The sequence below is a fragment of the Melitaea cinxia genome, chromosome Z (genome assembly GCF_905220565.1).
Source record: "Melitaea cinxia chromosome Z, ilMelCinx1.1, whole genome shotgun sequence".
Classification (NCBI taxonomy): Eukaryota; Metazoa; Arthropoda; class Insecta; order Lepidoptera; family Nymphalidae; genus Melitaea; species Melitaea cinxia.
The window spans coordinates 15,663,069-15,727,859 of NC_059424.1; the positions used below are offsets into that span (position 1 = coordinate 15,663,069).

A 64,791-nucleotide genomic window follows, 5' to 3' on the forward strand; every position below is an offset into this window, starting at 1 on the left:
ATTTTTTCCCTTATTATAAATAATTTTTTAAGTAGTTTAACTTTAATTTTTAAGTTTAAGTTTTGTACATTATTAATCTTGTTAATGTGCATTTGACACTTTTGAGAAATGTTGCTAAGAATAAAATATGAGGCGTCAAAGTAATTTTTAAAAATAACATGTTTATTAACAGATTTCAAATTGGAGGTTGTAGTTTCAGTTGGTATTTTTTTTTCGTATGTACACCGTTATATCCACGTTCACCTTAATCTTCTAGCTTTTCGTGGATTTCTTTCAGCCCATCATTCTGCAACTAGAGGATAGAACTGCCTGGATCGTGTAATTATTCGATCTAAAAATTTGGCAATAGCACTTATTCTAAACTGAATATAATGTCGTCATAACATAGGCTAGGCGTCATAGGCTTAATAAAATTTAAACCCCATGTTCAAACGTAGAGTTCCTTGAAGGTTAATTTTAAAATGTTAGAATACAACTATGGATAACCTAGATCTGTCCTACATTCTATCCATTTCATATCAAAATAAGGCTATTGATAATCTTATTTATTCTTTAAGATGTGCGCAAACTAAAAATTCAAACGTTACGAATGTACCGAATAGAAAGAGAATCATAAAGCCTTGAATTGCCCTGGGCTTATTGAGGTGTATGCGGAACAAATGCTTATTGTATGCTAAAACTAGATATGTCGGGGGTCCGAAAATACACACCATACACAAACACAAACGCCTAGACAATGACAACCATCTCTATGGCCAATACAAATATCTGTCGTGACCGGGGATCGAACCCGCGAGCGCCAGCGCAACAGCCAGTGCTGTGACTACCGCGCTAATGCGTATATATATTGCAAATCGAAATGTACCTTTTTGACAAGTGGTATCAATTACAAAACTTACGTATGTAAAGGGTTTAATTTACATAAAATAAAATTGAGTTCAGACTGAACATCCTATATAGATTATTAGTATAATCTATGTTAAGGATGATCAGCTAATCTTCCGCATGCTACAATTTATAATTTTGGCATAAAATCTATACGAAAGGGTAAGCACACAAAACCAATCAAGCATATGAGATGCTGTGTATGAAATTGAGTATATATGAGTCAACTTGTGTGTTTGTGTGTAAATATAAGTATATATATATTGGCGGATATATTTCCTACTATGAGTAACGATCGCTATCATGGGTGCATAGTAACAACCGGGACCGAGAGCTTAACGTGGTCTCTGAGGCACGGTGGGGACACCCACGGTAACTAACAATCAAACCGGAAAAAATATTTGTATTAATACAAATAGCCCCTACGAGCGGGAATCGAACCCACCACTGTTGGTGCTTAGACGCCGCCGACACGACACATGCAATATTACACCAGAGCGGTCATCAAATGGTGTTGCATTTAATAAATAAAAAAATAAAAAGGTTTATTACTCGGACGACAAAGGTTCCATAATTGTTAGTAAAGATAAAAGCTTAATAACTAGAGTTAGTATTTAATGTAGATAAAAAATTTGTATCAAGTTTTGATTATATTGTTCACAAATAATATGTAGGTGATATGTTTATGCAAATTTTCTTTTATCTGTACTATAAGATGTACTTTGTGACAAATTTCAAGATTCTAAGTTCACGGGAAGTACCTTGTAGGTTTTGATTTCCTTGCGAGTGGCGAAAATTTGAAGTGTAAACGGCTGTATCTTTTGATTGCGTTGGTTTGGAAGTTTCATTTTTCACACCTTCAATGGACAGTAGACTTGACTATTTAATATGAATTTCAGCTTGTTACCTCCGCACATTCCTGGTAAGAAGGTTCTTGATAGACAGATGGACAACAAAGTGATCCTATAAGGGTTCTGTTTTTTCTTTATGAGTCACGGAACCCAAAAATGAAAAATTTCACCCGGAAAGTGAAACGTACGATCTAGGTAAAGCCATTTGCCATAACGTTAGATTGGTCGAGTGAAGGTGAAGGAGAACCTGACAACGTTAGCCTTGAAGCTTTTCTCCGAAAGAACTTTAGATCTAAATAAATAAATAAATAACAAGATGCAAAAATCTTCTCAATGGATGCAAAATTTATCAAGCTGAACTTAAAACTTTTAAGATATTTATCACCTCTACCAGCCAACGTTTCCAGATAATTAATATTTTGTATAATCATTTATTAATGTACTATTAAATAATAGTAAAAAAAAACATCTTTATAAATCCTGAAATCCGCTGTCACATTCGTGTATGTCCACCTCGCAAAATTCGCATTCCCAGTCAAAATTTTTGCATCCGCAATAACCCTAGATTATATGTATATAACCTTGGTCACAACTATTTTACGGTCTGACTAATATAAATATATTTGACACTCATACTTCAATTCATTTAAAGCTTTGTGACTCAAAAATCCCCTTTTGAATGCGTAGGCAACGCAATGTAGCTCTCCGAACGTTCTGCGCCGTTTTATTCATACTCGGGGAATTCATTCGGCAATTTATAGCGTTTGACCTGATATTGACTCTTAATGAAAACTTTAACTGTTTAAAAAAAATGAAAGATTGTACAAATATGTATTCATAAGATTAGCTGTGGCTTTTAGAATCTATTTCTTTAATCTAAAATATTGTTTAAGTAGTGTGTTATTCTCTAAACAAAATATGAAGTCAAAACCCATGTTAGATTTGAAAAATAATCCCTACTTAATATCTTGGCTTACTTAGTGTAGCTTTTGGTTGGTGGTGTAGCTTTAGTCCCAAAATTTTAGTGCTATCTAATCCACCAAAGAGCACGTCCCTTTGACGACCACCATAACGTTTCTAAAATCGCACCCTTCGTCGTAGGACTAATCATCACACGCTCATTTTTCCGCGTCTTTGTTAACTGTGAAATGTCTTTTATCATGAGGTTTTGAAATTATTTTAAGATATAAACAAAAATGGAGGTAAAGCTCTCGTTATCACCTTCTTTATTAAAAAAATGCTGCTGTGTGGTTACGACAGTTACTTTTTGAGCAGGATTTCATATTAAACAGAATTAGTATTTAGAATGCATAGTAGAATTACGGAAAATAACTTATTATACAGTGTTTTCATTATTTTTTATTTGATTTTAAAATAGTGAATATTATTTAAATTAATATTTTAGTTCAATAAAAATAATTATTGAAAAATTAAATGTTTTGCAAACGACTACCCAACTATTCAAATAATATGCTTAGGATTAGACAAGGTAATGTGATGTAATGTAATATGAGTATGTTTACTTTTCAGCTTTTATATTTTCGTCACGAAGTCATAAGAATTTTTTTTAAAGAAAAACAAGGCATTTTTCATTACAAAAGCTGAATAATAATTCCCTAATTCTTAATTAGCCTGTTTTGTGAATATTATTTAAATAACGTGTAATAAAGAAAAAGGAAGGAACGTACTGTGTGGCTACGGCACTAAAGAATTTAGCCACCCCCTCTCTTCCCGTGGGTGTCGTAAGAGGCGACTAAGGGATATCACAGTTTCACTACCACCTTGGAACTTAAAAAGCCGACTGGTGGCGGGATAACCATCCAACTGCTGGCTTTGAAATACACAGGCCGAAAACGGGCAGCAGCGTCTTCGGTGCGACAAAGCCAGTACTGCGGTCACCAACCCGCCTGCCCAGCGTGGTGACTATGGGCAAAACACACGAGTTCACGTTATTTTTGGCGTAAACTTGTGGAGGCCTATGTCCAGCAGTGGACTGTATAGGCTGTAATGATGATGATGAAGAAAAAGGAATCAAGATATTATTTGAAAAAGTACTAATTCACTCATCTATGTATGTATTTTAATGAAATATTAGTATTATTTACTCTTTAACACACTACCTTTCATCCGAAATTTCGCCTGTGACTTTCGTGTGAGACTATCAAATTATTCTAAAAAATATACCACCACTAATACCGATATTAGACAACTTTTGAATTAAAATTATATGGCCAACTCTATCAAATACTTTAAAAGAATTATATAAATAACGTTTACCTGTATTTGGTGTTTCTACAAAATGATGAGATTTGTATTAGTTAATCTACCACTTCCAAACCGATTTTTATTCTCAGTGATTGGGTGTTTAATACCATTTCTTAAATAGGGAAGGATTAAGCTTTCGAAAATCTTTGCAAAAATTGAATATATACCAGTCTATAATTTTTTTTCATTCTTTTTAGAGCCAGTTTTAGAAATATATTTAATTTTATTTTCTTTCGAACGTAAAGGAAATTATCCCAAAATCAATGTTTTGTTAAAAATAATTGTAAATGGCAATATAAGCTGGTTAGGACAAAAAAGCAGCTTTAGTACAAAAAAGCAGCAGACCGTCAGGTCCAGGTCCTTTAGTTATATCTAGTATTTTGAGTTACATCAGTATTGAAAACAGAAATGATATTTAAGTTACATATTTCTTTTGGATCAACATAATTTGATCGAATTGTGTTGGTTTTGTGTTTCTGTTTTCATAAACTGGCATAAATTTATTTCTAAACAGCTTACCGATATTACGACAATTCAAAGCTTGTTCCTTGTTCAGATGCTTGCTTGATTCATATTGCTTGGTATATTTAAATTATTGTTCCTCTATTATTCAATATTCGACCAAAAGTATTTAGGATTTTTTACTGTGCAATTTTTAACTTTCTTGTTGTCTCTTAAATGATCTATTAGTAATTGTTTCAGAAGTAATTTCATCCGAAGGATTTTTATACTTTTCGTACCTGATTCTAATTTTATACCTTTCATTAAAAGTATTATTAAATCTTTAGGGTACCAGTGAAAATATTTTGTATTTTTTTTATACATAAAGAAAAAATTTAACGATAATCGATTGGAGAACTGAATAAAATTCCGATAGCATTTCATCTACACCAGAACATCTTTCTTTTGTGTCTAACCAGTTAACTTCATCTTCACATATTTCATATTACAAATCTTTTGTAATATAACGACATATTTTTTATAATCCAACACTTTGTTATAGTCAAACATCCAAAACTACCGTATTTCTAAAAACCCGCTTCATCTGAACAGTTTTATAATGTAACCATTAAAATGGTCTTAAAACAAAACAATCAAATGTCTAGTATTAAGCGATTGATATTTTATAATTACAATATTTCACGATTTTTTAGCGATGAAAAGCGGTTTTTTGTTATTTACTCAGAATTAGGAGGATCTTCCGGCTAAATCGACTTAATATTCAGATTCAGAGCATAGAAATACATAAGAAATATACTTGATCTAGTTCGAGATTTTTTTTTGTTTGCTGTTCACTTTTTACGATTTTTTCTAATTTTTAGAGGGATTTTTTGCAGTTTACTCTAAATTTAGAGGACTGGTGCGAACTCATGGGTTTTTTGGCAGACTCCGTCGAGTCTTCACTTCGAAGATTCTGCAATGCTTGAAGACAAAAGTTTTCGAGCAATGCGTCCTGCCTGTGTTAACATACGGAGCCGAGACGTGGACACTGACCAAGGGACTGGTCCACAAGTTTAAAGTCGCTCAACGTGCAATGGAACGGGCTATGCTTGGGGTCTCTCTCAAAGACAGGATTAGAAATGAGACTATCCGCGAGAGAACGAAAGTAACCGACATAGCCCACAGAATTAGCAAGTTGAAGTGGCAGTGGGCTGGTCATCTGTGTCGCAGGACCGATGGCCGTTGGAGTAGACGGGTCCTAGAGTGGAGACCGCGTCTTGGCAAACGCAGTGTGGGACGTCCTCCGGCCCGTTGGACCGACGATCTACGTAAGATTGCCGGTGTAGGCTGGATGAGGATTGCGGAAGACCGGGATGTGTGGCGCGAACTTGGGGAGGCCTATGTCCAGCAGTGGACTGCGATAGGCTGAAGTGATTAGAGGACTGTGACGACCCAAACCAAATTCGGATTTAGGTTTAGCGCAATGAAATAGATAAGAAGCAAAATTGTGCAAGTTAAAAAAATTCCTTTGCATAAATGCATTATTTTTGCGATTTTTAGCAATTTTTGGCTTTTTTAATTTACTTAAAATTACAGGGTACAGTGACTTAATGCACCCCAAATCAGATTCAGTACATCGAAATACATAACCTTAGATGGGTCTGATCAAAGGTACAGAGCAGAGCTCTTTTTTTTGACCCAGTGTTAAAATAAACAATATTATAATAGGAATGCGATATATAATGCGAATCGTATGGCCACAATATCATATTATATATCAATACTAGCTAACCTGTCGAACTTCGTACCGCCTTATTTCTTTTTCTTAAATATAATAATTACATATATCAAAATAAAATATAGCCTATCTTTCAAGTTAGATCACACTGCACACGGTATGCAAATTTGATTAAAATCAGTTAAGCAGTTTAGGAGTCCATTACGGACAAAGTGACGCGTAATTTATATATATTAAGATATCGTATAGTGCTGTATCGATATTTCGATATATCGTATCGTATTGGGCATCTTTATTCCGTCGAGTAGGCTAATTTAATTCAAATTATCACGAGTATTATTAGGATTATTTTTTAAATATGTATTTCGTAGTATAAAATGCGTAGTTAATTTACTTTTTACATACCTTAATTTAAACATTTTAATTTAATTTGATTTTTTATTTACAAAAACATCAAACACAATACTTATACAAAATAAGTACAAGTTTATGTAGGGGAAGAAAAAATAGCGTATGGGCGGTTTCGTCGCGCCACGAAGGCGGATCGAAGCTCGTTGAGTGTCAAGAGTCGGCGAGGCGCGACGGTGGCGGCGCGCGGTGGATAGAGTGCGCGGGCGCAGCGGCGTGCGCACAGTGGCAGTAGCGCGACCAGCCCCGACCGGCATACACGATGATCGCGCTCGCGCTTGCTGCCGCCTTCTTGAGCGCACTGGCTGGCCAGCTCGGCGCTGGGGCGAGCCTGCATTGTGCCTTGAGACGCGAAATTTCCCCGTGCACGTGTCGACGCGAAGACGTCGGTACCGGTGCCATTCTCGTCATTTGTCAACGAATTAACTCGTATGAAGACATCGCTCGAGCCCTCACCAACAAGTTCAGCCCTGAAACAAAAATCGGTCTTGATATCTCCTATTCTCAGCTGCCTGATTTTGCAAACCACAGCTTCCGCGAGCTGGGCCTTTCCATAACGAGGCTCAAACTCAACTTCGACAACCTAAGGCAAGTCGATATAAACCCTAGTAGGATCTGTGATAGTCTATAAACTAAAATGTGTAAGCTTTTTGTTGTGTAAAACGTTCGGACGAATAACCTATTGAAATGTAATAATAAAATATCAAAACAGTGCGTGAATTGAAAGAGAAACAACAGGTCTGTGATAAGAAAAACGACGATGGGAATCGGTTTGTTATCAGTTGCGTGGGCGGCGCCCTTTCCAGGGTTGACTACAAATCCACAATTCTGAAGCGACAGGAAGAAATTAGTGGATGTACTCTCGCATTTGCATCACAGTAAATTTCCTATCGAAATAGCTTTATTATTCAAAGCACATTTTATCTACTGATATTGTACTCTACAAGGTCGATTATCAAATACAGGGAATATTAACTAAGTATTTGTAAGAATCATATTAGTGTTACAAAATTAAGACGTCTGTGACCCATCAACCCGACCCTTATTGTACGCAATTGATCTTCTTAAAATAAAAATGTCACCGTTGTGCCATACGAAAATGTATGGCTGATATAGTAATTTCCCTGCACCTAAATCGTTTAAACTTCTGAGAAATAATGAAACATCCGAAAGTAGGTGTCCAGTGCATTTGTTCACGTGTTTTTATTTTGTTTTTCTCGTAAAGATATTTACAAGACGATAGACGAAAAATGCTTAGAAGCGAAGTGTTGTCTACGATGAGGATTAGCACAATTTAAATTATCCACACTCAATATCATAAAAATAATGTACTGTTCGTAATTAATAAAAGTATCCGTTTGAATTCCAATTACGAATGGAGATCACATCTAGGAGACGCATTGCGATAGTTCGTTGGGTTATCGCAGGTCGCTTCTAAAGCAGTAAAATTGAATGATATCGTATTGGTCGTGTCATATTCACTGTATTTACCCATTAATGGTGTACCAACAAATTACTTAGATGTTGTTTTAAATTGTTATTGTTTGTCAAATCTAGTTAAATAAATGACAAATAAACAATATACTTTATAATTCTTCTGCATCCGGAATGATATCTGTTATAAAGCCGTTATCAACAATAAATGTATTTATTTATTAAGTTATTATTTTTTTCTAATCATTATAGTTATAGAGCAGTATTTACGTAATTCTTCTTTGGTAGAGACTAATGTCTTAAAAATGTTTAACTGAGATAACAATAAGCAGGGATTACGGTTTTAACGATTGTTTTAACGTTAATATATTGATATTAAAACAGTCACGTCATGTATGTAACGTTTACGAGAATTATTGATAAATTAGGAATTATAACTAGGAAACATAATTAGGAATTAATATCGCGACATCGAACGTTTTCCATAAAGTTTTCTTATATTCTGGATAAATAAGCATTAGTAAAATATTCTATGATCACTAGCCCGTCGGTTTAGTTTGTAGTGAGCCTGCTTTCTGCTCCGAGGGTTGTGGGTTCCATTCCCACCCCGAGTATGGGTGTAATACAAATATTTATTTATATATTTATATATGTATTATTTATAAGTATGTTTAGCGAAAAAAAAATGTAGCTATACCAGTTGGCTGTTACCTAGAACACAAGCATTAAGTTGCTTACTTTAGGAACAGACGACCGTGTGTGTATTGTGAAGATATTTATTTATTTATTTATTCCATGTAAAATACATTTGCAATGTTTGCCTAAAATATGATTAAAAAATATAAATCTATAGACCTCAATAGCTTGAACGGCAAAGTCGAAGTAATAATAATAATAAAAATTTCCTCTTTATTGTACATATAAAAAGAAGCTTATAATTTATAAAACAACTAGCGACCCGCTCCGGCTTCGCACGGGTATAAAATATAATATATATAATGTCATTCACTGAAAAAATGATTAAAATCGATCCAGTAGTTTTGATTTATTCATTACTGCCCGTGGCCCGCACGCGTTAACTTAGAGTAAAAGCCGGCCGGAACCGCCACAAACGCTACGTACCGCGATTTTTAAATCTGTAATATCTTCGAAAATACTCATTTAAATCATTTGCTGTAAAGGGCCATATAGATCTATATTAAATAAAAAATATATTTAAGGTATTTAATTGGGTAAGGATTAATGCTGTATTGGTTAAAATCGCTTCGAAAATTAGCCATTATTTGTCGTAAAAAGTAAATGACAAAAAAAATGTTATTGTGGGATATCCATAAGAGATAGGTATATACCATCGCGGAGTTTTCTGTAGACCTTTTCAATGTGTACAATACTTAATACATTATTTTGATAAATCTCGTAGGGTTCAGCCTGCGTTTGCAATTTAAGCGAAAAAAAAAATAATTATTTACGACATAACATTAGAAAACTCAAAAATAACAGTATTTCTCCACTATTTAATGGATGTTATTATACATATAAACCTTCCTCTTGAATCAATCTATCTATTAAAAAGAACCGCAACAAAATCCGTTGCGTAGTTTTAAAGATTTAAGCGTACATACATGTGTAGGGACAGAAAAAGCGACTTTGTTTTATACTATGTAGTGATGATACACAAAAAGAAATGTACAACGGGCGGTCTTATCGCCAAACAGCGATCTTTTCCAGAAAATCCGCGTGGAGGAGATAATGTGAATAAAGCGAAAAGAGTGTACAGAATTAAAATGAAAGAAAACAGGAAGAAAACAAAATATACACACATACATACATAAAAACTAATCTAAACACATTTAAAAATTGATGTCTGTGTCTGTGTGTGTTGTGTGTCTGTGAGATGTCTTTGTGTACTAGAAAGACTAACATAGTTCTACTGCTGGCAACAGTAGAATAGGTTTTCAATATGGAAAAGTTCTAATAAAAGAAATGAAAAAATGGAGCTTATCCATTACACTTCTCTACTATGTCTAATTTTCAGCGGTTAGCTACCCTGTTAGAAGTTATCACGTGGTTGTGATTATAACGAAACCAACGGTTTAAATTTTCATAACTAATTAAAATAATAAAACTTATTAATGGACTGATAGGCTGTGTTTAACGTTTGCTATTCGTGTTGGTATAATAAATGCTCTTATACTATTTCACCTATATTTTCATAAACAGTAAAAGTGCTGTAAAACGACCCCCTATTATGCGTTCACACACAAAGCGTTATCGTCTGAATTTGTAAAAGTAACGTAAGTTGCTACATAATTATTAAGGTTAAATTCTTCAGAGAGAAACGCTGAGTTGATCTTAATTACTTCTAAGGTCTCGATAGAATGCATTTTCTTACTTTATTGAGTAGGTACTACATATATATGTATGTATGTGTACCTATGTATGTTCATGTTTTGAGTGAGTGAGTATATTATTTTATTTCTTTGTATTTTCTTTTTCTTTAATACGTTTATATCATTGATACACCTTCTTTCTGCTTCATTCTCTCATGTCCTTTGCCGAAAGGTTGTCTGGAAGAGATCGCTCTTTTAGGGATACCTAATATATTCGAAATTCGCCGAAATAATTAATTAATTTCCGCGTTGTAATTTGTTTTATTGTTGTGTTCCGTTACTTTTTTTATATCACTAGGTCGGCAAACAAGCGTACGGCTCACCTGATGGTAAGAGATTATCGTACCTTATAGACGCCTGCAACACCAGAAGCATCGCAAGCGCGTAGCCGACCCAATCCCCAATCCCTCCCAGGAGCTCTGGTCACCTTACTCACCAACAGGAACACAATACTGCTTGAAAATAGTATTATTTAGCTGTGATCTTCTGTAAGGTCGAGGTACTACCCCAGTCGGGCTGCTCCATATTTTGAGCAGGAAATTCCTGCTGTGCCCTACCTCAGTTAAACTTATAACTTATTCGATATCGTCAATTTCTTTGGCGAAAATTTGATTTATTCAACCACTGGACTACGATATTATGCAAATGATATTTTAATAAAATATCATTTACTTTCCATGAAAATTATATTTACATAATATCTTATCAAACGCTATTCATCCCTGATGAGAATACCATAAGAATAATATTAAAACATTAATTATATATAATGTTTGTGCTGTGTGGCTACGGCACTAAAGAATTTAGCCACCCCCTCTCTTCCCGTGGGTGTCGTAAGAGGCGACTAAGGGATAACAAGGTTCCACAACCACCTTGGAACTTAAGAAGCCGACCGATGGCGGGATAATCATCCAACTGCTGGCTTTGAAATACACAGGCCGAAGACGGGCAGCAGCGTCTTCGGTGCGACAAAGTCAGTACTGCCGGTCACCAACCCGCCTGCCCAGCGTGGTGACTATAGGCAAAACACATGAGTTCACGTTATTTTTGGCGTGAACTTGTAGAGGCCTATGTCCAGCAGTGGACTGTATAGGCTGTAATGATGAATTATAATGTTTATATATAGATAACTTTCTTTTTCGGTATTCAATTTCAGAGATCGAAATTGATCAAAATTTACAAAATATTATTGATTCACTGATGGTCCCTTTTTATTATAAACTAGCTGTTTAAATCGGTTCAGCCGTTTCAGAGATTAGCAGGAAACAGACAGACAGAAAAAATTATAAAAAATGTTATTTTGGTATATGTTTTGTGTATACATACATTGAATTTAGTAAAAAGCGGTTATTTTAATATTACAAACAGACACTCCAGTTTTATTTATTTATACATTATTATATTTATACTTTTACAATGCCTTTCACTCTAGAGCGCAGGTTCGAATTCTACCCTGACTGTGTATTTAAAACCAAAATTATGTGTGGCAGTGTACTTACTGTTCACTAAAACAAAAGTATTAACTTATTGCCTGCAAACGAAATAGATAAAAAAAAATGTTTTGATATTAATGCAACGCTACTCGTTCATAAACGTAACAAATTACGAGTATATACTCACTAAAACATTAAAATTAAGCGCTTAGACACATGTGTAAGGTAATAATACAGATTTGATATAAAGTAGTAATTAGTACTCAAGAAAATATATTGATAAAATCGTATGTAAAATTGTAAAGGCAGTCTATTTTTAGCCCAATAAACTTATGTTATTCGTCAGTAAGGCCGATTACAAAATTGTTGACGTGTATATTTTTAAAAGATAATGAAATTAATGAGCTTACTAGTTTGAATGTGTATGCTACTGCATCTTTTGTGAAACCAATATAAATACCGGTCGGAATAAATATTTTTGAATCTGTTTGTTATTTATGAAAATATTATAAAGGCTGTACTTTACATTGCTTAAAAATAATATGCGCTGTATTCAAAAGAATATTTCTTCGAATTCTGTTTTGTCTTCAAAGCGCTTTTTAGTTATTTTATAATGAAATATAAATACTTCATCTTTTTAAGAACCAACGTTATTTTAAACTTATTAATATGTCACGTATTACTTCAGTGTCTAACGAAGTCAGGGATTTAGCAAAAATAGTTATGTCTATATAGTAGCAGTAGACGTCTCTCCGTGTTTCACTTACGTCATATACTCACTTTTACTTATAAAAAGACGACAAATGAAACAAATAGCACTCATTACCTGATTATATATGGTTACTGCTGCCCATGAATATCTGCAACGTTAGAGGCAATGCCTAAACATTGCTGGCACACATCCGCTATTATGACTGATAGTGTGTTTTATTGGCTTTGTTGATTCTAGACAATTTAGGTGCTCATGATATTCCGAGGCTCGAGTGCACCGACGCTACTTTGGGCAGACTCCCTACATAACGTAGGAGGGCCGAGCGTTCCGGCGTTTCTATACTGGTATCGTACGAAGCATGGCCTTGTATGGTGTCCCCGTATTAGCGGACGCTCTCACCGCTAAGGATCCTCCTAAAGAAACTGCAAAGGGGCATAGCGGTGAAAGTTATACGCGGGTACTGTACGGTGTCGTGGATGGCGGCGACACTTCTCGCGAGAGATCCGCACTGGGAACTCTGTGCGTGCGTACTCGGGGAAGCGTACCGACATCGGTTGAGCCTCCAAGCGCGAGACAAATTCAGAGTGCGGGCTAGATACGTAGGATCAGGGCTCAGGTGTATGGAGAATCTGGAGTCCCCAGTGACAGGCTCATTGACGGTGATCAACATACGTCACCACTTTCGTCGCTGAGTTAAGAGGCGTCACGGGGTGCTGACTGACACAGGTGCTTACCATGATTAGCTGCTTCGATGAGTACCTGTATAAGGTTGCGGGTAGAGAAGCCACCCCTGCCTGTTATGAATGTGGCGAGTCGATAGATGCGATATGCCACACTCTCGATGATTATGCCGCTTGGGGGCCACAGCGCTGCCCCCTGGTGGCTATAATAGATGAAAACCTGTCGTTGTCAAGCGTAGTCCGAAGCATGCTTATCAGCGAGAGGTGCTGGCCGACAGTGGTCTCCTTCTGCGAGGAAATCATGTCTCAAAAGGAGGCCACGGAGGGATCTGCTTCGCAGGTGACAACCAGAGAAAAGGAGGCGCCGTTTGACCTTTCAGAATAGAGTGGGAGAAGGAGACCTCTCTCACTCACCAACGGGGTGCGAAGGTAGCGTGCGAAAATTATTCCATTGAGACCTACTATGACGATAAGGGCACTGCTAGGTTTTTGTGGAAATTCTGGCTCTTTCTGTTCGTGCCGGGAGCTCACATTCTTCTCTCCTCATCGGCGGAGTGAAAGAGAGAGAGAGAGAAATATGTAAAGCTTTTAAAACTTTGTAAGAGCATCGTATGCACTTGTAAGTAAGCAACTGATATTAGTAATGAGGTGGCAGCTCAGTATTGTGATCTAATTACAATTGATTGGTAATCAAGCATATATCTTCACTCTATCCATCCGTCATCTCTGAAATAGGTACCAATTTGAAATTTTCGTAATACACTCATATGTACCTACTTTAAGGTCAATTATAAAAAAATTGTATAAATATGTTTTAGCACGATTTTATCAAATACAAGATGTACCCTGCGCGCGTTCCTAAGCTTTTTTTATTTTTTGGTCGTACAAGCTCAGAAACTATTGTGCACAACGCTTTGCTGAAGATGACATGATCAAATGCATGGTTTACGGTTATTTTTATACATATAGATTAAATATTAAATATTAGGTAAAATATGAAGGAGACATATTCCTGTGTCTATCACTTGTCCAGTTGTATTATTTATAGGTACTCGTAAATATAAATAATATAAAGAAAATAGCCTATAGACTTCCTAGGTAAACGAGCAAACATAAAAAAATAATTTCGAACCAGTAGTTCCAGAGATTACCGCCTTGAATCAACAAACAAACTTTTCAGCTTTATAATATTAGTATAGATTGGTTTGATATTGGGTTTTGATTAATTTCGTTTTATTATATTATGTGTTAAGTATTATTTATATTTGTTATTTATAGGTAGGTATTATAACACCTTGTTTCTCATTTAATTTAGCGAATTGGGTTTTATTTATGTTACAATAGATTGAAAAAGTTTGCAAAATCCAGAAGTGCATGCTTCATAATCTCATTTTTCACAATTAAGTTGTTTGCGTTATTGCTAACATAAAACGAAATTGAATAATACTCTTAAATCTTCCGCGCCATTCATCGTCCACCCAGAAAAGAGAGATACTGCTCATGTATTGTAAACTAACCCTATTTACATTGTTGTAGATATACTAACGATAAGTGAATTTTAGTTTATTTCTAATTATAATAAAACTACATTGAATTCGACCGTGATCTTCAAAGGATTTAGTTTTGAATAATACTGAAGCGTATAATAAGAAATGGACTTGATCAGTTAAGTTTTTCGGCAGTTATCGTGACCACGCCAGTTTCCATACACACAGACAGACGGACGTTTACGGGATCTTTTTTTAAACATTTTATTTATTTATTCAAAAAGCCAATGTCTTTTTAGAATGTAATCAGGGTTGAAACTAGTGTTTTTTGACATCATGTCACTACAAGTGAATAAAATTATATATATATATATACTAGCTGTGCCCGCGGCTTCGCCCGCGTTGAAATTAGTGTGTCACAAAGTTTTCCCGGCAAACTTCCAGTGAAACTCTCATCAAAATCTTAGCCGTTCCGTAAACCTTCCTCTTGCCAATGGTGGAACCCTCTCTCCAATGGTGAAACCGCATGAAAATCCGTTCAGTAGATTTTGAGCGAATCGATCAGATACACTTTTGGAGACTCTGTTTTATAATACACTAAGTGTTGCCCACGATTACGTCCGCGTGGTTATGCAGATATGCATCACTATTAAGATGTTTAACGCAAATTATTTTTTTATTTCAGTCACTTGAAATGCTTATCAAACTAAGTAACTTTTTAAATAGGCACAATTTAGTATAATTTAATATTTATTTTTATAAAAACTCTGTATACACCACATTTTTAACTCTATTTTCAGGCTGTATATGTTTCATACAAACTATCAACCCCAATGAAACCCCCTTAGAGGTGGAATATCGTAAAATCCGTTCTTAGCGGACGTCTGCTAACTACCTCCCTGGCAAATTTTATCTTTGTACAACCTGGATAGATAGACCATCCAGCGGTTTTTGAGTTCTCGTGATGAGTGAGTTAGTGACCTTTCTCTTTTATATATATATATATATATATATATAGATTACGATACATTATTTGGACACCTCTTATCTATAGAGCATACATTTTAAATTTCAAGTCTCTTACTTCAAAAACATAAGACTTTTATACAAATTTCCAACCCCCGTTTTACCCCCTTAGGGGTCGAGTTTTGTAAAACCCGTTCTTAGCGAATGTCTACGCCCTATAAGAAACCTACCTACCAAATTTCCAGTTTGTAGCTGTTATAGTTTCGGAGATTTCGTGATGAGTGAGTCAATCTACCATCCCCCGTTTTAACCCCAAAAGAGAGTTGCTTTCTAAAGAAACATTATTTGGACACCTTCTCACCATCTATAGAGCATAAATTTTAAATGTCAAGTCTCTTACTTCAAAAACATAGGACTTTCATACAAATTTCCAACCCCCGTTTTACCCCCTTAGGGGTCGAGTTTTGTAAAACCCGTTCTTAACGAATGTTTACGCCCTATAAGAAACCTACCTGCCAAATTTCAAGTTTGTAGCTGTTATAGTTTCGGAGATTTCGTGATGAGTGAGTCAATCTACCATCCCCCGTTTTAACCCCAAAAGGGAGTTGCTTTCTAAAGAAACGTTATTTGGACACCTTCTCACCATCTATAGAGCATAAATTTTAAATTTCAAGTCTCTTACTTCAAAAACATAGGACTTTCATACAAACTTCCAACCCCCGTTTTATCCCCTTAAGGGTCGAATTTCGTAAAATCCGTTCTCGTCGAATGTTTACACCCTATAAAGAACCTACCTGCCGAATTTCAAGTTTGTAGCTGTTATAATTTCGGAGATTTCGTGATGAGTGAGTAAACCTACCATCCCCCGTTTTAACCCCAAAAGGGAGTTGATTTCTAATGATTCATTATTTGGACACCTTCTCATCATCTATAAGGTGTACATTTTAAATTTCAAGTCTCTTACTTCAAAAACTTTCACACAAACTTCCCACCCCCGTTTTACCCCCTCAAGGGTCGAATTTCGTAAAATTCGTTCTTAGCGGATGTCTACGCCCTATAAGAAGCCTTTCTGCCAAATTTCAAGTTTGTAACTGTTATAGTTTCGGAGATTTCGTGATCAGTGAGCCAATCTACTATCCCCGTGTTAACACCAAAAAGGGGTTGATTTCTAAAGATACATTGTTTGGACACCTTTTCACCATCTATAGAGCTTACATTTGAAATTTCAAGTCTCTTACTTCAAAAACATAGGACTTTCATACAAACTTCCAACCCCCGTTTTACCCCCTTAGGGGTCGTTTTTCATAAAATCCGTTCTTAGCGGATGCTTACGTCTTATAATGAGCCTACCTGCCAAATTTCAAGTTTGTAGGTGTTATAGTTTTGGAGATTTCGTGATGAGTGACCTTTCGCGTTTATATATATATATATATATATATGTGTGTGTGTGTGTGTGTGTGTGTGTGTGTTTTTATGTATCTATTTATGTATGTATGTATGTATATGTGTTTAAGTAAATATATTCACACGTTTATTTCACAATTTGTACCTACACCGACACAATACCATCTCCTCTGCCCCTACGTTGCCTGGAAGAGATCGCTTTTCAGCGATAAGGTCGTTCTTTGTACCTTATGATACTTTGTTAAACTTATGATAATCTGATACGTATTATTTCTGTTTAGGTGTACAATAAAGTGTATTGTTATGTTATTTTATGTTAGAAGTTGACTAAAATATTTTTAAACTTGAATAGATTAACAGAAAGTATTTTATTACTGATTTAAAATTTTACAAGATTCATAAAAATAAAGGGAGAGTGTAAATGAATAGTAAGAATTGAAAACAAAAACAGTACGTACATACAACAGATTACATGTGTACATGAATATTATTACTCAACGTGTGCTAGTTATTAACAATGAAAGTATTTTAACTCAATATTTATAAGAATAATATGAAGTTTTCCGAGCGATTGTGTAAATATAAATATTAATTAAAGCATTTATACGGTATTTATTGTAAGTCCTTATCATCTCATCTACGACGAATATAGATTATAAACCTATCACTTAAAGGTCACAGTCTACATTCTTGGTCATCTATAATTCCACAATAATATAAACATCTCAATAAGTTATCTTTTCACATAGAAGCAATTATATTTATTTATAGACATTGCAAGAAACTTATTTTTAAATATGTACAAAAAATTTACATGAAATAATTATCACATACCTATACACATAATTATAAGTTATTTTATTATAAGTTAGTAGGTTGTTATAAGCTTAGTAACTTATTATAATTTAGTAACTTATTACAGGTTTTCCACTGTAATGTACCACATTTTTACAAGTATAGATTTCATCATCCTTGTTTTAAATGGCGCCTGTGTTAAGATTCGGCTCTAAATGAATATCATTTTATTGATTGAAGATATGTTTTATTATAACAAAACTTCACTTAAGTACAGTAAATTGTGATAGTCTCTATTAAATAGTTTATGAAAAATAAAGTATAAGTTATGGAAAAGTTTGTAGTGATGCTATTGCAGTCAGGACCCGGATATATATAATACGATGTCCAATTTTTTATTTTAAACTAGCTGTGCCCGTAACTAAAAAGTTATTGTTCAGTTCGCAGAGTTATAAAATAAATAAATTTCTAAAATAAAATTAGCCTAAGTTACTTCTTATTGCATCAGCTGTCTGCCAGTGAAAGTCCCGTCAAAATCGGTTCAGTCGTTTCAGAGATAAGCCGGAACAAACAGACAGACAGATAGGCAGACAAAATAGTAAAAAATGTTATTTTGTTATATATACCGTGTATACATCCATATGCACTTAGTAAAAAGCGGTTATTTAAATATTACAAACAGACACTTCAATTTTATTTATTTGTATAGATGTTAGGGATGTACTAAAACAAGCACTATGGATTCAATCTTTAAACAACCGTTTCCGAAAATGGTAAGAGGTCAGAATCTGAAGAAGCTATGGCAGTGAGCTTAACATAAGAAAAACGTCGAAGACATGTAATACAAATACATGTATAACTTTGGCTCTAAAAATCTAAGGTTTATAAACGTGGAGGGCTCTCATCTCTAGGATGATATTACCTATTACCAGATTCATTAGATTTTTTGAAAATAATTGACAACAATTTGAAACTTCTTATTCCGTAAGCTACTCTTATTTAGTTTGTGAAAAAAAAAACAATGTATTAAATTTACTTCGCTTATATATCTATACTAATATTATAAAGGAGAAAGATTTGATTGTTTGTTTGTATTGAATAGGCTCCGAAACTTACTGAACCGATTTGAAAATTTTTTCATTGTTAGAAAACCACACTACCCGTAGTGTGACATCGGCTATATTATATTTAAAAAAAAATCAGGGAAAAATGTTTTGAAATTTTTGTTAAATAACCGTGCGAAGCCGGTTGGGATGACATTATAACCATAGATTAAATACGTAAAGGAGGAAGTTCTACATTCGAATTCGACTATATTTTTTTATGTATGTTACCTTGTTGTAATCGAAAGACCGGAAGAATGGAACCACAAGACCAGCCTCAGCTTGTCTTGTGGTCCCATTTAAATTTGATAGAGATCCTATGACTACTTTTTGAAAAAAACTTTAGTGTACATTTATAACATTTATGTAATTTAACTGATGTGTCTTATTAATATAATGAATGCGAAAGTTTGTTTGAATTTATTGACAGATGGAAATTTGTTACTCTTTTACGCAATAACTATTGAATTGACTGTAATGAAATTTTAGTTTTAGATTTTGTTTTCAATTAAATTTTTTCGAAGTTGTTTTGAAGTTAATAACTTATTAGTGCTCTCAAGTAGATTTGTGTTCCTGTAGTGAGTAACGTAAAGAAGGCTTCTGGAGAGGGTCGTGATAACAGTCGGAAAAGAGCTAGTATATATTGCACCTGATATTACCGGCGTTTATAGGTTATACAGTCTTCATATCTTCATTTCTTTCATCTCATTCATTCTTTAAACTCATCGCTGCAATGTTAAATAAAAAGTAATTTTTTAATTTTTAATTAATTTTAGTCTGGCCTCGACGACCTCGCGGCTTTGGTCTAATGGTGCGTGTGGAATGTCGGCGGCGCCTAAAATTATAGATATTACTGTTTACACAAATATTTATTGCCGGTCTGGTTGTTAGTTCTTGTGGGTCTCGCCGTGCCTCGGAGAGCACATTAAGCTGTTGGTCCCGGTTGTTATCATAGACACCTGAAAGCGATCATTACTCAATGTAGGGAATATATCAGCCAAGCCACATTTAAGCAGCGAGGTGGATTAAGCACTTATTCTTCTCCTACATAGGGAATGCCTATGGCCAGCAGTGGGATATTACAGGCTGAAGCGTATAGTCTGGCCAGGAATTTTCCGCTAACCCATTCGCAATGTATTTTTAAATATACTTAAGTAGATAAAAATAACTTTTATCCGTTAAACAAATTGGTGAAGGTCGTTTAAATATACTTATTTCATTTGTTTATATATAGAGACATTAAAACAAAACTATAATGACTTCTCTCTCGTTACCCGTTTCAATATAAAAACATTTGTACAACCAACTTTGTATCAATAACGCGAAGCTGTAACAATTTGGAATCATATAAACGCATGTTAGAACAAGCATCAGAGGACATGACCGTGCAACAGCATTATCGCATAGTCACGTATCGTCGAAAGCAAATTCATTTCATGTGTGGATGATTATTCGCATCTTATCTCATGTATGTACATAATATATGACAGTCAACAGAATTGACTCTAGGTTCGAATGACTCAAGTATTTTGCTTTACTTTCTTATATAGCTCTTAAACGTATTTTTACTTATAAAGTTATATATTATGTGAGTATGATAAGATATCGCAGGAGACTACTATTATTATTTATTTACTAGCTGACCCCGCTAACGTTGTTTTGCCATATCTATTATTAATTAACTTAACCCCCCCCCCCACCTTATAACTTAGGGGTATGAAAAATAGATGTTGGCCGATTCTCAGACCTACCCAATATGCACCCAAAATTATATAGAAATCAGTCCAGCCGTTTGGGAGGAGTATATTGTAACTAACATTGTGACACGTTAATTTTATATATAATATTTTTTCACTGATTTTTTTGTTCAATTACAATAAAATATAGTCTATGTCACTCCTGGATAGTGTAGCTTTCTGTTAGTGAAAGAATTTTCGTGATCGGATCAGTATTTGCCAAGATTACCCCCTACAAACAAACAAAGTTAGAAACTTTACCTTGTTATAATATTAGTATAGATTATATTTGAATAAAAAATTCTACTACAATTTCCTGACACATTGTCCTGACAACAAGATAAAAAAAAGAAGTACGGAAAATACGCACGTACTTTCATATCGGAGATTTATTTTTACTACTGGACGCCCAGTGGTCGAAATTCGATCAGTCTTAAAATTCATTAATAAAGTCGATATAATTATCATCACTCTTATGAAATGATAATAGTGGTAGGTCCCGTAGTATATACTGGTGAAAGAATTTTTGAAATTGGTAGAGTAATTTTTTGAGTTTATCTATGGAATTTTTTGTACCTTTACGGTTAGTAATATTAGTATAGATATAGATAACAGTGGATAGTTTTGTAAATTAATTGAAACTATATTCAAAGTACACAAAAAAAAGGAATATGTCTCGAAGGAGGTAGTCGTGTTTTCATTACTTCTTCTGTTTTAATCTACAAAATTTCATCAAAGTTAATATTATCTAAAGTGATTACGTTGTATAGTAACATTATCAATATTGTGGAATAACTCTGACAATTTTATCATTGCAACTATAACATAGGGATAAAAAATACAACTAAAATTGTTAAATCGGTGAAGTTACAGTAATCGAATAAATAAATTTATGTACCCGCAATATTTAATAATTAATATTTTTATCAAAAAGTCTCCCTCGCCGTAGCAATTAATTACGATTTGTTCAGCAGCACGGAACTAGTTCAATGAAATCGGTAAATTCAGTAAGCCACCAAGAGAATATAACATGAAATCATTATATTTTACTATCATATAGGTACGAGTATATTAATACGCTAATGTTAAGATGTTTGACTTCCTTTTTAGAAAAAAACTCCCAATTACTCCACATAAACTGTATACCATTTTATAAATAATTGCTTATTCTACCAGCATCAACAACAAAAATTTATTATTGCTATTGTTTTAGTAAATTAATTAATTATTAAAATTATATTTCAAATCAACTCACGAATAAATACTTTTTTGTAACTTTGTAAAGTGATAATTATTATACTTATTTAGTGCGAATTATTCGCACGGGTATAGCTAGTACATATCTTTTTATATAAATAAAAATGAATGTTGCTAAGCGCATAGCTCGAGAATGGCTCGACCAATTCGGCTAATTTATGTTATTGTATGTTCCTTCAGGCCCACGGTTTTTGTACAAAAAAAAATTAATAATTTTAACTATTATCTTTTGATAGAACGGACTCTGTCAGGGTAGCTAGTTTAAATAAATAAAAATGAATGTTACTAAGCGCATTACTCGAATTTGGCTCGACTAATTCGGCTATTTTTTTTGCAAGTTTTTAAAGGGTTAAAGCTTCCACGGAAGGTTTTAATAGTGAAAAAAATTAAAAAAAAAGTTATTTTTACTCCTAACTTTTGACAGAACAAATTCTGTCCGGACAGCTAGTATTTAAATAGATATAAATCTATTAAGATTGCAATCAGAATCAGATTTGGGGATATTGCAACATTAAAAACGAGGAAGATGGTTATTTACCATGTATGCAATGCAAAAAAGTTTATCACCTTGATTTCCTGGGGATCGACCCGAGTGTTCATGTAGCCTGGAATTGTCGAAAATGTATAGGCCTGAAAAAAAAAAACATCAAATAATGATGAGACGACTCCGGTACGATCTTACTGTAAGCCGTACAAAAGCTAACATTACCCATTCTAGTGTCACCAAAAGATCACACAAAGGCAGGCTCTAAGCTCTCCAATATCACCTGTATTGAATGAAGGAATAACATAAGAAAAAATACGAGATATAATCAATGATGCTATTGAAAAAATGGCGAATTTAATGATAGACATCAATAAAGTAATTAATAGTTCAATCAATACTAATTTCAACAACCTTGTTGATTAAATTGAGGAATTGCAGATGTGAGTTTTATTTATAAGTAACCAGTATGCTGTATGAGGACAAGAAAACACAAGTTGAATAATGAAAATTATCAAGAACAAATGAATGAGTTAAAGTATGACAATCAAACGCTTCAGTGTCCAGTGAATAATCTTAGACAAAGAATAGATATTATGGAGCAACGATCACGAGCATCTAATGTCGAGGTTCAATGCGTCCTCTAAGCAAAAAATGAAAATGTTATCACGCTCATAAAGCAACTTTCAAACACAGTATCAAGAAAATAAAAAAGCGCACTGTCCACGTATCCCTAAAATCAATCTAAAATGATCAAGATCAATTAAAATATAACTCAGTTCACCTCTAGTGTGCGATCGACTTTTAGCAACAGTGATAAAAAATAACAAAAACAACCGTAATAAACTAAATTCAATCCATCTTGGTATCGGGGGTAATATATATGTATGTGAACATCTGTCGGCAACTAAATAATAACAGTGATTTCAGGATTATTAGTGACATCATCATTTCAGCCTATCACAGCCTAAAAATGGTGTGAGCTTATGTGTTTTGCCCATAGTCACCACGCTGAGCAAGCGGGTTGGTGACCGCAGGGCTGGCTTGTCATACTGAAGACGTTGCTGCCCGTCATAGGCGTGTGTATTTCAAAGCCAACAGTTGGATGGTTGTCCCACTATCGGTCGGCTTTTTAAGTTCCAAGGTGGTAGTGGAACTGTATTATCCGTACTGTACTTAGTCACGACTCACGACACCCACGGGAAGAGAGGGGGTGGCTGTATTATATATATTGCCTGAAAAGACTTACTTAGATGTTAAGTTTGCTGCATGTTTTTGAATTTTTTAACTATGATATTATTGTTTTAACTGAAACTTGGCTGAATAGTGACATTTTAAATTCTGAATTGTTCAGTGATAACTATAGTGTTTACCGTAGGGATAAGGACCAATTTAATTCGAATAAAAAATATGGCGGGGGAGTGATAGCAGCTGTTAGCAATAAATTGAAATCTTTGCGAAGATTTCTGGCTTTCGGTGGATATTAACCTAAACAACAAAGTAGTTCTATGTGTGGTATTCATTCCTCCACCAGTCAACGGAGCCGCCCTGGAAACATTTACTAATAACTAGCGATCCGCCCCGACTTTGTACGAAATAAGTATTTACAATGCAAGCGCAAAAAATGTATTTATTTACGACATCATATTAGAAACCTCTAAAACTATCAGTTTTCCTTTACTATGTTATACATGTATTATACATGTAAACCTTTCTCTGCAATCACTATATTCATTAAAGGTAACCACATAAAAATCCGCTGCGTATATAAAGATCTAAACATACAGACAGCGGGAAGCGACTTTGTTTTATACTACCTAATAATGATATCAACCATGTTTCGGAATTTAGTAGTACCAGTAAGCTTATTATAGGCGATTTGAACTTGAGTTGTATAAATTGGGATTTGTTTGGCGATGTATGTCGGCACAAGGTTTCCGGCTTAGCTCAATCTCTCATTGATTTTTCTCTGGTGACCATTTTTTATCAATTCAATAGAGTACATAATCTACGTAGTAAATTTTTAATTTGGTTCTCTGTAACACTGACATTTTGGAGTTAGTATTTGACGCTTCTTCGAGTGTATTAAGTCATATGACCCTCAGCATCCAAATCTGGGTATTAGCGTCAGTCTGGATAAAGTTTACGGGTTACGGGTAAAGTTTTTAATTCTAATAATGACAATATTATGTACAACTACTCTAAAGCGAATTTCATGGCAATTAATGAATTCCTAAGCGATGTAAACTGTTTCGAAAAACTTTCAGTACAAACAAGTGAAAATGAAATGGTAGAAGCATTGTATTCTATAATAAGATCTGCATCGGGACCTTATGTACTCAAAATTTTAAGGAGGAGTAATTTTAAAAATCTTATATAGAAGTCTTACTAATGCCATCGATAATCCAAATTTATTATCTAAGTTTAGGTTTAACGTACCCTCTCGAAGCCCACGCAAGCCATTTACTCGCCTTGCAAGACCTTTCCGTAGGACTATTAGGTACTAGGACTAGGGGACTATAGGTTTAGGGTATGAACTCGCCAATTTCTCCTATTACTGAAATTATTTAATAAAAGTAGTGAACACTTGGATCCACTTGGCGATTCCTTACAAAATTACCATAATAATTTTTTTTTTCCAACGTTCTAATGAAATAATTATTTTGGTTTTGTTTTATTATTACAATGTTGTACATGCACAAATATACATAATACCAATATTTGTCTATATTATTATAATTTTATATATATATTGTGCTTTCAATAATATGAGACGTTGGATAAGCTAGACCAAATGCTGGTCGGCCTAAACAGTATGAACTTGGACAAAATGAAAGTTGTGTTTACCAACTAAGTCATACCGAGACCGGTATCAGTTGATGGTACCCCCTACTCGAAGTTGTTCAGGATTATGTTTACCTAGGCCATACCATTCAACTAGGCCGTAACAATTTCGAGAAGGGGGCTGATAGGAGGATTTGGTTAAGCTGGGCGTAGTTTGGCATGCTTCGTCGAGTCTTCACTTCCGCAGTGCTTGAAGAATTAAAGAATGTCTTTGAGCAATGCCTCCAGCCTGTGTTAACATACGGAGCCAAGACGTGGATACTGACGAAGGGACTGGTCCACAAGCTTAAAGTCGCTTAGTGTGTAATGGAACGGGCTATGCTTGGGAGTTTCTCTCAAAGGTTTAGAAATGATGCTATCCGCGAGAGAACGAAAGTGACCGACATAGCCCATAGAATTAGCAAATTGAAGTGGCAGTGGGCTGGTCATCATGTCGCAGGACGTGTGTCATTAGAGCGGACGTGTTCTGGAGTTGAAACCGCGTCTTTGCAAACATAGTATGGAACGTGCTCCGGTCCGCTGGACCGACGATCTACTTGAGATTACCGGTGTAGGCTGGATGAGGATTGCGGAAAACCAGAATATCTGGCGCGAACTTTGCGAGGCCTATATCCAGTAGTGAACTGCAATAAGCTGAACTGACTGACTGCCTGACTTTTAATCTATACATCTTTATAAATAAATGTCTTTTTGTAATAATAAAATAAGCGGTTTTTACTAAATGCATATCGATCTATACACATTATATATGTATACCAAAATGACATTTTTTACAATTTTTGTCTGTATGTCGGTCTGTCTGTTTTTTCCGGCTAATCTCTGAAACGGCTGGATCGACTTTGACGGGACTTTCACTGACAGCTGATGTAATAAGGAGTAATCTATGCTACTTTTATTCTGAAAATATATTTCTTTTATAACTCTGCGAACTGAAAAGTAAAAGTCGCGTGCACAACTAGTAATATTATAATAATAGTTTGTTATTGCTAATAAAAGTATCTTGTTTTCTAATTCAATTTTTTTTGTATTTATATACTATTTATTTTACGTAATTTTTAACTCTACCTTCATATTTCTACACAAATGTTAACTGTTCTGTTTTGTGTTTTGTTCGGTTAATCGCGTTTAATTGCTGCTATCTGATGTTGCTTTATTTATAACTTACGTTTTTATCCATACTCTGTTTCTATTATTTATTTGGTTTTGCAAACAACATAACACTAGCAAGAAAATTTGTAGATTAAATTGAGTTGATTTGAATTTTTAATTTGTACTTCCATATTATTATGCATACTGTATTGACCTTAAAAGGCAGCACATTTAGTTTTAAGCTTATTTTTCTATTAACATTCATTGCTTTGTGTCGACGTAGTTGCCACTGGTGGATATAACAAATAATATATATAAATAAATAAATGCACACTCGGCCGTCTGTTCCTAAAGTAAGCAACTTAATGCTTGTGTTATAGGTAATAGCCGACTGGTATATAGCTACATAAATATATGAATAAATATTTATACTACACCCAGACTCGGGGTGGGAATCGAATCCACAACCCTCGGAGCAGAAAGCAGGGTCACTACAAACTGCGCCAACAGGCTAGTATATACTCGTATATATACACATGTCCTCACAGTTTGATAAATGCCCAATATGAGAGGGCACTGTTATAAGAACTACGGAAATAATCACATCGACTTGGCATTATTGTAGTTCTAGTCACCTATAGGGCAGAAAAATTAAAACTGCATTTTATTAATGTATTCCTATTTCAACAGTTAAATCGATATTATTTACAATATTTTTATAATTTAAAACAATTTTATGACCTTTTTTGTTTTCATTTTCATATATTATAATTAGATAATTAGTTTGTTGGGTTTGGTTAGGCTAGATTTTTTCGGAAAGTAATAAAATAACTATAGAAATAATCAAATCGACCTTGAAAATTTTTTATGTTTTTGTTCTAGTTCATACTAGTTCATTTGGTTTACTTGGGTTAGTTTTTTTAGTTTACATGTTATTTTCGGCCAGCGCCAAGACTGCAAGTCAGTAGATTTGTAGCATTTATAGTAGCCGTCGATTTCGTCGTAGTTTAGATTTGGGTAAAACCAATCGACACTTTCGGCATCTTTACAATAGACCAGTGTATTAGTATCAGATTGATTGTAACAAGCATCATGGCAATATCCATAATGTCGAGGCAATATGATAAATAAGGAAGTTCAAATAATTTATTTTGTCCAAAATAGCTTGTCCTTATTCTTATATTGTTCATAGTGTGCAGGTATTAGAACAAATGTCTCAATTTATCACTTGTTCCATAACATATAATATACAAACAGGCCGTAGATTTTAAGTAAACAGTTTATATCGTATATATAAAATTCTCGTGTCACAATGTTAGTTAAACATACTCCTCCGAAACAACTGAACTGATTTTTATGAAATTTTGTGTGCATACCGGGTAGTTTTGAGAATCGGCCAACATCTCAAAATCAAAATCAAAGATAACTTTATTCAAATAGGCCCCAAAAACACTTATTTTTCATACTCCTAAGATAAAGGGAGGGGGGGGGTATTAAGGGGTCAATAACATATATGGCAAAAAAACGTTTGCGGGGTCAGCTAGTATATATTTATATTATTATACACACACATTTTGGAACGGTAATTAAGAGTTATCAGTGCTTGATATCGTTTAAAAAAATACTGGTAAATATTTCCCATATTGATTTCGGAGCTGAAGCTAATACTTAAACACATAAAAGGCTAACTTAATAATAACCTCATTTTCTGAATCAGTCGGCCGTTAACCTTTAACACTGGCATTAAGTTTTCTATCGTAGGAATAGATGACTGTGTCGATCATCCATGTAAACAACTCATTTTACAGCGTTTTATCAATATCATTATATCAATGCTACACACGCTTACGAAAAAAATATATGAACTTCCTCACTAATATAATCATATATTCACTTAATATTAAGGTAAAAATCATGAAGTCATTTCATACAGCCTTAAGATTTTCTTTGATTACTCTTCTAAAAATATATAAATCATATTTATTTGTCAATTGAAAAGAAACGACTTACAAGGTTAGTTTTTCTGTCAACCTTGCCTTCGTTACTACATTAATGTAGGTCCCAGTACAATCACGTCCAGGCTGAGCCTAGCGCTTCGTTTAATTGGTCTCGTTTTGTAATTTAATTAGCCTTTGGCCTAAGCCAGAACGACAATTATGGATCGTTCGGACCGACCACAGCTACTCATAAAACTCAACAGTGTTTTATTATTACGTTTTAGTATATTCGTTTTCCTCTGTCGAAAATATGTTATTCTAAGCTGCTTTTCGTACTTTGTTTTTTTTCAATATCGATTATTTTTAAACACATCCTCCTAAGATAACTTAATGCCTGTGTTAAACGTAATTTTGCTACTTTTTTGACAATTATACACTTATATAAATAAATAATATACACCCAACGATGACGGAAATTGAACACAATTCCTGGAGCAAAAGCTCGGTCGCTGCAAAATGCGCCATGGACTAGTCAGAGTTATTTCTACGTTTCTCTTATGAACATGAGGCGAACGGAAGTTGAGAGGGAAATATAAGTTACATGAAGTTAAATAAGTTTTACTTCAGTCGTGTGGTCTAAAGCACACTCGTTTTTTTATATTCAATAGTTAATATTGAATACTCTTTTATGTACTATATGTAAACACGTACAATATCACATGTAAATAATTTAACTACCTATATAAAACCTGAAGAATAAAACATTACGATAAAACCTACACGTGTCCTCTTGCGATTATAATTTGCTTAATTCTTCATTTGTACCTATTATACATACATAGCTGACATTAGTAAACATAATAAATGTTACAAACATATTGAACATAATATAACATGTCAAACTAATAGCGATATTGATATGTGGTTCCCGAAGACTTGTAAAATTATATCTTATCTTTCATGTAATCAATTATTATAAATTGTATACTACTACCATAGTTATTATTGTTATTATGTAATAAAGAAAAAAGAACTTGCAAGAGTAGAAAATATAGTTATATATTCCTTTGTTGTACGAACTGTTACTTACACGTATATTTTTTTTTAATGAAACAATGATTTAATTCTTTGGTCTTCCGAATTGTAAATAAATTGTATAAAAAAACATAATAGATCGCATTTATAAAACAATTATTTGCAGCAATTCATAAAAAAATGTTGAGTCATATTTGAAGAACTTTCTTTTTTATATATTGGATTTAGTAGTGATTATTTTTTAAGTATTATTAATATAAAGACGACTGCAGATGTAAATGTATGTTGCATTTCCTTAAAATTTCGCTAATTCCATGAAGTAGCGACGTGGTACAGACTGTTGCGATTGGCGCCGCCCCTACAATGATAACCTCGGGCACGTTGACCCTTGCACATTTGTGTTTACGAAGGCATCATGTACGATTGATGCAACGTCAATTCTATGTACATCACCTGCTTTTATGTCTTCCGCCTATAATTTTGATTTGAATTGTACAGTAGTGTCGTAAAGAAATGCAACTTTTTATTGGTGATTTTATCGATAGTTCGCTTGACTTTATAGAATAAAAAGTTTGTATTTCACGCTTGAGCCACTACTGGGCATAGGCTCTTTCCCCATGTAGAAGAAGGATCAAGAGCTTAATCCACCACGCTGCTCCAATTCGGGTTGGCGGATAATGTATTTACCTTAAACATAATTTAGTATGTTTTATATCTTTCGAAAATTAAAATTCATCGATCGCAGTTGTTGCGTATCCTAAGTATGGGTAAGAATGCTTGAAATTTCTTCCACCTCACATTACATGTGTGATTACGAATAGACTTCTTGTTTGGATGACTGAATTAAAGTTTTTTTACATTTTAGCAATGTTAAAACAATTAACTACTAAGAGTGACTTTTATATTAGGTTTAAGTACCTCCTTATGAAATCTAAAAAAAGACAGAAAAAACTAATTAGGCCTCTTTGTTAGATGAGAAAATTATATAATCGTACAAAACAATAAATTTGTTATAAAACTATGTAATAATTAAAACATAAAAAAGAAATTTTGTATATTATTATTTTTAACTTCTCAAAAATCAAAACACACTGATTTGCTCTACGGATTAACGAAGACTTTTTAAATAAAAGGACTTTATAAGCTTTTAATAATAAGACTCAACGAAAAAATATTGCATAATATAATTAAGACAAGGGTGTGTTTAACAATCAGTAACCGTAGTCATCAGTGAACTACATTCCATACGAAACTTGCGTACAAAGAACCGAAGTAAGTACACTACAGAAATATTGAAAGTAGCAAATAAAAAAAAGCACGCGATATAAAACGAAATACAGTATTTATTTTTATTTACTATGACGCATTTACTTAATTATTTTTAAGAATATTGCGTTGCAAGTTGATTACATAGCTAACATTTCCACACCCACCCAACGTGCTTATTTTTAAAAGTTCTTTTAAAAAGTAACTTTGCTGGTTTCTTAACGTTGTGAAAACAACGTGCTCGTTAAATAAAGTCAAAGTTAAAAGGTCAATTTTTCTTCAAGAGACACATTTTTATTTAACATACTATTGTGTCATTGGCTGTTTGTTAATTTAGTTTGTTGAAGTAAAAGAGTAAATTATTTTTTATTAGAAAAATATTTAAATATTGTTATTGTGTTTAGGCTGTGTGGCTACGGTAGTAAAGAATATAGCCACCCCGTCTGTTCCTATCGGTGTCGTAAGAGGAGATTAAGGGATAACACAGTTCCACTACCACCTTGGAACTTAAAAAGCCGACCGATGGCGGGATAACCATCTAACTGCTGGGTTTGAAATGCACAGGCCGAAGACGGGGAGTCTTCGGTGCGACAAAGCCAGCTCTGCGGTCACCAACCCGCCTGCCCAGCTTGGTATGGGCAACACACATCAGTTCACCCCATTTTTGGCGCGAACTTGTGGAGGCCGATGTCCAGCAGTGGACTATGATAGGCTGAAGTGAAATATTTATTTTAATAGTACACCTAATTACTTGGAACCGGTAACTCTATTGTTCTCATATAAAATTATATATTTTACTGTTACAAAAACATATTAATTTTGAAGTGAATTATTTGTTTAACTAGACATTAATATTATTTACTACGGTAGACGCTACAAACATTTTAAATAATAACTTGATATGAATATGTCGACCATTAAATAGTAAGCGATAAAAGATACAATATTTAAACAAGCATTTTATTTTTAACCTTTTATCAACTTAAATACGTATTCTTTTTATTTTATTGAAATGTGTAATTTTTATTTAATGTATAATATTCGTCAATAATATTTTTTTTTTCATATTAAGGAAAACTTAATAAGCATCTAAAAATTACATAATTAAAAATGAAATATTTCAATCTAAATATATAAAGTACTAGCTTTGCTCGCGACTTCGTCCGCGTGGAATAGTGACTTCAACGTGATTATTTAAATTGGCATAACTTTTTTATTTATGAACCGATTGACATGAAACAGTCACTTAATGTTAAGCAAAGCTTGCTAAGATTTTTGAATTTTTGATATTTGTGAAAACTACATCTAAATCGGACCTGCTGTGTGGTTACGGCAGTAAAGAATATAGCTACCGCCTCTCCTTCCGTGGGTGTCGTAAGAGGCGACTAAAGGATAACACAGTTCGCGTTTGCAGTTGTGTTGATAAAGCCGGGACCTTAATATTTTTTCTCATATATCTTAAATGTACAGACAGCGATCCGTTACATTTTTATTATGTTTTGATTAATGATATATAAAGTTATTCCTGTTTCTACTTCTTTTTTTAACTTTAGCTTTATATAATTTTAAATTTTTAAATTAACTTAAAATTAATATATTAATTGTTTCTCTAATATCTTTCAGTGAACTAAAAGAGAGCGTGTTCACAAAGCTGGACTTGGTGGATTACTTCAGCCTAGCAGATAACTTTTTGACGGAAATGCCTCGTCACGTCTTGCGACACCTTCCCCACGTGAAAACTCTCGACCTCTGCAGAAATAAAATCACCAAATTGACTGAGGAAGACTTCAAAGTATGTGATTTAATATTCAAACTAATGGTATAAATGTCTGATGTACATATGAGTGATTACAATTGTTATTCCGTTAAACTTCTGAGTATAAGGAGTCATAATTTGGCTAAATTTCGTTGTTTTTTAAAGGACATTCAGGAAGTTGAGCACTTGGTTGTAGCTGATAACCAAATATCTAAGATTGAAAGACACGCAGTACCCAAGGGCTTAAAACATGTTCATTTAGGAATCAATAAATTAAACACTTTAAATGGAGCATTAAGAGATCTAGATAATTTGGAGTGGATTTTTATTAACGCCAATAATTTAAAAACAATTGAAAATGAGCTTCCAGTGGTAAGAAATGTTTAAAAAAATGTAATAGTATCTATAACAAATGACAAAACTTTAGGCTATATATAAATTTACCTCTTATCTCATTTTAGAAAGCTAAAAAAATCGTGCTTATTCACGCTGCACACAATGAACTACAAAGTTTACCAAAGGACTTAAGACTTATGCCTTCTCTTGAATGTTTATACTTCTACGATAATAATATTAAAACACTAGATGGCGCCTTGCAAAAATCTCGCAGTCTAATGAGGATAGGTCTATCGTTTAATAAAATTGAAACAGTGAGTTACAAATATTTTGTGTGAATTATATGTACAAAAAAAAAGGAAAAAATAGTAAAATGGTTATTTTTTTCAGTTGGCTGAGAATGAATTTGCAGAAGCGGAAGTTTTAGCTGATTTAGATATTGCCTACAATCAACTTCGATCTTTAAATGGATCACTAAGAAGTCTTAAATCGTTACGTTACTTAAATTTAACCCACAACAGCTTAACTGAATTCTCTTTACAAGAAATCAAAGGGCTGAAAAGACTGTCTGTGATAGATCTTTCGCACAATAAAATTTCACGTATTACAGGCAACATGGAGGTAAATTTACGTAGTTCACATTATTTGGGCTAATTTTATTGCATATACGGTTGATTTATTTTTTATTATGTTTTTGATAAAATTATTGTTACAGAATCTTGTCGACGTTGAAACACGAGTCCTAGAGTTACGGTTAGACCACAACTATATTCTTAACTTGGGAGGAGCATTAATGGGTCTGCATGGTCTTATGCGTCTTAACTTAAGCCACAATCAAATACAACAAATATCACCAGACGATTTAATTGGCTTAGAAGACCTAAGATTACTCGATGTGTCTCACAATCACATAACATCTTTAGAAGAAACTTCAAAGGTTTGTTTAGTACTGGGTAATTGTTAAATTTTTGAACTGCTTGCGAGCTTTTGCGATTTAAAAATATATTTAACTACGCTAAAGCGACTAAATCTACCCAGTTCACAGTCTCGAACTTCATTTTTTATTTTCAGACGTTTTTGCCTTCTCTGGAGGAACTCATCGCCCATCATAACAATATAACTTATCTGGATAAAGATTTTCATGGACTCCCTTCACTGTGTATTGCTGATCTTTCGTATAACAAGATTAAAACTGTGAATTATGAAGTAGTTTCGAAATCAAGATGTACAATTAATGGAGTTCCCAGTATATTGAAGATATATCTTCAAGGTTGGTTTCGCTCCTGACGATGACAATCACTAAATTTGTTTCGTATATTGCGGGTTTCGTTATTATTGTATCGTATAAATAAAATATTGGTGTCACCTGCAGATTAAATGAGCGTTATAATAAATTTGCTATAGCAACTGCGAATGTTAACTATCACACTGAAATTATTTTAAATCGGCTTGTCAATGCGAATTTTTAAAACTTCATGTATCTGTCATATGATATATTTAATTCACAGCATTAATTAATAATAACAAATATATTTTCCTTAACCTAAATGGTTTATATTTTGCTCATTTTGTATTGCTTTACAGATAACCCTGTATTATGCGAAGAACGCTTGTATGAGCTCGTAGCTATACTGGAAAGTTTGAACGCGCGAGTCAGTGGCGTATCGACTTGTGTGAATACACAAACTTCAGCACCTGTTCTCATGAAGGCGCTCAATGATATAGTTCCAGACACGCCAGTTATTGTTGTAACACATACAGGTGTGGGGATGCTTGAAGGGAGAGAGCTTCAACCATCTCAGCTTGCATACCAACGAGTCGGTGCTTTAATTGGGCACGTTTTACCAGAACGCGAGGGTGGATTGCCGGTACTGGTAGAGCCACCAATCACATTGCCACCCGCGGGCACTAACGTAGTGATTAAGTGGCCCGATGACAGAAGAGAAAAGCCCCATCCCCTCGCAGATCATCTCCGCCTACGTGATCTTAACTCCTCAACGCAATGAATGTGTCAAAGCATCGGCGTCGCTCACCGACGCCATCGAACTGAGTGCTTCGCCGTAGATATATGCTGCCTCTACTGACTTACAATATAGGTCAGAGTGTGTTCTGATTTGATTGGATACAAGAAATATTTTCATTATAAGCCTTCGTGATATATATGTATATGTATGCATATGTATATATATGTAGAAGGTATAGTTACCGATGCATATTTTATTTCTTCACATTTTTGTTAACAGGACGAGCGATACACGTGCTATATGTAACTACATTTATAAGCCTAGCATAGAAACTGATGTTTGCGTAGGTATTGTTAATCGTCATCGTATGACCGTTTGAGTGAATGTGTATACGGCGTATTTTCCAATTATTTCGGTGACTTACGTATTAGAACAATTGTTTATAATGAAATATTAGCATATCGACGCTTAATTAACACGTAGAAGTGTCGCACTCTTGGGCTACTAATAAAACAAGTGTATAAACAATGAATTTTGTACCTAAAATAATTTATGTAACGTAATATTAATAGTAATTATAATTATTATAGGCGTTAGTGTAATTTATATTGGCGATTAACGTAGCGTAGAAGCAATGTATATTTACCAAGATGTAATAAATATTTTGCTTCTGATAATACTAATAAAATTTCTGTTGGCAATTTATTTGCAACAACTGAATCATATTCAATATATTAGAACTTTACTAGGTATATTCAATAAATGTTCTTTAAAATTCTTCCTTTATAGTATCTATAACAATAATGTGTAATGATTACTTCAAGTAGTTTTTCTCTCATCCTTTGCTCAGTTTGAGATCAATGTTTGTAGCTTTGTACGAAATAAAATAAATATTGTAATTGTTGTTTGGAATAAATAATACACTGTGAAGTATGTTGTCTTTACACAATTTCCTATATAATACAAAAGCTGAAAAGATGTTAAACATGTGTTTATAAAGTAGGGAGTCACTTTTTATTATGGACATATTATTATTTAGAACTAGCTTTCCGTCCTCACCTTCGCTCGCTTGGCATACGCCATTTTCTCCCGTTTATTATACAACGTACCGAAATCACATTGCGATTGCCTATGTTACTGATAAATATATATGTGATGATGCAGCCGTACACCTACTGGCGAAAGAATTTTTAAAATCGGTGCATTAGTTTAGAGCCTATCTTTCCTATTCATGATGTAGGTATCTATAGTTGAAAAAGGTTCCGACATTGTTATGTAGCAATTAAAAAATCTTTATTTAGATTTTTTTCAATAAAATTGACATTTTTTGAAAATAAATAAGTGTATGGAGCGTTCTAATACAAAAAAGAACCTTTTTTAGATATCTCGTGTGCTAACTGTCCGTTGTTACAACCAACTACTCATTTTTTTTTGTGTCAATACAGTTAAAACTTAATTCAATCTAGCTATAACTTCCTACGGTATTATGAATGAATACAATGAACATTATATGAATTATGTGTATTTACTATCATTTAACCAGCTTTTAGAAAAACAAGAGTTTGATATTTGTACACGGCGGAATCTTAGACTAATAAGTACTTTAACGATTTTATAATTATTTTTTAGAAATCGTCTTAACTAAGGTTCATATGTACTTTACAGCTCTGTATCACACAAAACCAAAAAAAAAAAAAAAAAAAAAACAGATATTCGGGCAATTAAATAATTGTACTTATTTTAGAGATGATTTAGATAATATTTATAATATTAGCAAGTATTCAATGTAGGTAGGTACTAAGTTAAACATGATACTTGTATTTTAAATTTTTCATTTTTAGATCTCGAATGGATGTTAACTGTATTTTAGTCGTTGTATACTTATATTGAAAATTTTAAAAAATAGTTAATTTATGTAAATTTTTAAATTTTAACACTAAGATATCGTTATAGGTCATTCTGAAGAAACAGAAACAGGTTAACGCTTAAAATTTCACAAAATACATGATATTACGTTTAAAAACATCCGCCACAAAGGCAAACTATGAAAAAGATAAAAAAATATGAGGTTTCTACGTGGACGAGCTATACAACTTTACCTTCTAAGATTTTCTTTTCGTTTATTGTACTTTGATATTTTCCTTCATTTTCTGTTTACACAAATTCTCTACATAAACAAAAAACCAAAGAGCACCATTGATCTTAAAAGAAATATTTAAAATGAAAAGAAAAGACGTAATTATTATTATAACGAAAATGAAATTTATGTATTAAGGTTATTGTAAAGAAGATCGAGGCTTGAAAATAAATATTAAATTATTCAGCAAATAAAAGCATTCACCAATTTCATCGGATAAGCGTACGAAACACTACAAAATGTTATGGTTCTACTTTTAGAGGTATAGAGCTTAAAGTAGGTCTTTTTAACCTGTCTATTTTTTTCATAAATAATTTGTTTCATAAATTAGACACGATACTTCTATGTTGTACTAAAAGAGCCTTTTTATAAATGGCTTAGTTGCAAAAGTTAATTTTAATAAACTCGGTCAAGTGCGAGTCGGACTCGCGCACGAAGGGCTCCGTACCATTATCTATAAAAACGGCAAAAAATATCACGTTTGTTGTATGGGAGCCCCATTGAATATTTATTATTTTTATTCTATTTTATAGAATTTGCTGTTATAGCGACAACAGAAATACATCATCTGTGAGAATTTTAGCTGTTTAAGTATCATGGTTGATGAGGCCTGGTGACAGCGGAGTCTCAGTAATAGGGTCCTGTTTTACGTTTTGGGTGCGGAACCCTATAAAGGGCTTTTTGAGATCAAACATTATTGTCTTCCTGTATATTTATTTTGCAAAATCTGCTCAGCTAAATTAAATTAAACCTCACACAGTTAAAGTAAAAATTCCCATTCTAAAGTTGCAAATTTTCAAAATAATTTGAACCTGAAAATAGTGTAACCCCTGCATCCACCACCCCACTCTGTCGTCTGAAACTGATATTGATAACTTGTTACGAATTTTTTGAATCCGAAGTCATCATCAAGTAAGTATTTTGTAAAAAGTGGCATTCAAACAACAACAACATTATTTTTTTAATTACCAGTCAAAATTTATTACTATTAATTTAAATAAGTTTTTATCGTACCCCCTGCAGTAAAAATAAGGCAAAGCGTTTTAATAATCGTTTATAACTATAAAACTTTGTAGATAAGAGACGAGTTAAAAGAATTAAAAATGTAAATCCAAACGTATACTGTTTTTGACGCGACAATTTTGCAGGTCAAAAATCCTTAATACATTTGGCATTACCTATTTATTTCTAATTTCAAAGATTTCACTATAATCAGGGGGGTCATTTTGCTGTAAGTTAAAGTGATTGCTTTAAATTTAGTCAATTTAAAAATAGGATTATGAATTAAAAAAAGTAATCTTATGCGGGCCTAAGAATTCAACAAAATTCTTTACATATTTATTGAGCTTGGTTCGCTTTTGTGAACCTTAACTCAACAACTCGAATAAAAATTAATATCAGCTGATTTACTCAAATTCATGTGCACAATTGATTGGCCATTGTACTGCTTACAGCAAATGATAGGGATTGACATATACCTACAGATTAAAATGTGAAGTGTGAACGGAAGGACTAGCTGTGAAAGGGTAAATATTTTTTTTTGATGTTGGGTAATTGTAAAAATAATTTTGAAGGTGTTTACGAGAGTTAGCTCTGTGTGAGATTCTTTTAACCTGTGAAGGCATAAAATCGTTTTTGGGGTGCAAATTATACGCTTCTTCTTCTTCTTCTTTTACTTTGGCTCCCTGAAGGATTTGCCAATATCTGAGTGGAGCTTAGCTTATGTTATGAGAATCGTTAAGTTAGGGCAGAAAACTTTGCTTTGTGTAAGGCTTTGTGGGAGTGCAAGTCGTAAGATCAAAGTATACGCTTAGGATGACACGTTTTAAGAAATTGAAATGATAAATGTCAAAATGAGTTCATATGATAAGAGGAAGAAGAAAGCATGATACGTGGAAATAAATTGGATTCGAAAGTAAATGCAAGAGTATGCTAAGGGTTGGTAGATGGAATACTATCGCAGCATTACAATAAATCTATTGCAATCAAAACTTATCTAAAAAAATTATCAACCAATCAATCAAATCAATCTATTGCAATCAAAACCTATATTAAAAAATATTAACCAATCAGTCAAACTTATATAAAATAAATACTAATAAATATTTAATATTTTTGTTAGTTTGTTTAATTTTTTCAATTTTTTTTTTCTTTTATTGTAATGATAATATGCCATTTTCTGACTAAAGTGCTAGAGTCCATCTCAAAATTTAGAAATGTCTGCCGTTGTCGTTGCGTTGTGCGAAATATTGTTAGGTCAGCGTTGCAAAAGCTACCGATTTATCGGTAGATCTACCGATTTTGGCCCTTGTCTACCGATATACCGATTTAGCAGTGCTATCTACCGAATTTTTGAATTTTCAACTAATGTAAAATAATTTTCTAAAATAAAAAGGTAAAATATTATTCTTAATACGGTAACACTAAAAGAAAACGGTAACACAAAATCAATGCCCGGGTTTTCCCGAAATTCTTCCCACGACGTCGAATATGAATTCAAATCCGCGGTGTGTTAAAACAAATTGTACTAACACGTCATATAATAGAGTTTATTATTGTCTGGTGAGTATACAAGGGAAAATCCCTGAAGATAACTTTCTTCTGGTTTGTTTCTTGAATTAGGTATAGGACTAGTGATGGATTATTTTTGGATTATATCGATGGATTAGGATTAGTATTCGGATTCATTATTGACATGGGAAGATTCAATTCGCATTTAACAAATTAAATGTAGTTGCAAAATTTTGTGAAGTATTAAGCGAATTCATCGCTAATTTATACTTCTTTCACGGCAATGTGCTATTCTATTGCTCCCACGGGAAGTCGGGAATACTAGTAATCTGTTTCATTATTAGCAATTTAGCAGTTGCTGCGAAGAATGAAATTATGCAATTATTATCTTTGATTTGTTTGTAATTATGATGCTTGTATGGACTACTTCTATAATTAATGTTTTTTAGTGATAAAACGTATACGCTTTTGAGTACTTTCTTTTTCTGTAATGTAAAATAATTATAATTAAAAATGGAACAAAAATTTGCACGCCGTTTAAGGTAGATTATATGAGACATTCTAACTAATAACACCTTATGTATTAACTATATTCATGCAAATAAAGAATTTGATTTAATTTAACGGAATAAATTTAAATAAATGAACGCATTATTGACTTAAAATACTTTTGTTTTACTCCGAGTAAAAATCTACCGATTTCTACCGATTTTTCGGAGCCAAATATACCGATTTTTTATTTTACACTTTTGCAACACTGTGTTAGGTACCTACCTACCTACTCTTTGATTTCTCTTGTGTCTGAACTCTGAAGCCATATAATATTTATTCTACTCTATGTCTGAAGCTGATTTATCATATTTTGATCATATTAAATTTAGTCCTGGTTGCAGGAGGACATCATCATAAACAGTGCAATGGAATTTACATCATTTATAGCAGTATAATATATTGACATTTATAATCGTGAGGTTTTGTCATCGCTAATGTTACTTTTTATTATGTCTTAGAAAAGAAAATCAGTGCTGTATTCAGAATGTCGTCGAAATGTGAAATATTTTCTCTTTACGACAGTTCTCCGGATACACTTTTGAACTTGTGTATGGATTACATCGTAGCCAATTTGAATATAATTACGAAGTTAGATTCTGTAAGCCGATGGCGCAAGCTAAAAGACGATATCATATTACCAGCTGAAATCTGCGAGAAGTTTCTCCAGACCTATCAAAAAAAGAATCGCGTCAACGATAATATTGCGAATTTGTTTCGCGATCGTTCCCGTACTCGATTGGATCGTGTCAAGCTCCGTAACTCCCGAATTACCGATGAAGGTCTTCGTTGCTTCATGGATCACAAGCCATATGAGGTGGAACTCGTACAGTGTGAGTACCTCTCTCAAGCCTCTTTAGACCTCATTAATAGCAACAGTGATAATCTAGTCTCATTAAAATTTGGACCACTTACTTATGTGGTTTCTCAAGATGAAAGTATGTTTCGTCAACGACGCTATATTATAGACGCACCTAAATTGCGACGGCTGACTATACAGTGCAGAGGCATGTCTATATTCCCTCTGCTACTTCTGAAACCCTTACATCACCTCACTCACTTAGATCTTTCTGAATATACATCAGCTGGTTCCACATGGGCTCTGCACGAGCTAAAGAACTTGTTGTCACTTGTGCTTCACAGTGTCTTATGGTCAAAAGAAATAATTGAGTGGATCGCTAGTATGCATACTTTACGACACTTAGATATTTCACAGTCCAACGAGAGACATGGTAAATATTTTAGTCCAAATGAAGTTTTGTCTAAACTGGTGACCAGTTTACCAAACTTGAAATCACTGGATATTTCTGGAACTAATTTGGCTGGTAACGGATGTGCAGTACCAGCTTTAACAGAAGGAACTTCAAAAGGGGCAGACACTCATGTCCGCTGTGATATTCCTGGACTTGTGAGCCGTGTTAATCGTCCATTAGAATTTCTAGGTTTGTATGGAACACACCATGGTGCTTGCAAACGACATGACATCCCAGCAAAAGTGGTAAGTGTCTTATGATTTACTTGTTAAGTACATGACATATTATAAAGATTTCTGAGAGTAATAATAATAAAAGCTTGTAACATTGAAATATGAGTTTGACTGACTTTTATTTATAATATGAATATGTATTTTACAAGTTCGTATGCTTATTTTGCTCAATGTCCAACCTTTTCACTCTAGATTCTAGACTAGACTTACTGCTAATAATTCTAGTCTAGTCTATAATTTCTGCCAAGCAACCAAAAAACCTACAAACAGTTTAACTAAAAAAAAAAAAAATTACACGAAAATTTATATTAATAACAATTTGACCATAATACACATGGTTCTAAATTATTTATGATTTATAGTATTATTATTTTAAATTATTAATGAGTATATCTTTTTTATTTATATTTTGTTGCGTATATGAAAATAAACAATCCAATTATTATTACATATCAAAAAGAAACTGTTTCAAGTAAATTCTTTATATTTTAGCTGTTAGACATAATTTAATTTTAATTGGACTTTGCCAATGTCATGACATTGTTTAGTGCTGTCCAGAATCCAACCTCTATTAAATTTTTTGACACATTTTATACATGTAACATCACAATCATCGTAAGTGTGTTGCCAGTGCTACCCCCAATTCCCCCAGAGGGGACTGTCAAAATTACTTGTTGCAGTTTTTTTGTGAGAAGTCCTATAATTTCTATAGCAATGGAATCCTGCCATTACCTATGAGATGGTATGAGATGGCATCAGTAAATACATTTTGTAAAATCTTGCCTTGAATATCAATATAAAATACGAAGAAACCTTTTCCCCGATCTATTATAAAATTTGTAAAAAGCTATGTCTAGTCTATAATATAAAAATGAGTCGCTGAATGTGTTGCTGAATGTGTTGCTAAGCGCAAAACTCGAGAACGGTTGGACCGATTTCGCTAATTCTTTTTTAAAAATATTCCTTGAAGTACGAGGATATGGTTCTTACGGAGAGAAAAATTCTAAAAAAAAAAAAATTACATTTCCTTAAAAAGTCTAAAAACAACACTTTTCTATACTCCCATACAAAAGATTTGTGATAATACTTAAAAGTCAATTTGAACTTTAATACCATACGATAAAGTTTGTGTTAGGCGATACGAAGTTCGCCGGGTCAGCTAGTTTACTTATATTTATAAAATTTTCAGATTACAGGTGATGCCAATGAAGAACAAATCCTGACAGCAGGAGTTGCATACATGGAACGACCAGCTATGTTGACTCGAGTTTTGAATGATTTGTATTACATGTTCCGTAGCACTGAGAGATACAACTCATATGTAGGGCGTGCATTAAATGTTGTTCTTCAAGCTATGGAGCAACATGTGTCTGAGAAACACATACAAATATCTGGCAGGTTCGAATTTCAACTTTGACATCATATTTTGTATTTATTAGATGCAAATGCATATATTTATAACAATACGTTCTCCCCTGCTGTACCTCAGAGAGCACGTTACCTGCCGGTCCTGGTTGTTATCATATACACCTAATAGCGATAGTTACTCATAGTAGGTAATATGCCAACTCACAATGCAGCAACATTGTGGATTAAGCTCCGTTCTTTCGCCTATATGTAGAAAGAGACTTATGCTTCAGCTGTGGGATTGTACAAGCTAAATCATAATCACATGATTTAAAGGATTTTATTATTACAGTGCAACATTATTCTACATAGTTAAAGGCAAGGAGAAACCTTGTATTGGCATAAAGCTTAAACGCCGTATCATCACAGCATTGTTGGACGGCATGGAGGCTCATCTGGGAGATGACACTATGATGCGTAATGGCTGCCTTACACTCTGCCAATTCAAAATACCTACTGATGTTGTAAGTAATTGTCTCATATTAATATAAATTTATTATAATAATTTTGGTTTGTTCATGTCATTTAATATATATATATACCGTACCTTTAATTTTAACCATACATATATATATATATACGGTTAAATTGAGTAACCTCCTCCTTTCTTGAAGTCAGCTAAAAAAGAAACCTAATAAACTCATCAACGGTATAATTGGTATACCCAGTAGAAAATTATGATGATGAACAAACATCACAAAATTACAGTTGAATATAGAACCTCCTTCTTATATATAAATTGCTTAAGAATTTTAAGAAATTTAAAGTACTTCTTTCTCATTACAATAGTTCATTAAATAAAATCAGTTTTAATACATTTCTAATGACAATATCTATTTTTTGTAATCTTTTTCTTACTTATTGTTCTTACTTTTTAAGCTTTATATGTGAATATTACATACAAATTTTTTTTTTCAGTTGTTTGAATATGAACGTGTAGTGCAGATCCTGCTAACAGGAGTAGCAGATGTCAACCAAGAAGGTTTCGTGCAGCGTATTGCTATATATCTACTGAATTCTCTTGCTTGTCAAGTGGATGGCAAGCAGAAACGTTTCCTTGGAAATCATGGTGCTATTGTGGTAAGTAAACACCGTTTTTATGTTTCGAAAATCTAAATAAATTGCTTGCGAAACTACTTATATTGCGTGCAGATATTTTTGAAAATGTAAAATTCTAAATTTTCAGTTGAACTCTCAGACTTCGGAGATTAATTTTCTATTTATTTAAATATTATTTGTTTGTCCCTATTTAGATAAGATATCAAAGAAATTATAAGAAATTGTTTAATTCATAAGTAGCTCTTAGATTAATAATTGATAGGGAGATAAAATTTGAAAATAATGTTATATTTTCATTTCATATATATAGATCATTCTATTTTTATTATACTAAGCTAACTTTCAAAACCATATTATGTTTGCTTTGGTTTTTAACTGATTTCCATAAACGAGGTTGTATGTCTGAAATGACATTATAATTGGGCTAAAACTAACAATGAAATGAAGAGAGAAAAAAAATTATAACAATTATATAAATTATAATTTGTTTATTGTGAATTAATTTAAGATTCATTTTTTTAAAGTGCTTGCGTTTTATGTCACGTCGAAGGTAATGGAAATACAAACTATTTTATTAGTAGGTAATTTATTTATTAAATCAGAATTACAAGATTTAATGAAAAGTTATCATTTTGTTAGTTTATTATCATTTTATAACTTGCTTGGTACCTTGATATTTAAAATAAAATTGCTTTTTGGTTTGAGTTGTAAATATCGCTATGCGAATTAAAAGTCGGTATAAAAAGAAACTAAAAATATTAAAAAATCATATTCATATTGTATATTAATTTATGTAAGAGGCCATATTAATTTTTTCTGTAAAAAGTTGTACAAAAGATTGGCTGCTTTTTTGGAATAGTTTCTTGGAAATGTCTATGTTAGTATATTATTTAATACTAGCTGACCCGGCGAACTTCGTATCGCCTAACAGTCGATTCTTTAATTTTATAATTTTTTTTTTTTTTTTTAGAATTTTTCTCTCCGTAAGAACCATCCTCGTACTTCAAGGAATATTTTAAAAAAAGAATTAGCGAAATCGGTCCAACCGTTCTCGAGTTTTGCGCTTAGCAACACATTCAGCGACTCATTTTTATATTATAGATATCATATTACTTGATTTCATTTGATAATTTTACGGTCATTTCAAACTAAAAATAGAGTAGTCATTGTCGAACATTTTGAGGTTATTTTAAATATTATTAATATGTTAGTTAAATATACAACACAACATTGCGTTTATTTGTTTAATTAACACAAATCTCTGGTCTTCTTCTAAAAGTAAATAGAAAAATAATATATTTCAGGCATAGGCCGATTACGATTTGGTACTATCTATTCATTTCTTGATATAATTCATTTGATATAATCTATTCATTTCTTGATTGTTACCAGTTATAGTAACAATCAAGAAATGAATAGATTAGACCAGTTATAGTAACAAGAAATGAATAGATTATACCTGTATCTTGATGGTTCCGGGTTGCATCTTGGCCATCAGAACGGAGCACGGTCAAACATCTTTAGCATACTTTTGTATGAATAAATTGCAATTAAGAACGGTTCTATATTCGAATAACGAGTAGTTTTGTTAATGAACCTTTTAATTTAAATATGTCTCGCTCGAAACTGTTTTGGAGACCTTAACATTAGAAAGTCGATTGAAATGATAGTGGTTATTTTTTCTCAGCTTTGAAATGACTACCGCTCTGATGAAATGGTGCGTAGGCCGTGTCGGCGGCGCCTAAATACCGACGGTCGTGGGTTTGATTCCCTCGGAGTGGATATTTGTGTTTATACAAATATTTATTTCCGGCCTGGTTGTTAGTCCTTCACAACTTCGGTCACCAACCCGTCTGCCCAGCGTGGTGACTATAGGCAATACACATAAGTTCACGCCATTTTTGACGCAAAATTGTGGAGGCGGATGTTCAGCAGCGGACTGCGATAGGCTGACATGTGTTAGTCCTTGTGGGTCTCCCCACCGTGCGTCGGAGAGCGCGTTAAGCCCTTGGTCCCGGTTGTTATGTACACCAGATAGCGATCGTTACTCATAGTAGGGAATAAATCCGCCAACCCGAATCGGAATCAGCGAGGTGGATTAAGCTCTGATCCTTCTCCTACATGGGGAAAGAGGCATATACCTATCAGTGGTATATTACAGGCTGAAGCGAAGCGTTGAAATGCACGGTGTGATATGTTAAGAATATATAATGGTCGAAACCAAGCGGGACGTTTACTTATCTTTATTGATATAATAAAAAGAATAGATCCATCTCCTTAATCGATAACATTTTAAAGTGCTGAATTAACGGGATATAAAGTAATAAATATATAGATATTGTATTCAATTACAAAGTTGTTCATGTTTTGAATTTTATTAAATGCGATAAAAAAGATAAATACAGGGTTTTTATTACACTAAAATTTTATAGTGTTTTGTGTCATTGTTGAACTTTTATTAGTGTTGGTACAATTTGAAGTGACCCTGCTGTCTGTTTCCTAAATTGTGGGTTCGATTCCCGGCCCGAGTTTTGGCGTAACTTATAATATATGTATAATTTTTACGTATATTTATTACAAAAAAAACTTGCCTGCTGATTTTGGCCTAAAATACAGGTATTAAGTCGGTCTTAGCAACAGACTGTGCGTGAATGTTAAATATACATATTTGTTTACTTACATATCAGTCGTATTATTCTAAGTGCTCGCTCTATCTTGCTAGACAGGCGACTTTTGATTGTTTTTGTTACCAATTGTAATCTCTTTTTAAAACTGCATGTCATAGGAGAAAAAACTATTAAGTACAAATTTAATCTTTTTCATTGTTTAAAAATAGTAAAGTTTGTTAAAAGGACTTAATAGTACTATAAAAATGTGTGTTAAGTACCTTAATTTATTTTATTTTATTTGTTATTATTTGTTGTTGCATTGCGATAGTACCTAATTGAAAACCAAAGCAAGCCTGTGCAAACTACATATTTACAACAAAAAGTGTTGTAAATGTGTGGTTTACATATATCTGCCGAAGAATAGTGTTTGTTGTTAGTGCATATTTTACGATAGTAATACAATTTTTAAAATATATCGACTTATATTTGTATAATCATACAAAAATAATCGTGACTGCAAATGATCTGTTTTCTTATTTCTTCTTACTATTGGATATTTTGATGGTACAAAAGAAAGATAAAACATGTTGAAGAAAATATTGAAATTGTGTATTTCATAATGTAAACATACTAATTATAAAAACGATTGCATAACTGTGTAAAGTCCTAATAGCGCGTTTTCGTATATAAATATTTAAATATTTATTCTGGTTTACTGAAATTTAAAATAATTATACAATTACTAAATAAAATTTTCTGAATACTTTATTTTAGTTAGAGATCCATTAAAATAAACACTAATGTTTCTTTGAAAAAAAAACTATTTTCGAATTGAAAAAGTCCAATGTAAATAACAATAAAAAAACTATTCGTTTTGCTCACAATTCGAACGAAAATGTCAATCAATTTTGAATTTCGAACATGTCATGTATGCTTTAATCGAGTTCTAGGTAGCCAGACAGTTCATTAAATCGCTGATCTAATAAAAAAATGAATTTTGGTACTAGCTTTTATCTGCGACTACTCCCCAACAACAATATCTTTCCACTATTTTTTTTGTAGAGTAAATAATTAATTTTTAGATGGTATATCAACAGACTGCTCTGGTGTAGTGGTTTATGAGTTCGACTCCGGTTAGGGGCAGATATTTCTATTTTTACAAACATTTGCTTCCGGTTTGGATGTCTATCCCTTGTGGGTCTCGCCACCGTGCCTCAGAGAACACGTTCAGCAGTAGGTCCCGGTTGTTATATATGTATATGACTCCTGGTAGGGATTGTTACTCATAATCATATAAATTCTTAAAAGCAATTCTTGCAATTTTTTTACCAAAAGCTTTGATATATATCTGTTTTATTTCGTCACGGACGCGAACAAAATAAAATCATTTTGGGTAACATTTTAAAAATAACGTTTTAATAAACAAATCTAATTCAATTCCATAATAATATTATTTATTATAATATTATTTACTTTACGAGACTATTTTCTAAACAGTTGTCATCGTAATAGGCTTTACCGTTCATCAAAGAGCCATATTGTTGTACACTGGTAAATAAAGGAATGTTGGTGTTAATGGTTTTCAAACTCCTCTCAAGAATTTCGTAAACTATTTTCCTTAGTAAGTTCTTGTTTTCTTCTGTAAGGTACACGTCCATAGAAAATATTTGTGATAGAAAGCCACTTGTTTTGATAGATATTGTTGTTTTATTCCCTCTGTGACACCATAAAGTATTCTTTGATAATAACTATTGTTACACAATGAATTATAGACTTATTAGCATTTTTGATGATAATATATAATACGTCAAGTATTATGTATTTAATTAATTAATACAGCGGAGTGATGTATGACATCATAAAAGTTAGATTTAAAATCAAAAGTGACTGAGGACGAAAAATACTTTTTTTGAATAGTAACTATTATAAAATATAAAAATTATACATTTAACATAATTGGTCTTCTTAGATATTAATAGAATTATGTAAACAACATGTAATTTTTTAAACACACTAAGCACTTAAAATGTATGGGCACTATTCTTGTATGGATATGAGTAAAATTAAGAAAATGATTAATTACGATATGATAAAATGCGGTAGTGTAATCGTTTATAGTATATAAATTGATTTAAACGTTGGTAGTAAGACTAAGAGGAAAACATTTAGCAAAGACAAATATTTGCAAAGGTCCTAACATCATTTTGTAGACGTGTTTACATGCTAGATAACCTATTTATTAAAGGTAGTTTGTAATATTCGTATTTCTACTAATAATTTAGCATTTATGCTTATAAAATTATCAAGAAATAATTACATATAACATTATATTACTCAGTCTTTCGTGCTACGCTTGAGATAGCTTACAGCAAGATATATTCTAATCTACTCATAATCTGATCACAACAAAATAACACTGCTTTTAAGTAGTGTTGTGTTCCTGTGGTGAGTAATGTAGCTAGAGCTGGCTGGGTCGAGGGAAGGGCCAGCTACGCGCATACGATGACATACAGATAGACACATATATGTACATATACATACACAAATACATATATATCAATAAAAAAAAACTTGATAAATTTTAAATGAAAGACAAAACATCATAGCATAAAGTACTCATCTACTTGTATCTACTGAACTATTAAATCGTAGTTCGAGTTACTTGGTTAAAAAAAAAGCTATTTACATGATAAACTGCATAAAATATACCAATCTATAGCATATTATTATAGCAATAAATCTCAAGCATATTTCAATATCTTATACAAGTTCATTAAAAAAAAAAACGAATTACTAGTGTATATGGAAACCATGGAACTCATACAGCCATGGACTTTGTAGTTTTAGTAGTAGTTTAGTAAGGCTCGCCGAAAATTTGTCGCCTCATTCTTAATTTTCCTGAACATTTTTTCCTAGGCTATATTTCAATTTTTCTTATTAAGATTACCGTTTTTAAGACTTAAAGAAAATTAAAGATAAAAAAAAAACAAATAATCGATTGTTGACCTTGAATGGCTTTTTTAAGACGAGACGAATCTAGTGACTTTTGGCACTATATTTCTATGGCTTACTCAAAGTCTGCCAAAGAGAAGCTCTGCCGAAATTTTTGTTACTAAAAATGTCTATTTTGACCGACTATTTAAAGCTGGTAATACAACTAGGTCTTTATGTGTAGATTTACAAAGGGTTCTACTGGTTCTTTTTTTTTTTTGAATTCAGGGTATTTTTTATTTTTATATAATCAGTAGTGAATAAGATTATTTCTTGCTCAAAATGTCCTTTTTTAACCATAAATAACTATATCGACAGGCGTCCTGTCTTAACTTTCAAACGCAAGAACTGTCATCATACGCGTAAACCATGGTCTTATATACAGGTCATGTAACTAAGCTCAATTTCAATGGTAAGAGATTAGTACAATAATGATAATTTTTTGCTTGTGTCAACGCCGCTGTACGTCACTGCTATTGGGATGGGTTGCGGACGGGTGGTGCGTTGCGCGTGCGCACTGCGCACCCCGGTTGAGTGACGCTTCATTGTAATTGGTTATATTGAGTAATGTCTCACTGTAATTGTTTATATTTTAAAACATAAATGCATTATATGTGATAGAAAAAGAGACAGAATGCTATTCTATCTTCCTTGCGCAGCACACACATCGATCATCATGCCTCTGGCGGCCGTAAATTAAAAAGAAAAGCGTAACCATTAAGCCGACGTACCCCTACTACCGTAGTTGCACGACCTGTGTATAAGACCGTGGCGTGAACTTTAGTCGTTGATTTTCTTGTAATTTTTCAATTTTATTTACAATTTTCTAAAGTTTAAAGAAACTTCTACAAAATATTAAAAAACCTTTTTAAAAGTTTAATACACAATAGATAGTGAAACATTCCTGTTATTAAGCATTATTTTGGTTGTTATAGAAGATGCTGAACCTCATCTCAGACAGGCTCGAGAGACACGTTTGTGACGACGTACTTGAAGTTGCTTGGTCTACAATGTGGAACGTCACCGATGAGACTCCTCAGAACTGCCAGCGCTTCCTTGATAATCGGGGCATGGAATTTTTCCTTGGTTGTCTAAAAGTACGTTATACAATGTATTTTTTATTATGGAGTGCCGTGGACATGGGCGGTGCCATTAATGTTATGATCCCAGTTAGAAACGATCTTCATCGTCTCGTAAATGGATAAAAATTATCTTATATCTACTTTATACATTAAAAATAAATTGCAAACGGGTTGGCTAAAAGTTTCTGGCTTTTAAATTTCCTTAAAAGGCCTGAGAAATCATCTTAATCATACAGCAAGTATAACGCAATGTGACATTCAATTCTCCAAGGGATGCACAACCCATTCACCATAAAAAATGTATATATATGCTTATCAGAAGCCAACACACTCGTATGGTTTGACAGCTCTAAATTCTAGTTTGAGAGCAATTATTTCTATTCTTTTATTTTTGCATATTTTATGATATGATTTTAAAAATTTCAGTGTTTCCCCGACAAAGAAGAGCTGCTTCGCAACATGATGGGTCTATTAGGAAATGTAGCTGAGGTGGCTGAACTGCGCCCCCAACTAATGGACAAACAGTTCCTCACAGTATTCCATGAACTACTCGATTCATCTAGTGACGGCATTGAGGTAAATTTAGTCACTTTTTTCTTTTTTGTTTCTTTTTCGTCTTTACTCTATTTAGCATTTTCTCTTATGTTTGCTACAACCCTCTATATCCATAGAATCGTTCCAGTCAAAAATTGTATGGGATGTGATTTTCGTAAATGATTCAGACTAGTCAGTTACCACTGAAACCTATACTATTAGTAATCAGATATTTACGATCACTATCTGGATGTAGGCCTAACATTATATCCAATCACTTATTGCCAGACACTAATGAAATTATATTTTAAAATCGGTACAATATATTTTAGCAACTCTTTATACTACTACATTTAAATTTTATATATTTTGTCAATCAGAAAATAAGAAATGTCTGGGTCTGGGATCTTGGACTATAACGCGCTACTAAGTCCAAATTAGCCGATCGTCTCTTTCCAAAGGTCAATGTGCATTATTTGTGCTTGACTACTGTACAAGCTATTTCAAAGTATAGTCTAAGGTTACCCACTGAATATAATAAATAATAGATTAAATTCGCAGCAAAACGATTTGAAAAATAGATCTGTGTGCTTTGGAAGAAATTCTAAAATTTATATTGTATACGCAATCCGCTGTTAATCAGTATGGAATAAGATACAATCTCTAGAAATGGATCGTCGCCTAATATATATAGTACAGAAAAAAACATGTTTAAAAAGAAATCAGTTCTCTGTACTCGTATTATCTCGTCATACTTCGTTTTAAGATTTAAAGCCCATAACAATATTTTTATGATTTACTGGACTTGCCATCTCGTGATGATGTAATTAAAAAATAAATATCTCAAATATCTCTCAGGTGAGCTACAACGCAGCAGGGGTACTCGCACATATGGCGTCCGATGGTCCAGAAGCATGGACTGTAGATGAACCGGCCAGAGATGCTGTACTGCAACGTATCGCCGCTGCAGTCGAAAGATGGGATCGAAGAGCCGAAAGAAACATTAACTACCGGTCGTTCGAGCCGATACTGAGCCTACTCCACGCTCATCACACCCCACAGTGCCAGCACTGGGCAGTATGGGCGTTGGCCAACCTTACCACTGTATACCGTGAGCACTTACTTATTGGTTAATTGGGTTATATCACAATGATAAACACATAAAGACCCAAAGCTTTGAACTCTCCCGAAATGCTGTTATATGTAGTTGTTGTGTAAACTTTGTTACTTTGTATTTATTAACCATATTATTTCTTCAAAACTTGACTTTTGAAGAAATAAAACGGTTATGGTAAACTCTTGGCAGTGTGGGTACTAGAAGTATGCATTTAACTGAATCAGAGCACAACAGGAAACATCCTGCTTAAAATCTGGAGCAGACCGACTGCGGAAGTACCTCGAACACAACAGTGTTGTGTTCCTGTGGTGAGTAAGGTGACCAAAGATGCTGGTATTAGGGCAAAGGTAAGCTACGGTAACCACCAGGTTAGCTGTACGCTTGTTTGCCGATCTAGTTGTCTAAAAAAAGACAAATATTTTAAGAATATACTCTTAATTTTAAATGGCTTTTCTAAAAAAAAAAAAAATACAGTGACGTGAAGCGTATTTGACGACAAACGCGTCACTCTGCCCACAGTGGAGTTAGGTTATTATAGTATTTACTTTGTAATGGGCAGTACATTTTCAATATTAATAATTTTTTTAATGGTTATATTTAAAAAAAAAAGTGATATGGGAATTTTTAGTAAATTTGTTTAGCACGTGAAATATACATAATCTTATATATAAATAAATTTCTGGTATATTTATTAAATTCAAGTTAAATTTACTTTTTTGTTTGACTAGATAAAAAATATTATTTTATAATTTTAATCTATACAAATAAATAAAATTGGAGTGTCTGTTTATAATATTAAAATAATCGGTTTTTATTAAATTCATATGGATGTATACATGGTACATATACCAAATTGGTGTACCCCAGGGTTCCCTCTTAGATCTACTGCTGTTTCTGATCTTTGTAAATGATATTGGTACATGCTTCCGACAACTCCAAATTGCTATGTTTTGCTGATGATATGAAGATTTACAAGACCATTGCAACCAGATCCGACGTACTTGACCTTCAGTCGGATTTATTACGTCTGAGTACTTATTGCGACCTAAATAAATTGGACCCTAATCTGTCTGATGTGTTCACTTGTATCATTCTGTCTTCAGTAAGCCCACATTCCATTATAAATCGATTAAAGGGTCAGAACTTGGGGTGATTCATGATTCGAGGCTTCTCTTCGATGAGCATATCGATGAAATTATTAAGAAAGCCTCAAAAGCACTGGGATTCATCATGCGAACTTCGGAAAATTTTAAATATAATAAAACTATTCAGATTTTGTACTGCACGTTTGTTAGGAGTATCCTAGAATATGGATCAGAGATCTGAAATCCCCGCTATAAAAAGTACACAAATAGAATCGAGCAACTACAAATGAAATTTGTTAAGTTTTTGTGTTATCGTCTGAAGCTACCTTACTACTCTAATATTTACCTAAATCAATGCGCGCGATTCCACTTGCTTCCTTTATACAAACGCCGTGAAATTGCTGACATTGTTTTTTTAATAAAATTTATTACTAATAAAATTAACTCTCCGGAACTACTTTCTAAAATTAATTTCATTTTACCATTGAAATCAGCACGGCTTTATACACCTATTCAACAACCTCTGGTATCCACAAATTACTGCCTGCTTACCTGTGGCGCGCAAGTAAAGGCTTAAAAATAATGTGTAGACTGAGCGATTTTGATGTATTCAGTTCAGGTGTAGTAGTGGCGAGGCGAGTATTGAACCAGAATTTCTTTGCATTATTTAGTTAATATATATGTATTATTTAAAAAAGGATATGTAACATCTTGACGTGCAATTTCTCTGTCTGCATGATATGTTTATTTATGTACTAGTTCTTATACGTGAAGACCTATCATTAGCCAAATAATTTTTATGTATTGTTATTTGTGCTGTTGGTTTTCCGAATATTAAATAAATAATCAATATTTTTTATAATTTATGTCTGTCTGTCCGTTTTTTCCCGCTAATCTCTGAAACGGCTGGACCGATTGCGATGAGACTTTCACTGGTGGATAAGCTGATGTAGTAAGGAGTAACTTAGGCTACTGTTATTTTAGAATTTTTTTTTTTATAACTCTTAGAACTGAACAAAAAGTTTTTTTGTTAAGTTCCACGCAAACGAATTCGCGGGTACAGCTAGTATTTATTAATATTAATGTAGACTTCTTTGACTTACATGTTACTATTTCAATAAATTAGAAACTTTTCATATATGAAATATTTGTTTTGTCTAGATGTTAAAAATTATTTCACTTTAATATTTATTGTATGGATGCAATATATTTATGAATATAACTATAAACGTAAATAATTTCAGCTGACAAATACTGCGGTTTGGTAGAGGCAGAGGGTGGTATAAAATTGCTTCGCTGCCTGCTTCGTCACCCCGGACCCTACCCCATGATCAAAGACCTAGCGCGGGTCGTCATCAGCAACTGCACTAAATATAACTCACGAGACCTGAGCACTCCGCCCCCGGGCTCTCCGGACAATTAACTAATGGACTACTTTGAGGACATCGATCCTCATATACGAGATTAGCAGTTGCTCATATGCAAACTATTCGTAGTATGGATTGTGATCATGTCAAGCTTCGTGGTTGGCACACTGCTGCTAATAATACTCTCGTAAAAAGACTGCAATGGACAGCTTAGTTCTTTACCCACTCGGGATTAGTGTTAAGTGCGCGGGTCGGTTACAAGTGACATTATTAATGGAAATATGGAATATCATTCGCTATCAATAATAATCAATGTTTTCGTGCTAATTAAACAAAAAAAATACAAAAAAAGTATGTGTTTAGATATGTTGTACAATATGTGTTTAATATATATAATGGGCCATTCATTAACCACGTAAGGGTTTGGCAATTTTTTACCTCCGCCCCTATCCCTATGTAAGGATTCGTAAGATTTTTCAAACTCCCATTCTTACGTAAGATTCCATTTCGTTTTTCAAGATAAAAAAATCTGTTTGAACCGTATCCTTCCCCTAGTAAGGGATCCTTCCCCTAGTAGAGGTTTTTCCAATTTTCTCTCACGCCCCTTACGTTTATTGGTAAATGGTCCCTACTCAAATTATATTACATTAAATATTTTCCTATCAGTGTGGACTGTAGATTAGTATCTATAGTGTTAAAATAGTTAATATATGTCTCATCGATGTTTACTTTATAAACTCTATCTACTAAAATTTCTTGGAGTGCTCTCTTATACACTTCTATTCAAAAACCTGTCTGACTGTGTCTGACCGGTCCTAACTGTCTACCTGATAGTGGGTGTACTAAATTATGTTTAGATTTGTTTTATTTTATTTTGTTTATCAAAATTTCTGCTTCAACCGGCCTATTTCATTCGATAAAGTGAAAGTCTGTTAATAGGTATTTTTATGTATAAACAATAAAACAGTTTTCAATTATGTAAAAACGTAGAAGTATCTAAATATTTAACAGAAAAATTTCATAATTTATATTTAAAGTAATACTCTAATAAATATATACTAATAATAATATATACTAAATATAATATTTAACTATAAATGTTGTTATAAATGTTTAGGGTTGTAAGTGGATAGCCTTGAAGTTTGTGTTAAATTATTTCTTTTACGAACTATTATAGTTATCTCTTTCCTACAAGAAAATATTAAAATTTACGTCTTTGATCGGAGATATATTTTGTTAAGATTTAATTAAATTTATATGAGGTATGGAATACTTCACGTGTAAATAGCAGCTAAACTTGTAAGGTACGTTATTTAAGAATCGCTAATTTAAGTCTACAACATGAAGTCATCTTACGAGCAGACGTAGTCCGTTATTATTTGAATCTATATATTGTTATAATTTTTTTCCGATATGTAACAAAACAATGTTGGACAAAATTTATAAAAAAAAAAATAGATTCCTACAACTTGTAATTGTCTATAATCGAACTCTATAGTAACTGGCGTGTTTTTTCCATTCAAAAATAAAATTTAAACTTATCATTATTAATTGTATACAACCTTTACAATATTATAAATGTTTTTAAGTCTAGCTAAAATATTAAGTAGTGAAATACATCTATAAATTATGAATATTTAAAATATGTCTATAGAATGAAGTATATTAGAACAGATTAAAATAAAAATAATATTTGGCCAAATATATAATCGCAATGTCTGAACAACTAATTATTCTTGATCTGTGTTTCAATTAAATCAATGTTGTGTATATGTCGTCATTAGTGCGTATATCTTAATATACATAAATTACGAAACACCTTGTTTGTCCGCGATGGACTTCTATACTACTTAACTGATTTGAAAAAAAAAAAATCAAAAGTAAGGCGGTACGAATTTCGCCAGGCCAGCTATTAAAAGTATATATATTATTATCTATGGATTAGGTTTATTATTTTGCTCCTTCATAAAGATTACTTGTATATGAGTTTAGTTACGCACAGAAAAAAAATCGGGAGTTTTACAGTTAGTTGCATGTGTGTTTACTTTTTTACTCTTCAAAAGTACGAAATGTTTATATTATACCTTGCCCTTGCTGTATCGATATTTTCAGTTTGAAATAACCTGTTCTGTAATTTTAATACAATATTTTTTTATAATTATATATACGAAAGGGAGGTGTTTGTATGTACTAAAAGTATATCATTAAATAATTGGTAAGGGTGGTAAAATTTTCGATCATATTCTGGTTGAACCAATAATATGCAGTCAACGTGTGTAAGATGTTTGTTAAATAACTAATCGAGGTATTCTCCAAATGATAAAAATTAACGTTTACGGCCTGTTTATGTTATGTTTATGTATTAAACTGTAACAAGCAGAACAAAACTATTTTGTGACAGTAGAAAAGTTCGATAGAGGGGGTTGATAGTTGATAAGGCGAAAATAAATATGTAACAAATTGATATCAAGGCGTCCTGATATTTCAAATAAGAATCTTACATCAATCCTCTTTATAAAGAAAATTTAAGTTTCTTTAACATTTGCTTTTTTTATTTTTAAACACCATACATTTTTTGTAATCTTAAGTTTGCTGATAAAAATACCTCTTTTTTTCTATATCGGTACATATATATTTCCTTACACAAATATTGTTAATTACTTTAGTTTTATAATGTTATAACTCATAGGTGGTTTTGTTTACAATTTTCTTATTTACAATATATATTCATATGTGATTTTAGGAAGTTTACCTCTTTAAATGAAAAGTTTCAGATTAATGTTAATTAAATCAATTATATCTATGAATGTTGTTTTATTACTGATATTATTCTACCTCAACAACTGAATACTATAATATACATATATATATATATATATATATATATATATATATATATATATATATATATATATATATATATATATGAAACTATCATAAACTCTTATATTTTTGTATAAAACGATACAGGTTCGTCCAGTGGAAAGTATATTATAAATTAAACCACCCATACGACGTAACTGTTTTAATTTGTAACATATAAACGAGAAATTAATCAAATAGAAACACAGTAATTGAGGAAAAACAGTGTTTTACAACTGAATTTATTGCTTAGAAATGGGTATGTAGGATATGTGGTTAAATTTAATGACTATTATATACAATCTTTATAAATTTCATTTTTTATTGACACTCACTTCAGCCTATCGCAGTCCACTGCTGGACATAGGCTGGATATATAATTTTGCGCCAAAAAATGGCGTGAACTCATCTGTGTGTTGCCCATAGTCACCACGCTGGGCAGGCGGGTTGGTGACCACAGGGCTAGCTTTGTCGCACCGAAGACGCTGCTGCCCGTCTTCGGCCTGTGTATTTTAAAGCCAGCAGTTGTATGGTTATTGATAATGATTTATTGACACATGATAAATAAAAAAAAGAAACGAGTGTTCTTTAGACCACAGACTCTTTAAGCGTTTTTAGTCAGGGAATTTGATGTCAAAAGTTACGGAAAAACGTGATGACATTTATGAAAATGTAGAGGCAGGTCGACATTTGTGTTGTAACGATATAACTGAAGACTGAGAATTGACCATAAAACTATTTTTTTGTTGAGTTTAGAATCGTTTGGTACGAATTTAAGGGTGAAAAAGGGTGAGGGGGTATGGGAGAGTCGCCCTCAACCTACCTCCACAGTTTCGGCTTTTAAGTCGCCTTCGGCGACCAGCCTCAGCCGCTCCGACTCTCCTGGGTGTCTGCGTTTTGTTACGCAAGGGCGAAGGAGCTGTATAGTATTTGTAACCTGCGCTCGCGTTAGAGAATAAACTTAATACATAGTCGTCTTGTAACTTAAATAAAAAAAAATAAAAAATTCAAAAGCTTTTTATTTCTTGCTTATTCATATTTACAATTTTAATAACAATGTACATGCTAAATTATTTAAAGATCCAAAAAAAAAAAACGTTAAAAAAAGTAAAATAAGTAATAGCAAAAAAAAAAAAGTAAATATAATAATAAATAAGAAAATATCAGTTAAGTACCTAAACACAACTTCATATGGTTACCTAAATAAATAGTAAATCTATAATATAAAAATGAGTCGCTGAATGTGTTGCTAAGCGCAAAACTCGAGAACGGTTGGACCGATTTCGCTAATTCTTTTTTAAAATGTTCCTTGAAGTACGAGGATGGTTCTTACGGAGAGAAAAATTCTAAAAAAAAAAAATTAATAAAATTAAAGAATCGACTGTTAGGCGATACGAAGTTCGCCGGGTTAGCTAGTGTAGAATAAAAATGTTTTAGTTTATTAGATCATAATATTTCATTCACATATTAGTCATTTTCTTAGCAAGAACCCTCTCAATGAAAGGTAAAGGCCTCCTCCAGAGATGACCAGTACTCTCTATTCTCTGCCGCTCGCAACCATTGATTACCTGCTACTTTTATGATGTCATCTACCCAGCGTGCGTTTGGTCTTCTTCTTTTTCTCTGTCCTAGTAGACCTGCCCATGTTGTTGTCTTTTTGAGAGCGTCTATGGCTCTAGTTTTTTGTCTTATATCAGTGTGGCGGATGTTTTGAATTTTTCTAATTTTCAAAATGCTTTTCTAATATTTAATTTTACGTAATTTTATTTTTTGTTTTTCTGGTGAATTTCCAAGTTTGGCAAGCATATGTTAATGAGGGGAGTAGGCAGGTGTTTATGACTTTAGTTTTCATCCGTATCGTCATATTGCTTTTGAGTATTTCTTTGAGACTCCAGAACTTTTGATGTGATGTTGATTCTTCTCTCCACTTCCAGTTCGTGATTTTTTTGGTTGAATGAAACTTGCTTTCCCAGATAAATATCGGCATCGACATATGTTAAAAGTGAATTTTCGAGATATATAGGTCTTTTAGTGTGGTTCGTCATGATTTTAGTTTTTGTTAGGTTGATTATTAAGCCTACTCTACGACTTTTTTCGTGTAGAGTGTTTATCATTACTTGCAGTTCATTTGTACTTTCTGATAGTAGGACTATGTCGTCGGCAAATCTCTGTGATTCAAGTAACATCCATTTATATTTATGTCAAATTTTTCCCAGTTTAGTTCGCTAATAATGGCCTCTAGCACCGCTATGAAGATAGTTGGTCGCCCTGTCGTACACCTCTACTTATTTGTATGGTGGTCCTGTAGTTTCCAGCTTCACTCTGCTAGTACTGCTTTCATAGATATTTTTTAGGACTTTGATGTAGTCTAGGGGCACTTCTTGAGAGAGTAACAGAGCCATATTGATGAGTAGAGCAGAGAGTCAAATGCTTTTTGGTAGTCGATAAAGACAATGTAGAGTGGTTTCTTGAACTCTTGGTATTTCTCAGTCAACATTTCTAGCGAGTATATGTGATCCACTGTTAAAAAAACTTCTTCTAAAGCCCGCCTATTCAATAGGTTGATATTTCTCTGTCCCCTTTCTTATTTTTTCTCTATTATTGAGGAAAATAGTTTATATACTGAATGTAGTAGTAAGCTTATTGGTCTGTAATTGCTTATGTCATTTAGGTCTCCTTTTTTGTAGAGCAAGATGATTACAGATTCTGACCATTGACGAAGAGTGTGTGAGTTGTTCAGTATCAGATTGAACAGTAGAGTAAGTGGTTTTACTAGATACGCACATCCAGTCTTTATGACTTCATTTGTGGCCCATTGCCTGCGGCGATAAAAATTACGCTTATAAGCCAGGTGCGGGAAGGTTTTCCTCGCGAACGCGGATGAGCGTCCTCCGCACCTCATTAGGATAATATGAAACGCCGATCGGCGTTTTCAGCATTGTGCAATAAAAATAATCATTCTAGCGCTAAAATCTTAGAAAAAACTACAAATACGCCAAACGTGTGGTACGTTCACGATCGTATTTGGTGTAAAAAATAAATTAACGTCAATTAGGATTTTTTTGTGAAGTTTTTGTTCTTTAATAGTTGAATTGTGAAAATTTGGAGAATATGGCGATAAATGGTAAGTAAATTATTTGAATTATATAATTATACTTCACTTTCAAACTACACTCTTATATATTTTAGTTTCAACTGATAACAATGGCTAAATTATCATTATAAATTAATATCAGAGATAGCAAACCTTTTGATTACTTTTAGAATGTTATTATTATTTATTTACAGACCTTATTTTTATGGACATCTTCGTTAACCTGAAAGTTAGTATCAAAATGAACGTTTATAGAAATAATTGATCCAATTCGTCGACATTATAGAGAACGGACAAGTTTCAACTCGTTAAAATTTTAACTTCGTAAATATTTATCTAATTTATATAAAAATGAGTAGATGAATTCATACATGTTTATTTGTTTCCAAACACGTTAAATTTTGTTGACTAGTGTTGTCAAAGGATAACTAATTAAGTGATTGACACAATAGACTGAGTAATTAATTCTTATTAAAAAGGAATGATTTTATAGAAAATGTTTAAGTATAAGAATAGTTTTACCTATAATTTACGTCGTGGGTTGACTGTATTCGGTCTTCTGTTAAACCGATAGACTGAATACTGTTTACCGTTCTTGTAAATGGACAATCGAACTCGAACGACGAGGATATCCTATGCAGCAGCCCTAGCCCATCCTATTTGCCGGCACTAATTCACTAGGCTCCCGATGCCACACCAAATTATACTTAACGTCTTGTTCTTTATTTTTCCAGATTAAAAACGTCCATGGTCACCCATTATAGTAGATGATGGTCAAGATTGGAACGCTACTAATATGTCACAGTCGATTTTGTTATCCCAAAGTAAGCCAAAAAAAGAGATTAAAAAAGATGTAACATACGACGATTGCAAGATTGTCACCGACAACATAGGAAAAGAAGATAGACGGAATGTACTTTTTGGTCAGTTAGTGGCCGAGGGGTTGAAAAGAATGTCGCATTATGAATAACCGTACGCGTTTGGGCGCGTAAGCGGTGGAGGGGAAGCAGTACTAATAAATACCTCTATTATAGAAAAATAATATTAACTAAATACATTTAGAAAATATTGCATAAAAAAACATAATAGGTATTTATTTAGAATCAAAGGTTGTTAACTACTGGAAAACGCCGTTCGGCGTCTTCCGCACCTAGGATGGAATTCGCAATTTTTCAAAAAGTTAAAATTTCGGAAACGGCGAGGAGTATCTTGTTGCATTTTTAAAAAATGTGCCTATATTGCAAGTATAATTTTTTGTGACTTGTTTTCGCCAAGATAGAAGGAATTTAAAAAAAAACGCCGATGGGCGTATTTCATACCTTAATATTAAATCAAAAAACGCCGATAGGGGCCGTAGCGAATGGGTTAAGATGTTTTTCGATTGTTCTTGTCCGGTGCGACTTTTAGTCTAGATGGATGTGTTTACTTATGAGTTTGTAGAGTGCTCTTAGTTCGTTTTTCATGGCTCTTGATTTCGGTTTTATCTTTTGTAGTTCTTGTCTTCTACAGATTAACGCACTTTCAACACGCACAAAGGTGCGTGTTGAAAGTGCTTGGTTTTTTGCCTGGATTTGTACTGCATGAAACCTCGTGAGTTCTTTTCAGGCTGGTGTCTATTGCGTGTAGTTATGTCATCATGGCGCTTCTGAACGGTGTCTGTGATCCGAAGGGTAGGTAATGTTTAAAACCTGTATATTGTATATGTTTCTATGTAAGTTTGTTAGAATGTAATCTATTTTTAACCGACTTCCAAAAAAGGAGGAGGTTCTCAATTCAACTGTATTTTTTTTTATGTATGTCATCAGAACTTTTGACCGGGTGGATCGATTTCGACAAAAAACTTTTTAATCGAAAGGTGGTGTGTGCCAATTGGCCCCATTTAAATTTATTTGAGATCTAACAACTACTTTTCGAGTTCTATCTAATAATGCGTTTTTACTTGACGCTTTTTTCGTCGACCTACGTTGTATTATACCGCATAACTTTCTACTGTATGTACTGATTTTAATAATTCTTTTTTTGTTAGAAAGGAGATATCCCTAGTTTGGTACCATGATAAGGAAACCCTGATCTGATGATGGGATCTCAGAGAAATCGAGGGAAACTCTAGAAAATCCGCAATAACTTTTTACTGGGTGTACCGATTTTGATAATTTTTAATTTTATCGAAAGCGGAGACTATTTTTTCGTCGATCTACGTTGTATTACTCGTCGATGTAATTGAAGTCGGTTTTTTTTTCGTTTGCGAGCAAACACAATTATTTATTATACCGTTAGGCGATCTCCAAGTCCATCTTTGTTTGTTTTTATTTTTTTTGAAAAAGGTCGCAAAATCAATAAGTCTATTTCTTCTTCAGTTTCTTCTACAGTTTGTATCTCCATAGCCGTATTTACCTGTGGCAGTTTTATTGGGATTAGTGTAGTGGCGTTAAAATCTCCCATGACTATAACATTATTTTCTGAGAGTTGTAAAGCTTTGTCGACTGTACTGTAGAAAAATTTCAATTCCTCGTCGCTCGACTCCTCCGTTGGAGTGTAAACTTGAATAATACTTAATTCTAAGACATTGATATTCATCCTTAATAGTGCTACTCTTTCTGATATTTCTGTGAAACTTGTGATAAATCTTTTCAGATATTTTTAACCGACTTCCCAAAAAGGAGGTGGTTCTCGATTCGACTGTATTTTTTTTATGTATGTGACTTCAGAACTTTTGACTGGGTGGACCGATTTCGACAAAAAACTTTTTATGGTGTGTGTCATTTCGTCCCATTTAAATTTATTTGAGATCTAACAACTACTTTTCGAGTTATATCTAATAATGCGTTTTTACTTTTTATTGGATCTGCCGATTTTGATAATACTTTTTTTGAAATCTCTAGTTTGGTACCATGATAGGAAACCAGGATTTGATGATGGGATCCCAGAGAAATCGAGGGAAACTCTCGAAAATCCGCATAACTTTTTACTGGGTGTACCGATTTTATTAATTTTTAATTTAATCGTAAGCTGATGTTTATCATGTGGTCACATTTAAATTTAATCGAGATCTGATAACTACTTTTTGAGTAATCTTTGATAACGCGTAGTTACTTGACTATTTTTTCGTCTATCTACGTTGTATTTATTACTTAACATTTACGGCTGATTGGACGATAATCGTTTTTTGTTCATCTAGTTCTTTTTGTATTTTTTGAAGAATATTCATAACTTCTTACATAACTTGGTTAGAATGGTATTGTTTTGCGATTTACAAAAATATTCGTTTATTTTGGTACTTATGCTGCCCTCTGTTGGTTCAGTTAAATACTAGCGGCGGAACAGGGATTTGGTGTATGGCGAGCTAAGCGATTTTCAGTGAATTCTCTAGGTGGCGCTGTTTCCTTGATCGATATTTAAAAAAAATCTGATATATTTGCAGTCATATAATATATTATTCGTTAGGTTTATTTTTTTTACTTTAATGATATATATTGTCACTTTGGCACATTTTTTTGTAGAATGTTGGATGTTGCGAACAAATTTTTGTGCGGAGAAAAGACACTAGTAGTCTAGTAATGGCGTTTTTTTTCACTTCACTTTATTACATGTATTTAGATGTTTATTTACTAATTTGGGTCTTTTGTCCACAATATATATTAATAGTCATTTATTTATGATCCCACTGAACTTAGATTTTATAATGAATAGCACTTGCTTATCATCACTACATAGTATTAAACAAAGTCGCTTTCTCTGTCCCTATGTCCCTATGTATGCTTAAATCTTTAAAACTACGCAACGGATTTTGATGCGGTTTTTTTAATAGATAGAGTGATTAAAGAGGAAGGTTTATATGTATAATAACATCCATTAAATAGTGGAGAAATACTGTTATTTTTGAGGTTTCTAATCTGATGTCGTAAATAATTACATTTTTCCGCTTACATTGAACTGAACCCTACGAGATTTATCAAAATAATGTACTAAGTATTGTACATATTGAAAAGGTTTACAGAAAACTCCGCTATGGTATACGTCTATCTCTTATGGATATCCCACAATAACATTTTTTTTGTCATTTACTTTTTACGACAAATAATGGCTAATTTTCGAAGCGATTTTAACCAATACAGCATTAATCCTTATCTAATTAAATACCTTAAATACATTGTTCATTTAATATAGATCTATATGGCCCTTTACAGCATATGATTTAAATGAAT

General features: G+C 33.1%; 3 protein-coding genes across 3 annotated transcripts; 2 read left to right on the plus strand and 1 right to left on the minus strand.

The window, feature by feature from the left end:
• The first annotated feature begins 6,787 nt into the window (after positions 1-6,787).
• Positions 6,788-35,629, plus strand: LOC123668436 (leucine-rich repeats and immunoglobulin-like domains protein 1). The gene is made up of 8 exons (XM_045602167.1): positions 6,788-7,176; positions 32,264-32,432; positions 32,562-32,768; positions 32,858-33,046; positions 33,123-33,353; positions 33,448-33,669; positions 33,804-34,002; positions 34,317-35,629. Exons 1-8 carry the CDS (start codon positions 6,851-6,853, stop codon positions 34,736-34,738), a joined length of 1,965 nt encoding a protein of 654 aa, XP_045458123.1. The 5' UTR covers positions 6,788-6,850; the 3' UTR covers positions 34,739-35,629.
• A 4,561-nt stretch (positions 35,630-40,190) lies between these two features.
• LOC123668526 (protein zer-1 homolog) lies at positions 40,191-54,981 on the plus strand. The gene is made up of 8 exons (XM_045602260.1): positions 40,191-41,391; positions 42,569-42,777; positions 43,079-43,250; positions 43,705-43,866; positions 50,381-50,542; positions 50,954-51,103; positions 51,920-52,172; positions 54,508-54,981. The coding sequence occupies exons 1-8, from the start codon at positions 40,381-40,383 to the stop codon at positions 54,684-54,686; spliced, it is 2,298 nt and encodes a 765-aa protein (XP_045458216.1). The 5' UTR covers positions 40,191-40,380; the 3' UTR covers positions 54,687-54,981.
• A 4,352-nt stretch (positions 54,982-59,333) lies between these two features.
• LOC123668855 lies at positions 59,334-63,163 on the minus strand. The gene is made up of 2 exons (XM_045602545.1): positions 62,981-63,163; positions 59,334-59,660 (listed from the first exon to the last, which is right to left on the minus strand). The coding sequence occupies exons 1-2, from the start codon at positions 63,161-63,163 to the stop codon at positions 59,334-59,336; spliced, it is 510 nt and encodes a 169-aa protein (XP_045458501.1).
• Positions 63,164-64,791: the final 1,628 nt, after the last annotated feature.

Bases quoted from the DNA above. Each gene is read 5' to 3' on its own strand.
- LOC123668436 (XM_045602167.1), top strand. From the start codon at position 6,851: ATGATCGCGCTCGCGCTTGCTGCCGCCTTCTTGAGCGCACTGGCTGGC. The intron at 32,433-32,561 runs GTATGTGATTTA...TGTTTTTTAAAG, and splicing joins TGACTGAGGAAGACTTCAAA to GACATTCAGGAAGTTGAGCA. The intron at 33,354-33,447 runs GTAAATTTACGT...TTATTGTTACAG, and splicing joins GTATTACAGGCAACATGGAG to AATCTTGTCGACGTTGAAAC.
- LOC123668526 (XM_045602260.1), top strand. From the start codon at position 40,381: ATGTCGTCGAAATGTGAAATATTTTCTCTTTACGACAGTTCTCCGGAT. The intron at 41,392-42,568 runs GTAAGTGTCTTA...TAAAATTTTCAG, and splicing joins ATGACATCCCAGCAAAAGTG to ATTACAGGTGATGCCAATGA. The intron at 43,251-43,704 runs GTAAGTAATTGT...TTTTTTTTTCAG, and splicing joins TCAAAATACCTACTGATGTT to TTGTTTGAATATGAACGTGT.
- LOC123668855 (XM_045602545.1), bottom strand. From the start codon at position 63,163: ATGAATATCAATGTCTTAGAATTAAGTATTATTCAAGTTTACACTCCA. The intron at 59,661-62,980 runs GTAAATACGGCT...CTTGAATCACAG, and splicing joins TCCCAATAAAACTGCCACAG to AGATTTGCCGACGACATAGT.